Below are 72,089 nucleotides of genomic sequence, written 5' to 3' on the forward strand. Positions count from 1 at the left end.
CATTAACCCTAGTGATTAATAAAGGATTTTCCCTAATACTTATAGAGGTGTTGGGAGGGTTATGTCTTCTACAATTTTAATCTAGTAAGATTGCCTTTGGTTGTCACATTTGTTATTTATTTTTCACTATTATTTTTGCTCTATTTCATGAAAAGGGTTACCCGACATCTTCTGATTCCGATTTTTTCGGAATATATCCTATATTTAAATTAGGGTCAGGCCCTTACCGGTTGGGTACTCTTCGTGAGACCTTTCCCTTTTCTTTCTTATTTTTCTTAAAGGACAATAATAATAATAGTTTATGCACCCTTGCCGTGACACTCTTAATATAGGGAAGCAGCCAGCTCAAGAACACAGGGAAGCAGCTAGCACAGGATCACAGGATAGGCAGACAGCTAGCTCAGTATACAGGACAAAAGCACCAGACCAGCAACCTTGTTAACATTAATGAACTGGCAAACAAGAAGGGGTGAGGCTTAACTAAATAGGGAGACGATAATTACAAAGTAAGGTCTGCTGGGAACAGAAAGAGATCTCAGACTGGGTGCAGCAGCCTGCAATAGCCCCACAGACACGTGGTGGCACTGTGAGGTACTGCACCAGACTGAGAATAAACCGAATCGTGAGAGATGCATGACGTTCTGCATAGCTATTTTGACACAGGCTAGTACCTTAGAGAATGACAAGGGTTCAGAGCATCCAGTGTAAAACATTACGCAAGAATAATATGTGACCATACTGATGTGAAGGTATGTACTACAGCTACATATGGGTTACCTGGCACCTTGCAGCCTCTCCCTTCTCTCTCATAATTAACTAACCAGATACTTGACGGTGTTGAGTGTGTTCTTCACTTTGGCTGAGATCATTAAACTTGATGATATCAGCCAATCCAATGCTTTCCCATAGGAAAGTATTGGGAGGATATTGTGCATGTGTGGCAAAAATCAGCTTGGCCAATCAGCATCTCCATGCAGAGCCTTCAGCGCCTCCATGCAGACCCAATCTAATACACTGCCCCCTCCCCACATTCTAATACACTGCCCACAAATCCAATACATTGCCCCCAAATCCAAAACACTGTCCCCCCATCCTCCACTCTAATATGCTACCCCTTCGTCCTAATCTAATACACTACCCCTTAATCTAATACACTGTCCCTCCTCCCTCCACTCTAATTGAATGCACTGTCCACACTCCCACCACTCTAATTTATTACACTGCCCTCCCTCCTCCAATTTAAACACAATGCCCACCATCTCCCAATTTAACCCTGTCTCCCCGAATTAATACACTTCCCTCCCCCCCAATTTAACACTGTTCCCTCTCCCACCACTCTAATACATGGCCCCACTCTCTCCCCCAATTTAATACACTGGCACCCTCCCCCAAATTAATACATTGCCCCCTCCCTCATTTTAATACACTGCTGCCCCCTCACCAATTTAATACACTGGTCCCCTGTCTCCCCAATTTAATACAATGCCTCTACCCTCCCCAAATTAACACACTTCCCTCTCCCGAATTTAACACTCTGCGCCCCCCTCGCACAACTCTAAAACACTGCCTTGTTCGCTCCTCCAAATAAATACACTGGCCCCCTCTCTCCCCCAATTGAATACTCTGCCTCCCCTCTCCAATTTAACACACTACACAGGAAGGTCCCCCAAGCCCATCTTCCCCTACCTTAAGATGAGGCTCCTCTGGCACTGCAAGCAGGAGGGGAGCGGGAGTGGCTGGCCTGCTCTGCAAACAGACAGCCACTCTGCACTCTTGTGGCTGTGGGAGGAAAGACAAGAATCAGACAGGGTAGGTGGGCCGCAAATATATTCATTGTGGGCCACATGTGGCCCATGGGCCGCAAGTTTGACATGCTTGTTATACAGCATCGTCCTATCTCCAGCATCTTCTGGGTGTTAATGTTCACGTACTGACTCTGTGCATCACTCGTGCATTATATTTGATTATTTTTGAGTCTATTTTGAGTCTGCTGATGCCCACAAGTAATATGGAATTCAACGCCTCTAGGCACATCTGCCTGATGTCAGGAAGAGGAGGTATACGTTGATAGAGGGCCGGGTGGATGTGACACTGCAGGTGGGTGCGATCAGAAACCAGAAGTAAGTTATCACGAAGGACACAACATCACCTCCGGGTTTCTCAAGCTGGACCACCAGTGAATTTAGGTACTAACTAAGGCTCAGCACAGTGAATGAACATCACTGGGAGATGTAATGAAAGGGGTGGATACCCCTAATCAGAGGAAAAAGATTACACCAGAGGGAAGGTGGGAACTTTTTTTTTCTTTTTAATTCTTTATTTATGGTGTGCTATTGATAACAGAAAGCTTGGTAAGCCACAACAGCGTTCACGTATATAGATAAAACAGGCTTTTGGAACAGTGGCATTCAGATAGACTGCACATTTTTTTTTTATATTAAAGTATGCTAGAAAGTCATGTCTAAGATCTGAGCATTACTTATAGAGAGCTGTTAGACATGGTTAGTTGTAGGTCATAATAGGATAAAACAGGCAAATAAAACATGTTACACAATATTGCATAGAAAGAAAAACAAAAACTTATAGAAAAGACTGTTAGCAGCATGCCATATGAAGGATAGACCCCTGAACCCCACAGTCAGCCCGAGGCAGGGTAATATCTGGAGGGAAAATATGGGCCACATTAAAGATCTGTTAGGATACACTCCCAGGTGTCAGGTATGGATCTCACCCCCACCACAGTCCCAAGATGCAGACTCGGATCTGTCCCCTCAGGGTGAGCAATTTTTGTACCGCTAGCTTGAGGCAGAGGGTGTCAGGCACAAGTCCACTCCGGGTGTAGGTCGTCGCTTGATGCTGCGGTGGAGGGTTATCAGCCCATTTCATGCCGGAGCAGAGTCTCCCTGCGGGGCTAGAGTTCACTCTCCACTGGACCACCAGGGATGGATGGCGGCAGCAGCAGCAGGATCCCCCCTCCCAGGCATAAGGTAAGAAGGGAGGGGGGATAACTGATCTGCCCCCACCTCCACTGGACCACCAGGGAAAGCAGCAAGGAAAGATCCCCCCTCCCTACATAAAGTAAGAAGGGAGGGGGGATATTAAGTAATTTACCCCCACCTCCACCCCCCACAATCACCCACACACACATATACACAGCACCCACACACAGCACCCATAGACATACACAGCACCCACACACATACACAGCACCCACACACATACACAGCACCCACACACATACAGCACCCACAGACATACACAGCATCCACAGACATACACAGCACCCACACACATACACAGCACCCACAGACATACACAGCACCCACACACATACACAGCACCCACAGACATACACAGCACCAACACACATACACAGCACCCACACACATACACAGCACCAACACACATCCAGCACCCACAGACATACACAGCACCTACACACATACATACACAGCACCTACACACATACAGCACCCACACACATACACAGCACCTACACACATACAGCACCCACACACATACAGCCCCCACACACACATACAGCACCAACACACATACACAGCACCAACACACATACAGCACCCACACACACATACAGCACCCACACACACAGCACCCTCACAAACACACAGCACTCTCACACACATTACACAAACAGCACTCTCACACTCACACAGCACACTAACAGTACCCTCACAAACACAAACAGGACCCTAACAAACACACACAGCACACTACCAGTACCCTCACACACAAACATCACCCTCACACACAGTACATTTACAGCACCCTCACAAGTGCACACACACAAACAGCACCCTGACACACAGTACATTCACAGCACCCTCACAAGCACGCACACACAAACACCCTCACCCACATAGTACACTACCAGCACCCTCACACACACATCACACTAACAGCACCCTCACACAGCACACACACAGCTTTGTGTCTGTGTGTGTATATATGTGTATATATATATACATATATACATACATATACATATATATATATATATATATATATATACGCCGCGTGTGCTTGTGCTTTAGGGTGCACACCCTAATGCAATAGGCTGCGCACGCCTATGGATATATGCAGTGATAAGTGGGGGTCATCCACAATACAGAAATATGTAGTGATAAGTGGGGGTCACCCACAGAATAAACAAGGTGGTGTAAGCCACACAAAGTAATTTTAATAAATGTTAAAATTATAATGAAAAGCTAATTTATTTATTAATGAAAAGGGGGTCACCCAAACAGTTAAGCAGGCTGGTCGTGTTGGGGCAAAAGTACCTGCTAGGATATAGAAGAAAAATGTGATCAGACTTCTGATCTGCAGGAACACAAAAAAAACCTTAATGAAAGGGTTAAATTGACAGAAGGAACTTACCTTCCGAAAGGGCTATACCAGTGCCCACAGAATAATTCATCCGGTCCGCCGCGGAGTGTGACTGGAACGCGAGCACCGCGATCAAGATGGCCGCCGCGAGAAAGAGGGGGCGGCGCAGTCCGGCAGAAAGGCGGGAAGCAAGTGAATAAAAAAGGCTTAACATGCCACAAACCGCATCAGGTATTAAGGGAAAATAAAGGTATAGGCGAGCAGTGTACAATTTGTGCAGTCAAGGTAGCTGAAACTGTTATAGGCAAAAAACATTTGAGTACACTACATTATGTTCTCTGTTGCGTCAGGGATCAGCAGTGGTGACTGTTGTCCGTGCTTAGTCCCATAATGACGTTTCAGCTTTAGGCAGCAAGCTTGAGTTCAGCCTATTCCCAAGGATGGGAAGTGTGAGTCCTGTGTGTGGAGGACGAGGGCGGCTGCAGCGCTCTGACGGCTCTGTTGGGTATCCCTCCAGCCCCAGGCCGGTTGATAGGCCGGCATCTTCATGCCACGGACTTGGGGACTCGTGGGGTCCCAGTCCTCCCCTCTGGGGGGTAAGCTGGAGGCTGTGGTGGTAAGTGGCCGCTTGTAGCGCATGATCCTCCGCCTGTGTGGACGATGCCGCGGGATTCTGCCCCTAGTGGCCCTCGGCCTAGGTGATCTCTTGTGAAGGGGTTTGTGTGGTTTGGGTGCTCTGTGGCTGGTTCCTGGGGTAGATAAGACTTGGTTCAGGCGTTTGTGAGGGTCTGGGCTGGCTGGTGTGCAGTTAATCAGGCTGCATGGGAGGATTGAGCTCGGAGCTCACACGAAGCACGTCCAGCCGCCATGAAGCCCAGGCCCCGCCCCCGTGGCATTGTTTTAAGTGTAAATCTTAGTAAGATCTTAATCAACTTTTTAGATTTAAATATATTTATTGAGAATAACCAAATTAAGAAGAGCATAAACTATATATGTAAACTCAAAGTCCAGGTGGCACATGTATTGTAGTCGTTTTTGATGCAAATCAATGAATATCCTCTTAGGACTATGTAAAGTAAGTCTGACCATTCCTCGTTTGCCCTGTTGTGCTCTTTGCAGCCAGAGAGTGCATTTTTGTGATACTGTGTCTTTTTTTACTTGGCTCTGTATTTTGACTGTTTTGTTTTCTGGAATCCCTGACCTGGGCTTTGTCTCTCTTTATCTGCACCTCTGTACTCCATGACCTTGGCCTCTCTCTGTTTATTCTTGTCTTTTCTCATACTGTGTTCTATACTTAAAACAAAGAAAAGGGTGCATCTTGAACAAAATCTGAAAACGAGACGATGAGGGCGCAGAAAAAAAGCTAAAATCAGACTGAATTTAGCCTTTCCTTATGTCCTTCGCCATCTCTGCTTTTCAGACTTTTGGTCAAGGTGCTTTTTTTTGTTTTGTTTTGTTAACACATAAAGAGAACATAAAACATGACACATAAAAAGAACATAAAAGGGGGGGCGGAGCTTGCCACTGACTGAGTCGGACGCCATCTCGGCCAGCTCCGAGCAAATAGCCCACATTATACCCCAAAATCTAGGGCATCCTGCCCCATCTAGCATCCCAACCAGACTGACCTGCCTTACGGAGTGATCCGGCACCCGCCGATGCCGTTTTTTCAGCCGCCCAGGCAGCCTAAGGGAAAACGCAGGCCTGGGGCCTACCGCGCACCACAAGCCTACAGCCTGGACGATCTCCTGGCTATCCGAAACGCGGGAATCAGCCTGTGCGGGTCAGACACCTCGCCCCCGCGACACACCCCGATGCCAGCAATGGGACGCCGGTCCCAAAAACCAAATATGGCGGCTGAGGGCAGAGACATCAGCTCCATGCTGCAAAGGCCGGCACAGGCCAGAGCTCCCACGGACGCACAGCAGCCCTCACACCTGGAGGCCACAGGGACAAGTGACGAGGTAGGGGCCACACAGGACCCTCAGAAAGGTCAGGCTTCACCCCCAGAGCCCTATGATGGCACTGCCCCCACCACCAAGGCAGATTTAAAAGCACTGCTGGCAGACATCCACAAGGTCTGGGCTGCAGACCTCCAGCAACTCAGATCAGACATACAGGCAGTCACAGGCAGAGTAACACACACAGAAACTAACATCAGCAACATCAACTCTGAACTGACCACAATTAAAGACACAGTCACCCAACTACAGGTCCATCAATCAGCCCTGTCCCTCAGGATGACGGCATTCGAAGATAGACAACGCCGCAACCACATCAAGATAAGGGGCGTCCCTGCCAACATCAAAGCAGACGAGCTACCACACTACACCAGGCGGCTGCTGGCGACCATCCTACCCCACCCAATGGCCAGGAAAATATCAATTGAAGGAGCACACAGAATACCAGGCTCGCCCACGGCAAAACCTGGCCAAATACGGGACGTCATACTCCGCTGCTCCACCTCGCAAGATAAAGCCCACATTATGCTGGCCCTAAAGGATAAAACACCGCTGTCCTTTGAAGGCGCCTCTCTAACCTTTTACCAGGACTTAACAAGAGCAACACTGCTATGGCGCAAATCACTTGCACCGGTCACCTCCAAACTCAGGTCCGCAGGGGTGGTATACAGATGGGGCCCCCCTGGAACTCTGCTAGCTACACACAACGGAACTGTTCACACGCTAGAATCTGGAGCAGACATACCCACCTTCCTTACATCATTAGGCATGGAAGGCCTCGAGACGAGCGCACCTCGAGACAAGGCACCCATCACATGGGACCCAACGACCACAACCACGTTCACACCAAGAGCCACCACATCCGGGGAATCTGAACCCTGGCAGGACTGAGCATAATTCACCCTGAAACGACTAGACAAGGTGGCTGAAAACCCACGCAGAGCTCAATGCATCATAATCTGGTTTAGAATGTGTTTAAAGTTTAATATTTTCAGTTCATGTATATGTTTTTAAGGCACACAACAGCTAGTTATGAACGTACCAAAACTGGGCTAAATATATAAAGAACCGAGATGGCACCCACCCCCCACAACCCCCCACTAACACCCCTCTCAGATGAGGGCGAACTACTCCGAGGGGCCCAGGCACCCCCCCCCCTCCCTCCCTCTGACTCGGCGGGGTCTATGCTAGCCGACAGGTACGGGAATTACTAACCCACCTGCCACACAATAAGATACCCTACTATCGCAATCTCTAACAGTTGGCTGCGTATGAGCCTGTTCAGCCAGAAGTACGTAGCGCTCCACACATAGCAAAACTATACGCACAACTCCTCCAAACCCCTAAGGAACGATCCATACCCACTATGGAACCAATATGTAGCGCCTATACAGGGGCCCCTCAGCCTCCACCGACCAAACGTAAGCTGACAAACAGCTTAAACCCCCTAAGCACATGCCTAGACTCTCTCAGACGAACCAACACTACACACCCACCCAATCTAGGCATACCTGACTAACATATAAGATCTATAAACATAACGCAAATCTCCCACTGGAGATTCTTTAACACAATCATTTTATACAAACCACTAAATGTAAAAATGTGCAAGTTTAACGCATAACGTACCTATGTTCAAATACTATAGCGCTTGTGGAAGCTGTTGTGGCTATGCAAGCACTGCTGTAAATCCCATGCACAATAAAAATAAAGAATTAAAAAAAAAAAAAAAAAAAAAGAACATAAAACTGACTCAAACACCAACAACAGTAAATACTGTGAAAAGTATTAAAAACTAATCTGCTCAAAACAAGTGAATATACAATAAGTAAAGTCTAGCTCATTGTAAAAGTCTGTATAACATTACTATACCAATTATGTTTAACACAAATGTAGAATTTAATCCATTTAGAGTAGACTTAGAAAAGTAATAAACACTATGGCAAGGAAAGGATATTAATAGTGACGGAGGCTAGAATTCCCCATTGGGAGCCATATCCATAAGCACATGTCCTAAAAATCAATACTTAGGCACCGACTGTAAAAAAAGATAGTGGAGACCACAAATCTGGGGGGAAGATAGCATTTTTACTCGCCGGGTATATTCTTATTCAGTAAATTGGGAGTTTTTTATAACGTTATATTTTAAGTGTGTGTGTGTCTGTGAAATTTCTCACAACAAAAAAATATGCAAAAGGAACAGTTCTTTATTTATTAGGTCACAGAAATTTACCAAAAGTTTGGCATATATTTCAGTTATTCCACTTAAAACCACTGGTAATAATACTTTAAGTAATGCACTATTGCCTGATTTTAACAAAACAAAAGATCTTGTATAAATACGATTATTTAACACTTGCACAAAATAAATAGAACATTAATACTAGGGGCAGTGTTGGGGGGGATTGGGGCTTTATTCTGATGGGGACAGGGGCTGTATTGTGGGGATTGATTCATTAGTGTGAGGACAAGGGCTGTTTTGTGGCGGATTGATTCTTTAGTGTGGTAGGACTGGGGCAGTATTTCAGGGGATTGGGGCATTAGTAAGGAGATGGGAGCAGTATTGTGGGGGATTGGGGAATAATGGGGGGGGGGGGGTAGAGGCAGTATTGCGGGAGACTGGGGCTGTGGTGGTGGGTGGATAGGACCAGTAATGTGGGGGACTGGGGCTATCGTGGGGGATACGAACAGTTTAGGGGCAAGGACAGTATTGTGTGGTGGTTAGTGCAGCATTGCTGTAGATTTGTGGAACATTATGAGGGGGATAGGGACAGTATTGGGGGACAGGGACAGTTTTGTGGGTGGTTAGGGCAGCATTGTGTGGGGGATAGAGACAGTGTTGGAGGGCAGAGGAAGTATGGTGGTGGTTAAGGACAGTATTCAGGGTCAGTATTGTGGGTAATAGGAACAATATTATGGGGCAGGTGCAGTATTGTGGGGGGGAATATGGACAGTATTTGTGGTCATGGGCAGTATTGTGGGAGGATAGAAACAGGGACAGTATTACGGGGCAGTGTTGTGGGGGGGATAGGGACAGTATTATGGGGCAGTATTGTGGGGGGATAGAGACAGTATTATGGGGCAGTATTGTGGGGGATAGGGACAGTATTATGGGGCTGGGGCAGTATTGTAGAGGAAAAGAGACAGTATTATGGGGAATAGGGAACAGTATTATGGGGCAGTATTGTGGGGGGATAGGGACAGTTTTATGTGGCAGTATTGTGGGGGGATAGGGACAGTATTATCGGGCAGTATTGTGCAGGGATAGGGACGGTATTATGGGGCAATATTGTGGGGGGGTAGGGACAGTATTATGGGGCAGTATTGTGGGGGGATAGGGACAGTATTATGGGGCAGATGCATTATTTTTTTTTTTTTTATCTGTTTATTGATCTAAGCGTTTGCATAGTCAACAAAAAGAAAAAATGAATAGTATGACTCACATGTCTAATCATGCTTAAGATACAGAAATAACACAAGCGTGAGAGCAAAACAGTGTCCTGAGACAAATTATACATCTTGCAAGCATGTTTGGCTGCTCGTTTACAGAATAGGTGGACACGTAGGACCACTTTAACATTCGAGGGAGTAGGACCAATTAACCATATCCCACATCAGGGGATATGTGAGCTTAATTCCGTTATAGCCTTGAAATTGACAGTAACAGTGTACTATTGTAGGGAAACCCTATATACCGATCCCCAGTGGGAACTTGGCAGAACACGTAACTGAGATGTAGTGCCCGGAGTCTAGAGTGTCCCCATAACGATTACCTAAGGCAGAGCTCGCGCGGCGTTCAGGTATCCCTCACTCCTCCATAGTGTCTAAAACCTCATCTACAGTCATTGTATGAAGGGTGTCGAGATTCCCAGTAGTCTGGATATTACTCTTGCACGCGGACGAAGGCAGATGCATTATTGTGGTGGGGGTAGGGACAGTACAATGGGGCAGGGGCAGTATTGTGGGGGTTAAGGACAGTACTATGGGGCAGTATTGTGGGAGGATAGGGACAGTATTATGGGGCAGTATTGTGCGGGGATAGGGAAAGTATTATGGGGCACCTGGAACTTGATTGAGACGTACCACTAGGTCAAAACATTATTTAGTTTGCTGTGAGAAACTGAATTAATTAGCATTTTACCTACTGCTGTGAGTGAGACAATTTTCTTTTGCTCCATTTGTGTATCGTACACCATTTTTGTGTCTTACCACCTTTTATCTATTGTATCCCCATTGTGTTGTTTTTATTCCTGATTTTGCAACCTTCATCCACCTTTTTGTGATCTCTTACCCCTTCATTTGTCTCTTTTTCCCCCCTTGTGTTTATAATCTACCTTTTTTTTTTTTTATCATTCTTTATTTTTGCATTGACAGACAATACAGCTTGTAAACAGTACTTGGGCTTGTGCAAAAGCCGAGCTTCAAGAGGTACAATGGCATTTCGATGATACAGAAAGAAGATAATGATTTTGTTTGAAATACATTTGATGTTCGGAAGCCCCGTCTTTTCTTTCTTTGTTATTTTTCCTGAGGCCGCAGTTCGTCAATGTTTTTTAATTTTTATACAAACAGTAAAATTTCAAAACCGGAAAACACCGTAATAGGTGTATTCCTTGAAGTAAAAGGTAACTCTAGAACTTCGTTATGGATTATTGTAGTACAGCGGTAAATGTTGAAAATTTGACAAAGATAGCCATCAATCATTGATACCTTATTTATTTGCAGTTGTGGGTCTATGGTCGTCTATTGTCTGGTGCACCTTCAGTGCGGCGGAGTTATTGAGGTAGGGGAGGAGGATCTGTGCAAGTCGCGAGTGCGGCTGGGGTGGGGGTGTATAGTCCTGTTGAAGTAGCCCTGGAGTCCCGGTCTAGTGTGTTAGTCCGAGTCGGCCCTTTCTGATGTGAGTCTCCGGGTTGTTTCCCTGTGGTCCCCGGGTTTGGTGAGGTGGTCTAGGGATATTGGGGTTGGGTTTCGAGAGCTATCCTGTTGTAGCTCTTGACTTCGGGCTCGTCATTCTTCCGTCGAGTGTGGGGAACCACTGCTGGTGTCCCTTATGCACCAGTGATTGAGCCCCATCAGTGGTTCTCCCCTCTCAGGTCCGTCATTGTATTCGTTCATGAGGTGGTCGTTGTAGTGTTTCCCCAGTTCCTGGGTGTGTGGCGCTTCTGGTCGTGTTGTGGATGGAAGGGATGATGGGGTTAGATCAATAGGTTGGTGGTGATGTGGGTGGCCTGGTTATAGTGGGTTGGGTTGAAGGTTAGGGTCGTAGCCTATGGACCGCCCGGGGCACAGTGCCCCCTCGTTTGTGACCGGGAGGGGCTGGAAATCAGTGGGGTCAAATGTAGGAGTCATGGTATAATGTGTTCATTGAAAACTCGCTTGTCAGCGGCTCAGTTATCAGCTGTGTTGTCAGCTGATTCTCTGTTTGTGCGTGCAGGTTACCAGAGAATGGTTGTGTCTCCCTCTAGCCATGGGTCCCAGACTTTGTGAAATTGTTTGGGGGTGTCTCGGAGTTGTGCTGTCAATTTGTCCATCTGTGAACTCTCTAATATTTTTCTTGTTATCATTTCTTGTGAGGGGATGCGGGTCGTAGACCAGAGTTCGGCTATGGCTCTGCGGGTAGCTAGCGCGATTCGGGCAATTAGTTTGTTTTCTGATCTTGTGAAGGGATCCATGGGCTTGGATAGCAACAGGGCGCAAGGGTCTACCGGGCATGGTTTGTGTAATAGTTTGGTGATTAATTGGGTGGCGCTTTGCCATAGCGGTCGGAGTTTTGGGCACGTCCACCAGCAGTGGAGGAACGTCCCCGTCTCTCCGCATAGTTTCCAGCACGTGTTGGACGGCTTCTGGTGCATGGCAGCCAAGCGTTGTGGTGTAAGGTACCACCGAAAAAGCATTTTATATGCCTGTTCGGTGTGAGTTACGCAAATAGAGACGGAGGCTGTTGCCTCCCATATGTCTGACCAGTCTGTCGTTTCGGTTGGTGGGCCCAGGTCTGTCTCCCACGCTGATATGTATGGGAGGGAGCGTTGTGTGGGGTGGTTGGCTATGATTGTGTACAGGTCCGAGATTTGACCTTTTCTGTTGGGGTGGGTCGTGCATCCGCATTCAAATCTGGTGAGCGGTGCCGTCCCCGCTTGTTTGATGCTCGGGATTGCTGCAAAGCTACGTAGTTGGATGTAACGGAAGTGGTCAAACGTTGTTAGGGACACTGAGTCGTTGATTTCGGAGTACTGGATAACGTTGTTGTCCCGATAGAGGTGACCTATCCTGGAGATGTCCCTTTGCTCGAACTTGGCGAAATGTTTGGGTGTGAGGCCCGGGGGGAACAGTTTGTTCCTCCAAATCGGGGACATTGGGGAAAGGAAGGATGAGAGATCGTATTTGTTTTTCGTCTTGTCCCACTGGTCTAGTGCGTGAGTGATCGCGGGTGCAGTCGGTGGTGGTAGGGGTCTGTGTGGTCTGGGTGTCCACATGTATAGGGACGGGTGGTCCCAGCCAAAGATCAGGTGTTCTAAATCTACCCATCTCTTCCTCCCCGGTGGTACATGCCAGTGTTGGATCTGTGCTAAGTGTGCCGCTGTGTGGTAGTGTAAGAAGTTCGGTAGGCCTAAGCCTCCGGACTTCTTGGGGACATATAGCGTACTCCTGCGCACCCTCGGCTTGCGTCCGTTCCATATGAACTTGTCGATAGCCGATTGGAGGGTTTTGAAATCTGGTTTGTGTAGTGGAATCGGGAGGGTTTGGAAGAGGTAGAGGAACCTAGGTAGGAGGTTCATCTTGATGGAGGTCACGCGTCCCATCCATGAGACGCCCAGGGGTTTCCATTTGACCAAGTCTTCATGTGCTTTGAGTAGTATGGGGGTGTAGTTCCTGGCGTATAGGGATGATATGTCCGCTGGTAATTGGATCCCAAGATAGGGGATTGTCGAGTGGCAGACCCGGAGAGGGAATGTGTGGCGGATCCTGTCTAATGTTACGGAGTCTATTTGTATAGGGAGCAGTTCAGATCTGGTCAGATTGAGCTTATAGCCCGAGATTTCGGAGTATTCCTTCACTATGGCTAGAAAGGGTCCTAGGGAGCTCGCTGGGTTGGTCAGGGTCAATAGGATATCGTCGGCATACGCCGAGATTTTGAATGTTTCCCCCCGAACCGTGATCCCCTCTACCTCTGTGCTGGCGCGCACCATCTGGAGTAGGGGCTCCAGGGAGAGGGCGAATAGCAGGGGTGACAAGGGGCATCCCTGACGCGTGCCGTTAGTGATGGGGAAGTGTGGTGGTGGGATATTGGGCAGGAGGAGCACTCCTTGAGGGGCGTGGTATACTGCTGTTAGGAACGAGGTGAATTCTGGCGGTAGTCCTATGTGTGTCAGGGTTTGGTGTAAGAATTGCCATGTTAGGCGGTCGAAGGCCTTTTCGGCGTCGAGTGATATAACTGCAGTAGGGATGCGTCTGTGGTTGGCGAGCCATATGAGGTCGATGGCTCGTCGAGTGTTATCCGCTGCCTGTCTATGGGGTATAAATCCCACCTGGTCTCGGTGTATAAGCGATCCTAGGTATGGATTTAGTCTGTTCGCCATGACCTTGGACATGAGTTTAAGATCGACGTTGAGTAGGGAGATCGGCCTATAATGGGCAGGTTCTAAATGGTCTTTTCCGGGTTTGGGGAGGAGGCAGATGTGAGCACTAGTCATGTCAGGCGGAAGGTTTTCCCCCCTTAATGTGGCGTTGAATACCCTGCATAGGTGGGGGAGTAGAATAGGGCTAAATTCTTTGTAGTACAAGGCCGAGTAGCCATCGGGGCCCGGGCTCTTGTTGGGCTTGAAGGATCCGAGAGCTAACGCCATCTCCTCTACCGTGACCTCTTGCCCCACCGCCGCCCTGGCTTCCTGGGTCATGGAGGGCAGGGTCGCTTTCTGTAGAAATGTGTCTATGCGGGTGCGCAGGGGCTCTAAATTGGTTTGGGAATGTCGGGTGTGGTTATAAAGGTCGGTGTAATAGTCTCGGAAGATGTTGCCTATGCGGGTTGGGTCATCGCTAATACCTCCATCCGTGGTGCGTATAGCTGAAATCCGTTTGGATTCAATCCGTTGCTTGAGGCGGCGGGCCAACATAGTGTCTGCCTTGTTCCCTTTTTCATAAAACGTTCGCTTTAGCCACATCAAGGCCCTAGAGGTATCCTGTTGTGTGAGGGTTTTGATTAAGTTCCGAACCGCCGTCAGTTTAGTAAGTGTTGTGGGGTGAGGCTTCTTTTTGTGTAGGGTTTCTAGGCGGCGGAGGTCCGTCAGTGCGTCTGTGATTTGTTGTTGTGTGCGTTTCTTTTTGTGTGAGGCTAAGCTGATGAGGGTACCTCTGATGACCGCTTTATGAGCGGCCCATATCATTGCGGGTGCGGTGTCTGCTTGGGTGTTTAGCTCGAAGTACTCTTTCAGTGCTTTAGCAATTTTGTCGGTGATTGATTTGTCATGCAGGAGAAGAGGATTCAGCCTCCATGTCCATGGTCTGTGTATCGACGGTAGGGTGAGGGTAATGGCTATTTCCGCTTGATCGGACCATGTTATGGAGCCGATTTCTGATTTGGTGATTTGGGGTACTAGGTTAGGGGTCACTAGGAAGTGGTCTATGCGGGAGTACGTGCCATGCGGATGGGAGTAAAATGTATAATCTCTAGTTGTTGGGTGTTGCGCCCTCCATATGTCGATCAGGTTTTGTGAGGTCAGAAATTGGTGGAATAGGGAATCGTTTTGCGATGGGCGAGCGCGTGTGGTAGTGGTAGAGGTCCTGTCAATGACTGGGGTGTGGACTGCGTTGCAGTCGCCCCCCACCACTAGTCGCGTAGTTGAGTAAGTGTTGAGGTGTGTAGTCAGTTGTTGCCAGAAGGAGGTGTCTGGCGTCGTGGGTGCATTGATTGAGGAGAAGGCGTAGGTTGTGGTACCCACTTTCCCTTGTATTGTGACGTAGCGTCCCTGTGGGTCCCTGTTGCATACCACATCTGAAAGGGGGCAGTTGGCTCTTAGGATGATGGCTACTCCTTTCGTTTTGGAGTCTGGGGAGAGAGCCATATAGCTCTTCGTGTAGTATCTGTTTGTTAGGGGAAAGGCGCGCTGGGCTGTGAAATGGGTTTCCTGTATAAGAAGGATATCTATGTTTTGTTTGCGTGCCCATCTCAGTATGCTGTGTCTCTTGGTGGGTAAGTTCAATCCTTTTGCGTTAATGGAGACGCACCGTAAGTGCGTAGGCATTGTGTCAGTGGTGTGCCTGTAAAGCTCAGGGGTGGGGGGGGGTGGGTAAAATGAGGCCACGTGCCCGGGCGGTCCAAAGCCACGGGGATGGGGGGAAGGCGAGAGGGAGGGGTGTAGGATCCCTTGACCGAGGGAGAGAGAGGCAGGGAGGGAGGGTCCGAAGGGAGTATAGGGGTGAGGGTTGGGGGTTAAAAGGGGTGATCTGCTGGGCTTATATAGTTGCCAGCAGTATATGGGGTGAGCGTCTATCCGCTCAGTGGGTGTTCTTACCCTAGTGGTGTCGTGTTGTTAGGGGCTGGCGATCTCTCTAGCAGAGTCGTCGGCAGGCAGTATAGGTGTTGAGGCGTATACGTTGGTAGGTGGTGGTCGGTCCGTGGGTTGGTCAATTTTGTCATTCCTCACCTCGTGTGAAGGTACAGGCGGGTTAGGTCAATGTGTCAGTGCCGCCAGGACATGGTGACAAATCTGTAGCGTCCGAGTTTTGTCCGTCAGGCTCATTGTCTGTGTTGCTTCCACTATGTCAGTGGGTACCGTCCTTGGTATGGTCATCGCTTGTCCTAAAGGGGAGGTTGTGTCACAACAAGTGAAAACAAGATATTTAGGAATAAGAAAAACCGTAAACATAGCATGTAGTACAGTAACAATCATTGCATATTACATTATGGGTGAATCATAGTTTGATTTGACTTTATAATCGCTGTGCTGTAAGAGCCAGAGTGTCCCTGGGGTCCTGTCAGTACGGGGGAAAGGTGCCCAGGGGTGTCCAGTGTGGGATGTCCCGGGTTCATGTATGGGTTGGCTTATTTTCGTGTGCCCCCCCTTAGGGTTAGCCTCTTTGTGTTGGATTGGCTCTGGGTTTGTCTGGGGAGACGCTTGCTAATCAATCGGGGATCGGTGGTCTGCTTTAAGTTTATCGACTCGTATGCAAGAGTGTACATATGCATATATTCGTACATATATATATATTTTTTATTTCGTTTTTCATTTGTTTTTTGTAGTTTTTTTTTTTTTTCCTAGTTATTTTTTATTTTGTTTTTTAATTTTTTCCCCCTTTTGTTTTTTGTTTTTGTTTTTGTTTCCTTGTTTATGTATTTTGGGGGAGAGGGGGTCCCTTATAGTATGTGATGCGCTGTGCATCTACCCCGATGGATTGTGGTTCGTGTGGCTAGGGTGCCGCTACCTCAGGGTGGTGGGGGGTTGTGGGGCTCACTGGGTCCATGCCCCTCTGTGTGCCTGGCTGCCCGGTAGGTTGTGCGTGTGGAGGCTCCCCGGAAGCCTAGATGCCTATGGGCAAGCAGATGTCTGTCTTCGGGGTCACCTGGGCGTGTATTTTGCGGTCGGTCTAATGCCGATGTCACCTATGTGAGCGTTGGCCCATGGTTGAACCCCTTGAGGTGTATGGGGTTAGCGGGGTCCCATGGTGCCGGTGGCTAAGTGATGTGGGTGCATGAGGCGTCTCGCGTCAGGGCCCATAGGTTCGGTTGGTGTGCTTTTATTTTATTTTTTTTCCCCTCCTTTTTGTCCCTCCCTCTCCCCCCTCTTTGGTCTCCCATTTAGTACATAACTGTGAGAATAAGACTATAGTCAAAAATTGGAACAGATAACATAAGATTGTCACATATTGAGGAGTAGAGCTTATGTGTTTAGTGTCAGGTCATATCTTATCTGGTTCTGGACGGTAGGGATTCTGATAGTTCATAATCTCCTGGCGGGTGAGTCTGTGGTCTCGGTGGGTTTGAAGGTGCCTATTCAGTTGTCCTGGCGGTGTGATGCGGTTGAGGATTGCTGTGAAGGTGGTAGTTCATGTCTCTGTGTAGTGGCCGTCCGGTTGCATTTTTAGTTGGCCTGTGGAGGGCGAGAGCCGCCGGGAGCTGGGGCCCCGATCGGGTGCGGTGTTGGGCCCCTGGGAGAAAGCCTTCCTGCAGGTCGCCTGTCGGGCTGCTCGGTAGTGAGGTCAATCGCGGGGAGGCCCAGGCGTTCTGCGAATTCTGTTGCTTCCGAGATATTGTGCAGGGTGAATACACGGTTATTTTGTCTAACTTGCAGCTTGAAGGGGTGTCCCCATGTATATCTTATGTGTCTCCTGGCCAGTTCCAGTGTCAGAGGTCTCAGTTCCCGTCTTTTGCGGAGTGTGCTTAGGGCTAAATCTTGATAAAAGCTTACTTGATGCCCCTCTATCTGGAGCGGGGTGTCCCTTGCCGCTCTCATCAGCGCTTCTTTGATGTGGAAATAGTGCATACGGATAATAATATCCCTGGGCTGGGTTGCATTAGGAAGAGGAGCTTTAAGGGCCCTGTGGGCTCTATCTAATAGGAGTTCGGCCGGTGAGGCCTCTGGCAGTAGGCCGCAGAAAAGCTCTCTCAGCGTGGAGGCCAGTGTGTCTATTCCAACCGTCTCTGGCACCCCGCGAATCCGTATATTGTTACGGCGGGAGCGGTTATTGAGATCCTCTTGTGCCTCTTCCAGCAGGCGTACCTGGTCTTGCAGTGCTGAGATGGCAGTCTCGTTTGTCTGTGACCGCGTGGAGGTTCGGTCCAGCTGGTCCTCAATGGCGGTGGTTCTGCGCGTGAGATCATTTAGGCTGTCAGTAATGGGTGTCAGGTGCCTGGAGAACTCTGCTGCCATGTTAAGTTTAATCTCCTGCAGCAGGTGCCGTAGGTCTTCTCTGGTGAGAGGTGTCATGGCTGCTTTGCGGCTAGTATCACTTGCCGCCGAGTCGGAGTCTTCATCGCGGCCATCTTCCCCACCTGTGGAACTCTCCTCCCTGCGGGTGCGGAAGATTGGCGCTACCTCCGCTCCATGTTTAGTTTTTCGTCCTCCTCCCATATCAGGTCGGTCGGGTGCCGTGGTAGGGGTATTTTGGACCGGGTATGCCGTTCGTTTGTCGTGTATACTTGCTTTTAGAAGCTGATATAATGCCTGCCTTTACGGAGCTCTAGTAGAAAGCAGCCATCCGCACCGGAAGTCAGGCGCCGCCCCATAATCTACCCTTTTAAATATGTTATCTCTACTTAGCGTATCTTATGCCCTATTTGTGTCTCTTACACCAAGATGTATCTCTTACTCATCACTTAAAAGGGGGTAAAACAGACCCAAATAAGCCACAAAAAGGAGGATGTTCAAAACAATTCCTAGGTAAAATGGGAGCAGATAGGAAAATGAAAAGACTGGAGGCATATGTGATGGGAGTTCCATTTATTATTTTATTAGCAGGTGTTAGTGTCCAGTTTTAATGTGGTGGGAGTTATACCCACTGTAGGGCTGCCAAGGATATGGAAAGGAATATTTTTTTTTAGTTTTTCCTAATACAGTTATCTTTTAAGATTTATGTTTAAAGGACCATGTAATCTCAATGGTGTGGTCTGGGAGAAGTGGTCCTGTCATTTTAATCCTGCAATGTAAAATACTGCAGTTTTGTAAAAGCTGTAATGTTTACAGGGTTAATCACACCTATAGAGAATGTCTTCCAGGCAGACACTAAAGACACTTCTGCTACAACAAACAAATAAAACATGGTCAGTTCATAGGAATACATTAATTCAATACTTTCCTATGAGAAGGGTTTGGGTGTGTGCACATTCACCATACATGCACATCAGTTCTCAATGCTCTCTGTGAAGAGTGTTGGATTGGACAATTCTACTGAGAGCGGCCTCTGCCGGATGATGCCAGTAATGGTGGGTCGGGGGAGGGGTCAGAATTAATTATAGACTAAAAGACTATAATGTTAGGAATACAGGTTTGTTTGGGCGCTGCCTAATGTTTTCTTTCAATAAGACTAAACTGTGAAAATGGTTCATTGTGCTCAGTGTACAAATAATGATAACATCTCTGTAAACTATAGATTATATTCAAGTTAGTAAACTTTCACAAAATTGTGAATTGTTGGGAATTTCCCAGGGAATTAAGGACCAACATCAACAAACGGAAATAACAGGTTTAGCCTACAGTTTTTGTTGTTGTTTTTTTAAATTTACTTTCAAAGTTATTAATTAAAGTAGGGATTACAATCTTTTTTTTGGACTAAATTTTGAATTCATATTAACCTCCTGAATATTGACACTTGATTGAATAGCTCTGTCTCTGTTTAGTTAATGGCTCTGTTTAGTGAACAGCTCTGTCTGTTTATTAAATAGCTCTGTCTCTGTTTAGTGAATATCTGTCTGGTTATTGAATGCCCCCAGTGTAGGTAGAGCTGTGATAAGCAATGTATTCCCTGTCAGAGCTGTGATGAGACATCCCAAGTCTCCTGGTAGGTCCGGCAGACCCCCACATTTGTAGTGAGACTCCCTGACAACCTCAAGTCTCATTTACTATCCCGGAAATCACACACAATATATATATATATATATTAGATTGTGTGTAAGTGATTTCCAGGCTATTATATATGCTAAATGCTCTTAGTAAATTAAGGGCGTTTAGCATATATTACGATTACCAACCTGATAAATATTTTTTCTGAACAGGGGCCCGGTCGGGTGCCCCAGCCTTTTAAGAGCCTGACCGGGCTCCTGCAGTTTTGCCGGCTGGGAGGAAGTGATACACACTGTGTCACTTACTCCCAGCTAAAAAGACAGCCGCGCGGGAGGGAGGAGGCTGGAGCACACATGCAGCATGGAGGCAGAGAAGAAACTGGAGTGAGCAGCTACATGCTCACTCCCATCAGCCTCAGCCAGAACACAAGGTAAATTAAGGGTGGCTGCGGATTAAATTAGTATACCATGTGGCTATGTATGTAAGATTGTGTAAATCTGTGTGTGTGTATGTCAAGTATGTGTATCTGAGTGTGTATGTGCCAGTATGTATCTGTATATATCCAAGTGTGTGTATGTGCCAGTGAGTGTATCTGTATGTCAGTGTATATTTGAGTGTGCATCATTGTGTCAGTGTGTATCTGAGAGTGTGTATCAGCAAAGCTGTCATCAGAAATTTTGGGGCCCCTGACACAGCTCAAGTTCTGGGCCACTGGGGCCTGGCTCCGAGTCACCCACAGGGCCACACCCAAGTCCGCCCACAAAGCATGCCCCCGAGTCTACCCACAAGGATGAAGTTTGTGTGAATACTGATTACGGTGTGTATAGTGGATGTAGCATGTGTAAAGTGGATGAGGTGTGTGTGTGTGTCATGGATGCAGTGTGTAAAGTGGATGCAGATTGTATGTTTATGTAATCTATGCAGTGATTGTGTGTGTTTGTGTAGTGTGTATAGTGACTGCAGAATGTGGGTTTGTTTAAGGATGTAGTGTGTGTAAATGTTGTGTAAAATGTAGTAGGGGTGCATTTAAAAAAAATATAATTTGAGTACCGTATATACTCGAGTATAAGCCGACCCGAATATAAGCCGAGGCCCCTAATTTTATCCCAAAAAACTGGGAAAACTTATTGACTCGAGTATAAGACTAGGGTGGGAAATGCAGCAGCTACTGGTAAATTTCTAAATAAAATTAGATCCTAAAAAAAATATATTAATTGAATATTTATTTACAGTGTGTGTATAATGAATGCAGTGTGTGCGTATGTGTGTGTGTATGAGTGCAGCGTGTGTGCATGAATGCAGTGTGTGTGTGCATGAATGCAGTGTGTGTGTGCATGAATGCAGTGTGTGAATGCAGTGTGTGCAGGGCCGGTGCAAGGATATTTGCCGCCGTAGGCAAAAAAAATTTTGCCGCCCCCTCCCCCCCATATGTCCTGACTTCCCCTCCTCCTCCCTCAGTGGTCCTTACCTCCCCACCCCCGTGTTCCTTCACCCCCCCCCCAGTGGTCCTGACTCACCCCTCCCCTAGTGGTCCTTACCCTCCCCTCCCCTAGTGGTCCTTACTTCCCCCTCCCCTCCCATAGTGGTCCTTATCCCACCCCCTCCCTCTCATAGTGGTCCTTATCCCCCTTCTCCCTCCCATAGTGTTCCTTATCCCCCCCATCCCTCCCATAGTGGTCCATATACCCCCCCCCCATAATGGTCCTTATACCCCCCCTCCCTCCCATAGTGGTCCTTATCCCACCCCCTCCCATAGTGGTCCTTATACCCCCCCTCCCTCCCATAGTGGTCCTTATACCCCCCCTCCCTCCCATAGTGGTCCTTATACCCCCCTCCCTCCAATAGTGGTCCTTATCCCCCCCCTCCCTCCCATAGTGGTCCTTATCCCCCCTCCCTCCCATAGTGGTCCTTATACCCCCCCTCCCTCCCATAGTGGTCCTTATCCCCCCCCTCCCTCCCATAGTGGTCCTTATACCCCCCCTCCCTCCCATAGTGGTCCTTACCCCCCCCCTCCCTCCCATAGCGGTCCTTATACCCCCCCCTCCCTCCCATAGCGGTCCTTATACCCCCCCCCTCCCTCCCATAGCGGTCCTTATACCCCCCTCCCTCCCATAGTGGTCCTTAACCCACCCCCTCCCTCCCATAGTGGTCCTTATACCCCCCCCCCCTCCCATAGTGGTCCTTATACCCCTTTTTTTTTTTTATTAATTTTTTTTTTAATTATTTTATTTCTTTTTATTTATATTTTTTTTTTTTCGTCCCCCCTCCCTGCTTGATATATGGCAGGGAGGGGGGCTCTCCTTTCCTGGTGGTCCAGTGGCAGTTCAGTGGGGGGGAGAGGGGGGCTGTCAGAGCTGTACTTACCTTTCCTGCAGCTCCTGTCAGCTCTCTCCTCCTCTGCGCCGTCCGTTCTGCTCTTCTGTCAGCTCACAGTGTAAGTCTCGCGAGAGCCGCGGCTCTCGCGAGACTTACACTGGGAGCTGACCGAGGTGCTGAACGGACGGCGCGGAGGAGGAGAGAGCTGACAGGAGCTGCAGGAAAGGTAAGTACAGCTCTGACAGCCCCCCTCTCCCCCCAGTCTGTATTATGGCAATGCAAATTGCCATAATACAGACTCTGACTCGAGTATAAGCCGAGTTGGGGTTTTTCAGCCCAAAAAATGGGCTGAAAAACTCGGCTTATACTCGAGTATATACGGTAAATTGTATTCCCTTCTCCCTGCATCTTACCTGTGGCCAGGAAGAGGGAATGGCAGATTCCCTGGTGGTCTGGTGGCATGCTGCGGGCCCCTGGCTTTCCGTATACCGCAGGGGGGACCAGCACAGTCCATCCTCACTTCCCAGCTGCTCTTCTCTCTCCAAGTCTTGCGAGACGCGCAAAGCTTTGCCATGGTAAGCTGTAGCAACGCTCTGACAACAGCGGGGCTCGCGAGACTTAGAGAGAGAAATGAGGATGGAATGGGCTGGGGCCCCCTGCCGTATACAGGAAGCCAGGGGCCCGCAGGCAGTGGAGTACATACCGGGGTCGCGGCTGCGACTGGGCCCGGCCCACCAGGGGGCCCGGCCGCCTTGCGACCCGGTATGTACCCCTCTTCTCCTGGGGGGCAAAGGAGCCGGGCCACCTCAGGCTGGCCCTGGTGTCACCTGGCGGGCAGGCTGGCGTGCGAGGGAGCACTCTCCCCTGAATGCTTCCTCTTCAGCTCCCTCTTCAGCGCGAGGGAGCTGAAGAGGAAGCACTCAGGGGAGAGTGCTCCCTCGCCCGCCCGCCGGGTGACACCACTGGACCCCAGGGAATCCCCTCAGCTCTCCCAAAGGTAAGGAGGCTGGGGGGGATTACATTTTAAAAAAAAAACGTGTGTGTGTGTGGGAAACTACAATAATCTTTTAATACACATAGATTTTTCTTCATTATTATTCTGAGAGCATTTTATAAAATAAGTTTTGTTTATGCAAAAGAAATGCAGTGTGGATTCTCCACACTCCCTACGGATTGCAAGATTATTGGCCTGATAAATTAGAACTGGTTGCAATGTATGCTGGGAATTATAAAATATGAGTAAACGATGGGTTAACTGATGCTGCTTCCCATGTGGACAATGCAGTGCTGTCCAGTTTCTACTCATTTATTGGTGAACCTCAAGGCTTCTTAAGATAATCTGGTAGGTTCTTATATATTGATATGAAAACATATGTGTGTGTGTTAGAGTGTGTCTGTTACTGAGTGTGATAGTTTGTGTGCATTTGTTAGTGAGTGTGTGTTTTGTAAGTGAGTGTGTGTCTGTCAGTAAATGTGTGTGTCTGTTAGCTAGTGTGTATGCATCTGTTCATAAGAGTGTGTGTGTCTTCAGCACTTACCTTTCTCCAGCGCCGGACTCCCTTGGCACTGGGGATCTTTCCACCCGATCCACCTCTCAGCTCCGAGTGCGCATGCGTGGCAAGAGCTGCGCACGCATTCAAACCGCCCATAGGAAAGCATTACTCAATGCTTTCCTATGGACTTTCAGTGTCTTCTCACTGTGATTTTCACAGTGAGAATCGCAGAAGCTCCTCTAGCGGTTGTCAATGAGACAGCCACTAGAGACTGGATTAACCCTCAGTGAAATGTAGCAGTTTCTCTGAAACTGTTATGTTTTCAGCTAGAGGGTTAAAACTAGAGGGACCTGGAACCCAGACCACTTCATTGAGCTGATGTGATCTGGGTGCCTATGGTGGTCCTTTAAGTGTATCTGCATGCACTGGCGTACACACAGTGGTTGCAACCCTGCGACCAGGTGCCCGCCGCAATCTGTTGCGGCCCCGGCCCGCGCAGAGTAAGCGCGCAGGAGGGGGCCCACAGATCAGTTTTCGCACAGGGGCCCCATGGGTTGTGTGTACGCCACTGCCCGCAGGTACACATGTATATAGTGATGATTGCTATATATGCGTACATAGGCAATGTGGGGCCCGTCACTCTCTGAGCAGTCGGGGCCCCCCAGGCCCATGACAACCGTTGACATGCCCTGAGTGTATCAGTGTCTGTGTAAATAGTTGTGTTCTGTCATAATAAAATATCCCGTCCTTGTTCACGTTTGGTGGCTGCGTGTATGTGTGCGTTTTGTGGCTGCGCGCGTGCATGCGCAGTGCAGTTACTGGTGAAGCTGCCTCCCTGAAATGAGCTTTTGCATGTTGGGGTGTCTGTATATTCCCTGTCAGGGCTGCGCCCAGTAAGGACCAGTTAGAGGTCACTCTGTGGCCCCAGGCTCTCCACAGACAGCCATCCGGCCATATCCTCACAAACAGGTTGCTCTCAGCTCTCTGGCCACCAAAAAACACCGCACTAGGGCGTAGACTGTGACGTCAAACACCTGAAACTTGCAGACCACGCCCATTACTGGCAGCGTTACGCATACCTTGCGATCTGATTGGTCGACCACTAACGGCCTGCGCGCGCACCGGGCGATACACCTGGCCTGCGAGCGGCGAGGGCGTGGCTCACTGGTCGGATCTCTGGCTGGTTTCTGACGGAAACCTCTGACGTTCCGTCGACTTCCATCTCGCGCTACGACAGCAGATAGACATCCCACGCCGCTGATTGGACCGCGTCCAGGGGAGGAGACGCATCCGGTCCGTCCCACGACTCGCGCCAGCCAATCACGTGGTGCTCCCCCCTCCCTCCTCGTAGCGTCACTGTGATTGGCCGCATCGGGGAGCGGGAGGGCCTGGGCCAGGAGTTGTGTCAGAGCGACCGGAACCGTCAGAGGAAGAGAGAGGGGGAGAGCGAGCACCGAACCGTCTGCACACCAACCGCCCGACTTCAATGAACAGCTCGCCCGTGACTGTAAGTCCTGGGTCAGCCCGGGGGAGGGGGTGCACACACGGTGGGAGACATGCCGGGTGCAGGGCCCTCTCACAGCGGGCTGGCCGGGCTACCCAACCTGGCATGTGGCCACTGACCTCGTGCGAGTTCATGTGTGAGGCTGGCTGCACCCCGGGCACAGAGGGCTCGGCTTACAGCACCGCCCGGGCTGGGTGAGGGCCGGGTCACTGCATGCTCTGTGCGCACACCGCCGGCAGCCCGGGTGGGCCAGGGGGGGGGAGCGGGAGGGAAGCCACACCTGGCCCGGGCACAGAGCCCTCCCCCTGGGCATGGTGTCTCCGCAGACTGGCATAGCAGGCCCTGCTCTGGGTACATACCGGCTGTGTCTGACTAGCATTGGGGTCCGATAGACTGAGCCCGCCTGCTGTGTTGGTTACCCTGTATTGCATGGGAGTGTGACTGTCCGCTATAAATTACCATTTCATATGTCATCAGACAGCAGCAGTGTGCCGGTATTCACTGCGATTAGATTATTAAACCGATTTCCCATGTCCTGTTTTAGGACATGCGTGTTTTCTTCTTCAGGAAGCAGAGCCTGCATTGATGGTGTGTTTCCTGTGGGTTTATGTGTATTTGTTTAGTGTCATTATGAATGATACAATGTTACATGTGAAATAACTGATACAAGACACACCTGCGATCACTCTGCAGCCAAGGGCGAATCTTATGTTTATATTGTAATGTCCACCTTTTAATTGCCCTCAAAAAACTTCTGTAAAATTAGACTAATCAACCACTGAATGGGTTTTATTGGGTTGGTGTTCCACAAATGGTTGCTTTAGTATCTTATTACATGTGTATTTTCACTCCCACAAGCAACATCTAGAATTTCACTGACCATGATGGGAGCTGTAGTCCAGCAGGGGCAGACCATAGGGTATAGCAGGGGTATATCCCTTAATTCGATGTGACATACAATATCAACAGAGTAGTTTGTAGGTGTTTTTTTTTTTTTTTTTTTGTGTGTGTGTGTGTGTGTGTGTGTGTGGCTTCCTCCTCTTGATTTACAAAGGAAAAACTAGAATAAGAGAGTGAAAGTGGGAGCTTTAGTTTTGACACCCTGTGTGTAATTTATTTGAGAAGCCTGTCCAAAGAATCTGAGATTGGCACGCTATGCCTGACACCAGATACAACCATTAAATACAGTTGATGTTGCCAACTAGGATAAGATGAAGTGATTGTGGGGCTTACTGACCCTTTAAGAGTTAGTATTTCACATAAGAATAGATGTGCACTTCAGAATGTATTAAGCCACTCAAAAGTACCCACAGAATGTTAAATTAGCAGGGTTTTTTAAAGTGCCAATATCATTAGAGGCTCTATTACTTACCAAAAACTATATTTTCAATTGTGTAGCAAATCATAATTGTGCTCTGGTTTTTATATTAGAAATCTGCAGTTTGATAGCAAGTGCTGACACTCTAGCACCACTGTTACTTTAAAGGAACACTATAGTCACCTAAATTACTTTAGCTAAATAAAGCAGTTTTAGTGTATAGACCATTCCCCTGCAATTTCACTGCTCAATTCACTGTCATTTAGGAGTTAAATCACTTTGTTTCTGTTTATGCAGCCCTAGACACACCTCCCCTGGCTATGATTGACAGAGCCTGCATGAAAAAAAAAACTGGTTTCACTTTCAAACAGATGTAATTTACCTTTAAATAATTGCATCTCAATCTCTAAATTGAACTTTAATCACAAACAGGAGGCTCTTGCAGGCTCTAGCAAGCTATTAACATAGCAGGGGATAAGAAAATCTTAATTAAACAGAACTTGCAATAAAGAGAGCCTAAATAGGGCTCTCTTTACAGGAAGTGTTTATGGAAGGCTGTGCAAGTCACATGCAGGGAGGTGTGATTAGGGTTCATAAACAAAGGGATTTAATTCCTAAATGGCAGAGGATTGAGCAGTGAGGCTGCAGGGGCATGTTCTATACACCAAAACTGCTTCATTAAGCTAAAGTTGTTCAGGTGACTATAGTGTCCCTTTAAGCACCATAAACTTTGCCATGCAGTTCCTACTCTTGTTGAAAAAGCTTTATTTTGTGCTATCGGGAAGGCCTGAACAAAGTCCTTTTGTTGAAGGTTTAATTTCCATATATCATTGAATTTTGCTTTTGTGAAGAAATTGTTTAAAAGTAAATCTGTAAAATACATGTTTAATGAAAACCACAAGTTAGAAAAAAGGGGTTTGATGTATCAACTTGTGTTTATTGCACTTTATTTTCTGGTTTGAAAAAGTAGTGTCCTGTTCATTATATGTTGTGGTACCATGTCTTCAATTTTTAAATTAAGTCTAAATAAGGTGTTGCAAAATAGTATATGTAGCACTGGAGATTTGTATTGGGTCTCTCATTATTTTTAGTTACCATGATTTAGCGTGTGTGTGTGTGTGTGTGTGTGTGTGTGTGTGTGTGTGTATTTTTTTTTTTTTTTTTTTTTTTAAGGAACACTAGCATTAGGAAAACAAACCTGTATTTCTAACACTATAATGCCCCTGTCCCTAGTTTAGAGTTGTGTCCCTTCCAACTGGTGTGCAAATAAGTCCAGGGTTCTGTCTCTCCTTAAGAGGCTTGGCAAACTGTTTAGCCCCCAAACATTTAAAGACGGCGCCTATGTACTCTATGATGGTATACTTTTTTGGGGGGGGAGGGGGGCTATTCCCATGCTGCAGTTTACATTATGAATCCATCCAAGGATAGAAAAACAACTACCAGCATTTTGTTGATGTTAATAATGCTGTTAAGATATTAGTCCTAAAACAAGCTTACCATGTTAAGTGTGTAAAAAAAAAAATGTGATGCTCAATGCACGAGTGGCCAACTGTTGCTTTTATATAATCTTGCAGTTTGTGCAATGATTATACTGTTATCTTCAACCTAAAAGCACAGCTGCTCCCTCCCTTCCTGTAGGCTGAGCTTGTCTTTCTTGGTGACTCAGGACCTACCTGAGAACAGTATGACCTTATGCAATGACTTGAAATGTCACAACCATAGTCAGTTGTCTTCTCTGCTGCCTAAAATCAATATCAAGATGACATTGACCATGTGTTTACTCACCCTCCCTCCCACACTATCCTGTCACTAAGAGCACAAGGAACCTGACGTGTAATCGCCTGGTGCTGGGACACTGAGCTGGATATGCTGCACATTAATATCTATATCTCTTATACATCTGAATCCATATATAATGTGTTCATTTTAAATGACTTCTCAGATATCATGTCCATAGAATCTCGATGGATACGTTGATAATCTCTCTATGTAAGCATTTGTGATTTTTGTAGAATGTCGGTTTTATTAATTTGTGACTGCTGCCTGATCTGTTCTTGTTGAGGACTGGACTTTATCATTGTTAATGGATACTAGTTGTTGCAATTTCACATGGGACTGGGTTTGTTATGCAAAACTTTACAGAAACTAGTTTCTCTGGAAATATTTTTTCTGTAGCTTGCTTTATCAGTGTAAAATTGAGTGTTATTTTAACACATTTAGGAAATGCTGCTTCCGTTTGTGGCCTAGTCATGCATGTTTGGTAATTTGGGGAAGTGATTTTAAATTACTGTGGTGACAGGTTTAGCTCTTTGCTTTGTTGCACTTGAGTGTGTCTTCCAACTAAACTTGTTCTTGTTTGGTCACATTCTGTTGCAGGTTGGCTGACTGCCTTCATAGTTACTTAGTTCCTTTTTATATAGAAAGTCAGATTTTTACTGACCCCCTATTTTTATACAGTTGTTTAATATGTCCATTCAAGTTGTGTTAAGTGGAATATGTTGAAATAAAAGTGAATTTCTATTTTTAATATTTTGTTTCCTTATGAATGTTTTCACTTTTATTTTTATTCTCTATGGGATACATATTGGTTATTTAAAGCATAGGGCCTATACCTTACTATTTTATATATTGTTCTATTTGGATTTTAATTTAGATACAAGGCCAATGGTTTTTATGATGCAACACAAGGGATGCTTTTATACGAAGTGTATATTTACTGGGGTTTTGTTTTAACTTTATTTCATATTTGCTGTATTCTATGTTCTCATACATATGTATGAGATCAAATGATTGTGGATGGGAGAATGTTTTTTTTTTTTTTTTTTTTTTTTAACCCCACTTCCTCCCCCCCCCTTTTTTTTATTGTACACCTTCCCAATGTTTTTCCCTTAATATTTATTTAATTTTAAAAATAAACTAGACTGCAAAGCAGATATTTCACCAGGAGACATCCTTGCAACCTGGCTGTGACTAATGGAGTTTCAAAGTTTTTTTTTTTTTGTTTTTTTTATATCTGAAAAGCATAGTTGACTTACCTCCACCTAGTGTAGGAACTATATCTGATGTTGATATAAGCAAAGTGTGAGGGTTTTGTTTTTAAAATCCAAAACATTAACTCAGGGGTAGATAGAATATTCTTAGAGATGAATAAACTCCTTTATTTAATAAGGCTTGTATGATTGCCCCGATTCACTGTTTATTTCTGCATATATGGCATGGTCTCTTTACCACATAGAAGTGCTAGTGTTAAACAGCAGGCAGTGAATCTTTAAAGATCTAGACCTGGTGGTCTACTACTTTTCTTAACATTTAAGTTTTAACACTTTAAAGGGACACTATAGCCACCCGACTACTTCATCTCATGTGCAGTCCCCTTAATCCTACAATGTAATTCAGTGAAACAACGCTGGGCATACTCGCATCTTGCATGAGGATGGCTAGCATCAATAAAAATAAAAAAATAAAAATACTTGTAGAAAAGCATTGATTCAATTCTTTACAATGCGGTAGGGCTAAAGCGTATGTGGCACCCATGTGATCGCCGTGCTATATGGCAGGAGGTACCCAATTCAATTCTGAATTACCTCTGTGCTGGAATCTAATAAATTAACAGATTTTTAACCCTTTTATTGCTGTGGGATGCAGAGGGGGACACTAGTGTTTTTTTTTTTTTGTTTTTTTTTAAATACTAGAAAGACCTCTCACTCCCCTCCCATGCTCTACCCCACCCTTTACTTGTCTCATCCCAGCTCCGATGTCTCTCGGTGGTGGGCAGACACTCTGCATCCTTTGACGTGCTGGCACTAATGCGCATGCGTGGCAAATGTGTGCACATTAGATCTCCCCATAGGAAAGGATTGAACTAGTACTTTCCTATGTGGAAAGAAATCTAACGCTGGGGGCTCCTCATGCAGGGCGAGAGGACATCCAGTGTCGGATACCGGACCAAAGGTCCGTTTCAATCCAGGAAGCTCTCTAGTGGCTGTCTGGTAGACTGCAACTATGGGCAGACTTAGAAATTCAAGTTAAACACTGCAGTTTCTATGGAAAGCATTTGTGCCTACATTGTCCCTTTTAATAATCTCTCATTATTTCCCATCTTGACTATTGTAACACTCTGCTTATCGGGCTGAAAAGTGCCCAGATTGACCCTCTGCAGTCTGTAATGAACACCTCTGCCAGACTTCTCTGCCAGACTTACGCCCAGCAAGGTTTGTCAGTCTCTGCACTGTCTTCCTGCTCCGTTAGGATACGGTTCAAAATATTCGTTCCTGCTTACAAAGCTCTCTGTAACCATGCCCCTGCTTACACATCCACGCTCATCAGTAGATATGCTCCAGTCTAGCCTATTCACTCTGCCTTCGACATTTTACTATCCAGTTTCTGCATTTGACTCTTTCCCTCTTTTATACAAGATTGCCCCTTCTTATGGAATGTTCTTCCACAACACATTCCACTCTCCCAGTCTCTTTATGCCTTTAAAATAAAAAAAGCCTAAAATCACATTACAGTGGAACCTCGGAACTCAAATGGTCCCATTCTCAAACAATTCTGAAGTCGAACTAAAATTTTGAGTAAAAAAAATGTCTCGGTACCCGAACATAAAGCGAAGAGCCATGTCTCATTTTCAAGTCAGAAAAGGGTGCATTTGCAAGACCCATCTCTTGTGTCTCAGGTCTGTAGCACGGTAGGGAGTTAAACACCTCCAACTAAATTTGAAGAAAGGTGATCCTACTCCTATGTATATTTCAGCTTTGAAGTATTTAAGGCGATGTTTATGGACTTACATTTGGATTCTAATAAACACTTGTCTGCTTTTGGATGGAAAAAGTATGTAAAATGCTGTAATTTTGGGAGTCTTGACTGGATATTAATTCTTATGGGAAATGTTGATTCGGTTCTCGAACAGCCTTCGGGAACAAATTAAGTTAGAGTTCCGAGGTTCCACTGTACTTTAATTTAGCCTTCCAGCTCTTCCCTTAACGCCTCATCTGTTATTTCCTTCCTGTTATTTCCTTCTTTCCCACTTACTATGCTCCTTCCTTTTAAACCCCTTCCTCTCTCAGGTAAAAATTGGTCTCTTAATTCCCTTTGTGTATTTTTCTCTCCTCCTTTTTTGATTGATTTCGTTTGGGAAGGGCCCTCTTCACCCACTGTTCCAGTATGTCAATGTGCTTCTATTTTTTTATTTTTTTTATTTAGTGTTTACCTATTGTATAGCGTTGTGGAATATGTTAGTGCTATATTAATAATTGTAATTGACTATATCTGCTTTGCTAACTTCCTGTAAGAACATTATGGGAGATCTAGTCCAACATCTGGAATACTGATGGTTGACTACCACTGGTCTGTCATCATAGTAATCTGTTCTTTAAAGGAGGGTTGCTGTAAGCATCATAACCACTGCAGAGTACCACACCCCAGTAATGTGGCAAACTGTTTAACAGTTTTCCCCCCTTACCTGGTCCCTGCTGACCTCTGGTGTGCCAATGTTGCTTGGAAGTTGCCAAAGTTTCACAGAATTTACCCTTGTTCCAGGCAGCTACTGATGCCCTAATTATGCATCTGGTAGCAGAGGGATTAAACAGTCTTGGTAATGCAGGGCTTAGCTTGGTGGAAAAAGCAGAAGCTGCTTGCAGGAACTTCTGACCTCACAAGAGGAAGCAACTGGTCCTAGGTAAATTGTCAAATAATTCTCAATTTGACTTCTTACCATGAGCTCGAAATCCTGACTCCATAACCACTATAGTGGGCTGTAGTGTTTATGGCGCTTCGAGTGTTCTTTTTAAAATGAAAAATTCCATTTTGGCATAGTGGTCATGGCATTTGGAGTATTCCTTTTAAGTGATAATGGCTATAAATGTTCGTCTACATTAGTTAAAACTTTTCATGTCTTTTTTTTGCCATTAATTCCAAACTTTATTCAATTGTTGCACTTAGCCAAAGGTTAATAATCTATTGAGTGATAATGGGACCACCGACATGGCTGTGTCTACCATAGAAATCAATCAAGCTGTTAATGGTTTGATGACCTAATATATGTTCAGTAGCTGTAGTTAAAATCCTGCCCCTTCACCCACAATCAGCATTGACAAAATATTGCTTTAATATAAAGAGTAACTTATGGGTAAATATACAGATAATGCATGAACAGTGGATTAACAGAGGTGAGAAGATGAGAGGATATTGCAGTTTAAAAAAAAACAACAAAAAAACGGGGGGCCGGGCCGCCGAGCTGAGCGGTCGTAAGACAGCTCTGCTCCTGCAACAGAGGCACAAATAGCCTATATACCGAGATTTTTGGGGAGATTTGCCGACACCTACCTGCGATCCTCGATGGAACCGGGCTACCTAGGATGAGGAGAGGCTTGCTCTCGAAGTTTAAGTCCCTCGGAGGCTGGGGCCCGCTGCGACAGGCGGGACCCATGCTGGCGGTGAGTGAAGCGGACGGCCGCCGCAACACTATCCTGCCCGACGGAGCCCGACATGCGTGGATCACAAGCGGGCCCGGTCCTGTTCCCCCCCCCCCCCCCCCCCCCCCATCTGGACCGGGGGGGGTGATCCCGGTCCAAGCGAAGCCTAATTATGCTATGCTGCTCCCTGTGGAAGTGATGACAAGCAGACCCGAGACCCGCACACAAGATGGCGGAGACCATGTGCGCAGGACCTGCAATCTCGAGCACAGGGAGACCGACAACCACCACCTAATCCTGCACACGGGGTAATAAGGTCCACAAGCCCGGAGACACCCCTGGCATATGGCGCTCAGCAACCGCCACACACGTGGCTACTACTGCAGGGAGGCCCACTCACCCTTCATCTGAGCTGGGCGCTCACCGGGAGGAATCTCCCCCCCCCTCCCCCCCCAAAGCCTGCCATACACCCAGGGAGAAGCTTGGGAATCGGTGGAACCCTGGGCCCACGGTCCTGATGATGGGTCCAATGGCAAGAGGGCACGAGCACCTATTAAGGCCTCAGGCCGAAGATGAGCAGCCCTCGAACGCAGAGAAGCCACGGCAAGGAATCCGGCGCTATCACACATGCCCGCAAGAGGAACCGGGACACCGAACACTATGTTGGACTGATGCGACCTAATCCTATGCCACTGTCGTACCCGTGCATGCTGTGCCTGGTGTGGACATTAAACAGCAGGGCTACATCTGATGAGTACTAATGCCAAGCATACTGTGCCCTCTTTTATGATATCTTGCTAGACCGCTGACAGCATACTTGCACCATCAGACAGACATAACTAGAGTTAGCCACACAGAAGTATACACTGCGGAATCATTAGCGAGAGGTCCAGACTATGCTCACACCATGCATACTAGCCACTGACTTACCGTACACAGAACAGGACACACCACACCGGGTCAGCCCACACGGCTCAACTCAGCCACTGTGAAGATCTGACAGTTATGGGCTTATGGTAGGAACATAACTCGACCAGCCTGTTCACAATGGTACTTACCCCATAACGCTGAAGCGACGACCACTACCTGACTTACTAATCTTGTTCCTGACTCGGGACTACAACCCTTCATAATCCTGCACTATTCTTCAGACCACTTGACTAGCTAAGCAATGCACTAGAGCAAACTCACGAGATTTATATGTGAAGACGATAAAGCAATTGTTATAAGCACATGTTGAGAATAGCTTTTATATGCAAATATAGGATTTTCATCTACTTATGTGTTTACAGCGATGACCCAGTTAGCATATACCTAGTCATGTGGATGTACCTGCCTACCATACCCAATCTAGCGACGTCAAGTATAAAATGCTATTCATTTCTAAGTAACTAAGCCATGGTACAATCTACGGTTACTGTCTAATAGTCTATCTGGTTAGGCATAGCCACTAGCTACGACACACTCTTGTTTCCCACATTTAAAAAAAAATATGAGGCATCATCACCCAGGAAATGTAATTTTCTCGAAGTCATCGATGTAATCACCCTATACTGTAAACTGTTTTTGCATTTCCCTCTCTTTATTTCTGTATCCCGTCTCATATGCTTCAATAAAAGAGAGAGTGACAAAAAAAAAACACCATCACTATTTATTGCAAAGGTTTGTTATACTGGCTACAATAAACATTATAAAAATGCTTGGTATTAAAAGTGGTGCTTGGAATGGAAAGCAATGGACTGTTGCTTCTTGTCTAACACAAGCTCTGCATTGCTTATTTTATGGCTTGGACTTAGACCCCCCAATGTTTTATATAAAACTGTACTTAATTCTCTGTCAAGTAAAATTTCAAACATATTTGACTGTGTAGGACTTTTAAGTCATGTTTGTTTTGCACTTTCACTTTTGGAGATTGGACTAATTTTGAGAACTTTGCCATTTCTATGGCTGTGCTTGTGTCTCTATTAAATGGTTTTGAATTTTTTCTTTAACATCATGAAGAAGCAATGTCAAGGCTTCTAGGCGGTTTAAGTCTGTGAGGAATTACATCTTTAGGGGACTGTAGACTAACATTCTTCTGGTGATTTTAGTAAATAAATGCAGTTGAAAGAATTGATTGGGGCAGATGTTTTGTACGTATGTTGAATTAGCTACAGACTAAAATAATGAGCATAGAAATATATTGTAAACTTGATAATTTTTTGCCAACTGACCTTTTCTCATTTTGGAGACTGAGTATATTCTGACCTACATAGCAATTCACTCCTATTTATTTTGCATATATACAAAAAAATCCCTTACCATACACCTACTCTCCGCAGCTAAGGCCCTCATTCCCCTTCACTGGAAACACCTGTTACCGTCAGGCAATAGGTGGACAAAGTTGAAGACCTCTATGACATGCAGATGATGACTGCCTCCCTCCGGGTACGCTCAGACAAATGCACTTTGACATGGTACCCATGGGGGGCTTATATATCTGGGGGGGACAGCGTAGCCAAAAATGGGACTGCAGGCACACACCTTGGATAGACAGTCACGCAGGAACCGATTGCTATACAGGGAGTTATGGGCGCCATGTTCAGGGCTGGGCGACCCAGCCGGGGCCTCTTGTTCCTGCCCACACCTATACACACCAGACCGACCAAGACGATAACCCACAAATGGCTCTGGACAAAGGCACCTGATAATTCGGAAGCAATACCGCAAGCTGTCGACCAGCAACGACCCCACCTACTGCACCCCTCAACAACAGACGGGGGCTTGACCACCTGGGGTGAAACATTACATTCCCAGAAGGTTCCAAGCCCAGATCACTTTTGCATGGGGATCCCCTTCATGCACCGAGGCCCCAAACATAATGACAGCACACCGGGTCACACACTGAGCTTCCTATTTTCAACTAGGTCCGCCGGGGAAACGCAACTTCATTCCCACACCACACACCCTGTCAGGTTCTGAAGTCTCCTAACCTCAGGATTGGAGAAGGACTAGGGCCCCCCCCACGGTTACGCAGGACAACAAGACTGCTTTCATATATGCTAAGCCTTAAGCTTGCCACAGTTCCCAGCCTACAAACCTGCAAAACGACCACACACCTGCACTGCTCGGGAGCAAACATATCGTTGAACCATAGAACCTAGGGACGCGATACACGCCACACAGGTACAATATGACACTCCTACCCACCTGGGGAACAAACACGACCTGTTGATTAAACACGTTGCAATACCATTATGAAACAAACAATGTGCGTCTCTGCTTTTGCATTGACGTGTAATGTACTATGTTGTAAAACTCTAACTGTCTTAAATGCCATTGCCTTTTTGTAATCCATTCAAAAACAATAAAATTATGATTGACACAAAAAAAGCACAAGCACCTCAGTATGTGCAATGCCATAGTTGCCACTTTAGTCTGTGTGCAATGGTCCGTATACAATCTAAAAAGTTTTTTATGGCTGTGGTTAAGTAGATTGCTTGTACTTGGTTCTTGCCTGTTTTGAAAAGTGGTAACTCTAACCTTTCCCAGTGTGCAGTTTGTAAACCTTGCAAAGTATCAGCTGCTGTTGTCTGTATAAGGAAAGACAGCCAGTGCGGCAAATGGGCCTCTGTCCAGTTGCATGTCTTGGGAGAGGTCTGAGGTAAAATACTGGGAGGGGGAGCAGTCCTGTGTATTCATTCCTTTGCCAGGAATTCCTAGTATTGCTTCACTCACATGTCCGTTATGGAATTAAACCTGAGGAAACCTGATTATTCAGGTACAAGCTGCTTTGCCAGAGAATAAAATGACTGTGTCCCTTTTTCTGAAAGGCACAGGGTGATCTTGCTTTCTGTTTTATTTAAATAATTAGAACAGCCAAACTACACAGCACATGTACAACCAGGAAAGTAACTTCCAGATAAAGCTTGTCAGAAAGATTAGTAGGAATTTACAGCCATAATTCTTTTCCAGTAATGTAATCTCTGTATCCTGAATTAACCCCTCAAGCTACTCTTTGAAAAGCTGAATTAGTTTTGTAGATTATTTGGCCACTATACTTACTGGTAAGCTGATGTATTTGTTACCTCAGTCTGTCTGTTTTTTTACTTTTTCATTAATTGGGTTTACCATGTGACATGTTTGCAGTGTATATATTAACAACATTCTTTTAACCTGTATAATGCCATTAAACTTCTGTTTTTATTTTATGTTTTTTGTGCTGTTTTTGTTTTTGCCAGTGCAGAAATTTTATGGAATCCTATCTGCTCCTGTTCAATAAAACTTGTCTAATTCTCTTTTCTGTCCTTATCAGACAATAACTTTTATTCCCTTCATTTGTCTGTTACTATTGCATACCCAACCCCAAATTAATTTCCTTCACTCTCAGGTTCTCTGAAACCAGTCCTGCCTTCAATGCTAATAATCAACTTATCAGCATTATAATTTCTTTAGCACTTTATTTAATTGCCCTGTCCTAAATCAAATTTCAACAAAAAAATAACTTAACGGAACACTTTAGGGTCAGGAACACAATGTGTATTCCTGGCCCTGTGGTGTTAAAAATACACTTTAGCCACCAGCCCCTTAAATAACTAGAAAACTTACCTTTATTTCTCTTCTTATGGAAAAGCATTGAATTGGGGTGAGCTTGTCAGTTCTGATGAACTTAGTCAGCCATACACTGCGCTGGCCAGTCAGCATCTCCCTAAAGGGAAGAATCAATGATTCATCCCTATGGGTAAAGTTCACACTGTGCAGCACTGACTCAGGAAACCCCTCTAGAAGCTGTCTGAATGACTGCCACTGAAGGTGTCCCTAGGGAGTAAAATTCCTGCATGGACAAATTGTACTCACCAGAATAATTACATTAAGCTGTAGTTGTTCTGGTGACTAGTGTCCCTTTAAATGCGCCTGCACGGCAGAAAGTCTATTTTAGGAAATCAAGCTTTTAAGCGTTTCACCATGTTTGTGCTCTCCTTGTGTAGTTTATACCTACCTGTCAACACACTTTTTTTTTTTTTTTCCCCCACTCTTCTCATTTAGTTTTTCTTCAAAATAATTGCTGTCATTTTGGGGCTTCCCTTTACATTACTAATGGGTAGTGTTGAGATAATGTTTTAAGTTTATTGGAATTGGTTTAACTTGGTTACTTGTTTTAGTTAGCCATTCTTTTAGAACGTGCCTTCCTTGGTCTTAGCGCTTTCAAAACATGAGATAAATTGTCATCCTTTTAATGTATATTTATGGCCTTGTTGGGTTGATCTTAAAATGTCTCGCCTACAAATGTGTACAGCCCCTGGCAGCTTGAGGCATGTTCTCCAGTAGTTAGACTGTCCCTTTGAGGGAAAGATTAAGCGCCAAAACCACTGTCAAATGCACTGTATATCTTCATTGCTTTTCTTTGAAAGGCCTGTTTGGACAGATTATCATTAGTTCTGATCTGACTGTGGGAAGATCAGGAGTGCAGGGAGGAGTCAGGCCTGGTGGTGGATTGCATGCAAGTTTAACTGTGGGGGTCATAATGTAAACCTAATAAGAAACTTCTGAAGTTAAAAAAAATATAATAAAAAAAGCCAAAACTCTAGCTGAGTGGTGAACGTATGCGCTTGTTATGCAGATTAGTGTATATGTAGTTCTTCTCTTGGAAACACTCTTCCCACCCGGTGTGTGTGTGTCTGTGTGTTTTCTTCTTTGCCAACTCTGTGATGACTTCTTTGTAATATCAAAGTGCAATGCACTTATAGATTTTTTTTTTTTTTTGCAATGCTGTTTAGCACTGTGAGCTCACATCACAATGCCCAGGTTAATCTATATCTGTTTAACACATGTCACTGCATGTGTCTTATCACTGCTAACATTACATTACCCAGTAGTGTCTCTGGAAATACACCAGAGATATGTCAAGAGACTGACTGACCAGTGCAGCCTCTTTGGCTTTCAACTGATAATCAAGAAAAATATATTTTCACAGTTGTGTAAAGAGCAAGTTGAACAGTCACCCTGACCGTCTGATATCTGGCACCAATTTATATTATGATTGCCACACGCGTAGCATACCTATTTCACGGATCATGTTTGATCCAATGAACGTAATGCTTTATAACAGTCATTTAAAATAGAAGTTTACCCGATTTTGTCAAAGCTTGTTAAAAGTAGATATTTCCTTGCTATTATGATTTTCAGACTGTTTCTTCAGTATATTGGTGTTAGTTGAGATATTTACTTGGTAAACATTGAGTTTGTGAATTTATAACAGACTTGTAGGATATGAGCAAAATGCTGGATCTGGAAAATATACCGTGTATATACTCGAGTATAAGTCGACCCGAGTATAAGCCGAGGCCCCTAATTTTACCCCAAAAAACTGTGAAAACTTATTGACTCGAGTATAAGACTAGGGTGGGAAATGCAGCAGCTACTGGTAAATTTCTAAATAAAATTAGATCCTAAAAAAATTATATTAATTGAATATTTATTTACGCAGTGCGCGTATGAGTGCAGTGCGCGTATGAGTGCAGTGCGCGTATGAGTGCAGTGCGCGTATGAGTGCAGTGCGCGTATGAGTGCAGTGCGCGCGTATATATTAATTTAATATTTATTGTGTGTGTGTGTGTGTGTGTGTGTGTGTGTGTGTTTTTATTATATTTTTTTTCGTCCCCCCCTCCCTGCTTGATACATAGCAGGGAGGGGGGCTCCTTCCCTGGTGGTCCAGTGTCATTGGTAGTTCAGTGGGGGGGAGAGGGGTGCTGGCAGAGCTGTACTTACCTTTCCTGCAGCTCCTGTCAGCTCCCTCCTCCTCCGCGCGGTCTGTGCAGCTCCCTCTGTCAGCTCACAGTGTAAGTCTCGCGAGACTTACACTGGGAGCTGACCGAGGTGCTGAACGGACGGCGCGGAGGAGGAGAGAGCTGACAGGAGCTGCAGGAAAGGTAAGTACAGCTCTGCCAGCACCCCTCTCCCCCTGTCTGTATTATGGCAATGCAAATTGCCATAATACAGACTATGACTCGAGTATAAGCCGAGTTGGGGTTTTTCAGCACAAAAAATGTGCTGAAAAACTCGGCTTATACGCTAGTATATACGGTAACTTATCTGATTTTTTTTTTTTTTTTTATTCTAACATTGTTCACTAGTATAGTAAGACAAAGGCTTGACAAACTTGCTTGGAATCTAGGAGCCAGCTAGAAAAGTTAAGAGCCAGAGAAATCAACGCCAAAAATATAATTCTTAAAGGAACACTATAGTCACCAGAACCACTACAGCTTAATGCAGTTGTTCTGAAGTTTATAGCCTGTCCCTGAACGCTTTTCAGACAAAAGGCAGTGTTTACATTGCTGCCGGTTAACACCTCTAGATAGGCACTCAGATGACCTCTAGAGGTGCTTCCTGGGTCAGTTCCCTATAGAGAAGCATTGAGTCGATACACCTCTATGAGAAGTTAAATTGGCGCAGTGGCATTTTGCTGTGCATGTGCAATAGTCTTCCAATGCTTTCCTATGGGGAAGCATTGGATTGGCTGCGATTGTCAAGTTTGATCTCAGCCATGGAGAAGGGGCCAGCCACAGGGTCATCAGCACGGCATGGGAGAAAAAAGGTGAGTAAAAACATTTCCCATGTGATTGGAGAGAAGACACACAGGCACACTCACGCGCTCTCATTCAAAAGTAATTACTTTATTTAAATCCACACAGCCTCCTTACTTCTGGAGTGGATTGGCTTTCCCTCTGGTCCAGTGGGGCTGCTGTCACCTCCCTCTCGCGCACTGTTTAGTGAGCTGAGGGCCGGAGTGATGTCATAACCTGACTCCTGACATCACTGCAAGCTGTGCGAGGGAGGTGATTAGGGAGATTACAGCTTTCTCGCCACAGCATTGTCATCTTTCCGGCCTCCCTCCCTCTGCTCACCATGGGCTGGCCGCCCTCCTCCCTCTTACAGCAGCCTGCCTCAGCCCTCCGTGATCCGACTGCCTGCCTCTACTCTCAGGCAGACTGTCACCTCGGGGGCTGAACAGGCTCACAAATCCCATGGGCCAGGACAAATTTCATAGTCGCCATGGCGACCTGGCGCCTGGGATTTGTCGAGCCCTGTAGTAAGACGTGTCCCCAAAGAATTGTTGTAATAATGCCTTTCATACTTTAATTTTTGTCACAGGTTTTGACCTGACTGCTGTATATGTTGGAACTTATATAAACAAAAAAATAAATAGTATACCGATGAGGAGTTGGGAATCTTGCTTAGGCTTGGGTATGCAAAATCTAGATGTACAAAGTGTTTTGATTACATGGCTAATCCCACCTCTAGCTGCTGTCTCTCAGATGGCCGGTAGATGGTGCTTCCGGCTTCTTAGGACACGAAAAGTGTTTTAAATGACACTGGACGTCCTCATGCTGTGCATGGTGACCTTCAGCGTCGCTGCAATCCCCCTAGGAAAGCATTGAATAATGCATTCCTAATGGGAGGTCTAATGCACATGCGCGCCATTGCTGCGCATGTGAATTAGACCCCGCTCGTCATGGGACAGAGGGGGTGGAGCGTTGACCCAGCACTTGAGGGACATCTGTGTTGGGATCGTGTAAGTAAATGTTTTTTAACACTTTATTTACCTGGGGGAGGGGAGGGTGCGCTAGGGAGGGAGGAGGCAGAGGGATCGGTAGTGCCAGCAATACAGCTTTGTATTCCTGGCACTACAGTATCCCTTTAAGTCACTGGTTCACTTTTAGGAATGGGTTTTCTTCAAAACTTGTATTCTAGTTTGTTCCCAAACTCTATTTTGGAATTTTGCAACTGCGTGGGTATTTTTGGTTTGCGTAATATATTAATAAAAGAACCCTCAGCCTGGGAAGAAATGTATACTTTTGATATTTGTACACTGAACTTAAATACAATTTGCCAATGTCTCACCCTATGTCACTAAATACCTTTTTGTTTTCTTTGTTATAGGATTCCTTTTGGAATATACGTCGCACATTTATGGCGATTCGCCGTGTAAGGACAGAGTATTGCCAGGCTCAGCACAGCATTGGCGCAGACAAGTGAGCTGGGAAGTCTGTTGGTGCCACCAAAGTCCACCCTTCCAAATTTTCCCTTCCATCATTTTTGTCTACTGCAGCAAATCATATGGGAGTTCTTATTTATTTTACTCCAGAGCTCCACAATTATCACTACTGTTGTGAAGGGGAGGAGTTAGTAAAGAGACAAATTGTTGCAGAGTTGTGCTCTGCAATAACTTCTTTTCAACCCCCCATGAGTGCCTCATTGCGGTAGACTTAACTCGTAGTTTTTGTTATATAAATATATATTATTTTTTTTCCCCCTCTTCATTAAGAAGGAAAGTTCCCATCCCAGATGTAATGTAAGAGATTCTTTTTGGATGCTGTTCTGCATCCCCCACAAAGTGCTTCTTTTACGAAAACCTGCAGTTACCCCCTGGGACTTTGCAATAACAGGAATTTAAATATTTTGTTTCCCCCTTTATAGATTTTTGTAATTTTTTTTTCTTTTTTTTTTTTTTTTTTTTAAATAATAAACCTTTATTTTTTTTAAACTGTTCACAATGAACCGTCCAGCTCCAGTGGAGATATCTTATGAGTGTATGCGTTTTCTAATCACCCACAATCCAACTAATGCCACGCTCAACAAGTTCACAGAGGTAAGCAACAGCTAACTGATCTGCAATATTACACAAGCTGTAAAAGCTTAGCAAGGGTTTTGATTAGTATTGTACTCTAAAAGTTCCACATTTTAATGAGCTTTTGTCACACTTGGCAGTGGCAGCAGCGTGTTTTGTTTTTTGTGTTCTGTTTTAAATATATCGGAGTACATGGATACAATCATGCAAGTAAAGAATTGACATTGTGAAATCAAAATTATTTCCCAATTTAATGTCAAAGATGCATTGGTGTTTATGGTACTTATAGCATCTCCCTCTCCCCAATGTAAGTGGTCCTAGAGATTTAGAACGATTTAACCTTTTATCTGCAGATTGCCAGGTACTACTCCCCCACCTTTTCAAGCATGAAGGGAGAGCCAGATACTCCTGCTAGATGCTACAATTGGCCTTACTGAGACCAGCCATACGTATCTGGGCTAATCTCCATGTAGCGGGCTTCCAGCTGCAATGGAGTCAGGGTTATGACCTTTTAAGTGACTGTCACTTTGCAGGTTATGTTTAAGTTCTTTGTTTCTCTTTTTCCTTGGTTATAATTATTTTGAAATATAACTTAGATTTTTAGTAATACTTAAGTAAATGTATGGACTACATTTTCTCATGGGGAGCAGGATCTTTGACAATGGGCAAAGATTAAAGGACCTCTCCACACTTATTTAAAAAAAAAAAAAAAAAAAAAAAATATATATATATATATATATATATATGTGTGTGTATATATATATACCATTTTCTTTTTAATGCATGTAGTCATTTGGGATATATCCTAAAATCAAGTGCAAAAAATCTGCGGTTCTTATGAAGCAAGCCATTCCCTTTTTCCTGGAAGATATTTCCAGTCTTTTCATGGGGAAATAGAAGCCTCAAGTTTTCCAGCGTGTGTGTGTGTGTGTGTGCGCGCTCACAAACTGTGCCTCAGCGTTCAGAAAGAATGCTAGACTGGTCTTGGGTATAGAGGGGCAGATATGCTCAAGTAGAGAGCGCCTGCAACTTCCATTGGCTCAGAGGAGCTAATGGGGGGGGGGGGGGGGGGGACCTACCTGGCTGTTTAACAGCCAGATTGGTATTCAATTGTTTATAAATTAAAGTGCTGATTTCTCATAGATTTTGGCACTTTTATAATGTAAAAGGCAATTTATAAAAGTGCTGATTCTTCTTTAAAGGGACACTATAGTCACCCAGACCACTTCAGCTCCATGAAGTGGTCTGGGTGCCAGGTCCCTCAGGTTTTATCACTTCACATGTAAACATAACAGTTTTAGAGAAACTGCTATGTTTACATTTGGGGTTAATCCAGCCTCTAGTGGCTGTCTTCCGGACAACCACTAGAGGCGCATCTGCGACGCTGGAGGTGAATTTCGCCTCCATCGCGCAGAGCGTCCATAGGAAAGCATTCAGAAATGCTTTCCTATGGACACTTATAATGCGCGCGCGGCACTTGCTGCGCATGCGCTTTCGGCTCCGCTGACATCGGACGGGGAGGAGAGGTCACCAGCGCCGAGGAAGCCCGTAAATGGTATTGAAAACTTAGCATTTAATCATTGTTGGTTAAAATCTGCTTATTTTATTTAGAGAGGGAAAAGAGGAAAGAAAGTAGATACATCAATCTGAAGAAAAAAAAACATGTTTATTATTAAATTAAAAAGAAAAGTCTATACAGATCCTGCTCAATTTTACAAAAGTTGAAACTTAGAACTATCAGATGCTGGCCAGGCTGTCTGAGATTCCAAAATCCAAGGATAGTAATTCCCAGTAGAGCATATATAGAGTGTTTGATTGCTACAAAACAATTGTTGTAGCACTAATCTTAGTTACAATGTGAGAAGATGGTAGCTCTAACGGAAGTCTGATCCAAGTGCGCTTAGATATGTCAGTACAGTATTCTATTGTAACGGATTGCCAGCACCCCGACTGGGTACCTCCGTTGAAGGATGCTCCTAGCGTTTCTTGAGGACTTCAAGCACTGCAGCAGACACCATAACCACCGTAGACTCCTCCAGAGAGCAAAACAGGAACAAGCAGAACAAGAGCTTAGCAGTGATTTAGCAAGGGAGTATAACAAGCATAGCAATCCCTTGTAGCAGATTCCCCCAATAAGAGACGGCACTCCAAATTGAGGGTAAAGTAGAACTCAGGTTTAATGACACACTCTACTTTTATGCAATTCTCCCCTGCAAGGGAGACGCCCACATAAAATTATACATTACCCAATCACACAATGGTTACATCCCACAGATTCCCTCCCCTTAGCCTGAGAAGTAACCCAATTATCCGTACAATTTAAACATACTTTTTACCCAACTTTCATAACTCTAAAACCATACAACCAATATTAATATATTAATAAAAAGTTACATATTATTAATCAACACATTCCAAATACAAGCATACCCAAAAATCATTTGAATCCGTTCAGCCGTTCGGGAGATAGGTATAAGTCCTTTATGACTGACCGCAAGCACATTTTCATGCCCAAAACAGTTCCATGGATTTGGGCTGTGCGGTCGGTCTATTTTACAACGAGAAAACGACTGTCCCATTCGAATAAGCGTTCGAATCTTCGAACGGGACCTAGTCTCTAGCCGCGGTGTCGAAGAAGGTACGGGTCAGCGGTGTTCGTGCAATTGGGTAGCCGCAAACAGTTCCATAGATTTTGATGCACACACCGCTGACCGCGTTCGGATAAGTTAAAATGGCCGCCGCCACGTGTTCGTTTGTCAAATGGCGGCCACTTCGACGACTTCGACTGCATTCGAAGTGCCAGTTTAAAAGTTGTAACACTGCTCCCAAGTATTTAAAGGGCCAGGAACAGCATACAAAAATCCATTGTGCCCAAATACACTTCTTAAAGGGTTAATACACTCCAGGGCCATAGTCGCAGGGCAGGAGGCTAGCAACCAGGCTTCTCCAGTTCACAGTGGCGAGGTTGGTTCCGCTACATCTATATTAACTGAAGTACTTGGGGAGAAGAAAAGTTGGAAAAAGATATATAGAAAAAAAATGTGTATATACTTAAATCAGAGAAAAAACGGGTCACAAGAGTATTCTGAGAACGGACAGCAACTGAAATAGCCTGCCCTTCGGTAGGCCCCCGCTCAGAACTCAAGCTGGTTTTAGCTCATCTTGTGCCATTACAGAGAGAACATATCTGAAGCATATCAGACTGGTCCCACCCATACGGGTAGTCCAGATCCGAAATGCCAGCAAGTTCTCTCTGCACGACCCATTTTTTACTCACCACAAGCTTAAAGGGATAATCCAGACGTGGACCCCTTGCTCACGGTGCCTAGGGAGATATCAGCTATGCCTCACTGATGATGCCAAACAAGGCTGAAACGATCGTCTGGGGTTGCTGTGTCTCTCGTGCAGAGGGAACTTGCTGGCATTTCGGATCTGGACTACCCGTATGGGTGGGACCAGTCTGATATGTTTCAGAGAAGTTCTCTCTGTAATGGCACAAGATGAGCAATAAACAGCTTGAGAACTGAGCGGGGACCGACCGAAGGGCAGGCTATTTCAGCTGCTGCCCGTTCTCAGTATTCTCTTGCGACCCATTTTTTACTTAAATCAGAGCTGCATATATCATTCAGACATGCTATACTACTGTGCCTTTGAAGGCACCTATTCTCCTAGTTGAAGCTAAATAGCTAATCTCTTGGCAGCTTAGTCCGGAATGTTAGAGCGGCTTAGTGCTACTCCACCAGTTAAACCGTTAAATGTCCATAATTTGTTAGGATTCATGTAGACAGAGAGCTAATTGCCGAACAAATCTAAGGGTCTAAAACTGTAGTGGGAGCACACTGAGCTGAGCCCCAACGCACATTTCGTTGGTCAGGAGGCTCTTCAGGGGGAAGAGCCAACTGACCGGCAATTTGCCCTGTCTACACGAATCCTAACAAATTATTAGGGACGTTTGACTGGTGGAATAGCACTAAGCCTCTCTTTAACATTCTGGACTGAGCTGCCAAGTGATGAGCTATTTAGCTGCAACTAGGAGAATAGGTGCCATCAAAGGCACACTATAGCAAGTCTTAACGATATATGCAGCTCTGTCTGCTTGATTTAAGAATGTATGTTTTCTATATCTCAATTTTTATTTTTTTTCTCTCTCCCCAAGCACTTCAGTTAATATATAATTGTACAGCGCTACGGAATTTGTTGGCGCTATATAAATAATATAATACTGACCTTCATCTTAGTGCTCTTTGGTCAGACCTCAGTTAGAGCTTGCTACTATCTATTTGCATTGTAATTATCTTCTAAGGGTAGTGCACTTATAAAATGCTAATTTCTAGTTACCATTTACTTAATTTTTTCACTTGGTCTGGGTAATTTCACCGTATATGTACAATTCTGAGTTTTATCCCCTATTTGTATGCCTGGTTCCATAGACTATCAAGCTCATTTGTGTCTATATAATACTATAGGGTCAAGAACATGACTATGCATTCCTGACCCTAGTGTTAAAAACACAAACTAGCCCCCCTAAATATAGTACAATCCTACCTTTATTCCAGTCTGCTGCTCCTGGCTCTACCCCTGATCTACATCTTGGCTGACATCTTCAGAAGTGGTGATCTCAGCCAATCACAATGCTTTCCCATAGGCAAGCATTGGGTTGGCTAATATTGTCAAGGAGGCCGAATCAGCGTCTCCTCCTCATCAATGCATCTATGAGGAAAGTTCAGTGTCTCCATGCGTTGGGTGGAGACACTGAATGGCAGTGCTGCACCTCTAGGAGGTATCCCTAGGCTGTAATGCAAACACTGCATCTTGTATGAAAAGACAATGTTTACTGCAAAAAGCTTGAAGGGACTTTGCCTGGACAAAAACAATAAGCTTTAGTACTGGTGATTATAGTGTTACTTTAAATTCCAATTCATCAGTCAAAAGAATCCTGCAGAAAGGCCAACTGCAGACATCATGGACAGAGGAGACCAAATGAACATGCCCAGGTTTTGGATCCAGTGCAAGGAAGAAAACATAATGGATATGAATAAAGGCAATGGCAAAGCCTGTGTGGTATATTAATTAAGATTACAGAACTACTTTAAAACTATAGAGTATATAACTTGGGATAATATGTAACAAAATATCACTTTTAAAATGACACCAAGTCTTCATTCAAATAGATTTTTCTGAATGTATGACTCTCTTCTGCAGTGATTGAAACTAATGCATCATTACACACATTCTTTTTGGGTAATCATCTAGAAATTCAGAGTGAGCTGCATCAACGTGTAGTTAGCATGGTTTTGCTCAATATATTTAGGGTCATGAACATGAGAAAAATAGGTCATAAAGCACTGCCTGTTTCCCATTATACAGAAATAAAAACCATTTTTATCTATAAATGAATGGTTTTATCAACTTGTGTATTCATATGCATTAATAATTACTGCCCCTTTTCAGTATTCTACTGTATTTTGTATTTTTCCCTGTGAGGTTAAATTTCCCCTTTTTGTCCACCTTGCCATTTATTTCATTATCTATGTAAAGTGCTTTGTGCAATCCATTAAAGAAATGCTCCAAGTATGTTGTAGTGATTATGGTGTCTTGTTGACCTGGAGTCTGCTGGGCACTGCTCCCAGCTTCCACTACTAACATTGGTGAGCCAGAAGCTCATAAGCAGGAACATCGTTAGCTCTCCTAAGCTATGGCCTGTATTGCCTGGCTGGCTAATTGTCCTCAGCCATTTACCCAAGCCCTGCGTTGTGCATAACTCAGGAGAGCTAGTGGAACTGTGAGCTTAAGGGCTTCCGGTCTCTGTAGGTGGTTTTGGAGCTGAGAAGCCATGCCCGGTGGGCCCCAGATAAGGGAACAACTAAAAAAAATTGATTACTTGCAATGGGTGAAGTACCTGGTTACACCTGACATCATAACCTCTACAGTGAGCTGCTTGAAGGCTTTTTAAAACTATATTTTCTTTCTTATAACTGCTTTGAATTGTGTATCTATGAAGGAGACAAATATTAACTAGTGTGATTGGGTACCTGTACACGGTTATTTCTGATAAACAGGTGTGTGTGCACAGAGGTGCATTCTTCAATTTATAATAATTCTGAACCTTTTCCTTCTAGGAACTAAAAAAATATGGTGTGACCACCCTTGTCAGAGTTTGTGATGCCACATATGATAAAGCTCCAGTAGAGAAGGAAGGCATTCAGGTTCTGGTGAGTATACTCATTTCTTGCTAGTTATGTATCGAACTAATTGCCTGCTGTATCCCCTTTGACTAAAGAGTGGTATTTTAACATTGAAATGTATATTATGCCCTAATATGTAATACCATAGAGATATGGTATAAATATACACATGTCTAAGTGTATTTTGGTATATATTGTATATGGAATTTGCTGGCGCTTTAAAATAATATAGATGGATATTGTTTTTAGTATATTCTGTGTACATAGATTTATATTTAAAATAAATAAATAAATAAATAAAAAAATCTACTTGTATATGTATTTTTACATAATTATGTGGTATTCATGAACTATAATTTGTGGGAACTGGCTGACAACCTAGGCAGGAAGTCTAGAGATTTTAATTTCCTATTCATATTTAAACCTGTAACTTTCCAAAACCTGAGACATCGCTGAACACAAATATTGGTGCTTTAGAGCAGTAAAACACACTGCCTAATACACGCACCAATACTAAGACACTGTGAACAATATTGCCTTTGATTTCACTTGTTCCTCTTTAATTTGTTAAAGCCCATATGCATCCATACCAATCCTTCTGATGGTATGTATTTTCCTTTTTGACATTTTTGTGGACCATACAAAGAGAAAATCAGTTTAAGATGTTCCCTGCAAACTATATTCTTGCATGACTGTCAGTGGAGATAATGCTTGAATCATTTTATGTGTATGTGTATTAAAATTTATATAAAATAAAGCCAACAGGGACTTCGCATTCTAAACACACAGACCTTCAATATGCAGTTTTTGCTACTTTTAACTGGCGGAAAAAAAGACCAGAAAGTTTCTACATGCTAATTTTATAATGCCTATTGCTAGTTATGTTTGTTTTACCAGTGTGTAATCACATTTGCAAACTTGCATTTCTATATTGTATGGCCAGCACAACTGTGTTTCAAATACAAAAGGTAGAAAAATGTAAGAGAAATTGAAATGTAATACACTGGCAACTGATAAGTGAATGACTATCTGTATTAGCATTTTTTGTGTCCATTTTCCACTTGCTTCATGTCTTTACAATATCTTTCAGGATTGGCCTTTTGATGATGGAGCACCACCCCCAACACAGATAGTTGATGATTGGTTAAATCTCTTGAAAAACAAATTTCGTGAGGAGCCAGGGTGTTGTATTGCAGTACACTGCGTGGCAGGTCTTGGACGGTATGTTATTTATATGTAAAGTACATTTATCTAGGCAGGGTTTATTAACCTTTCTTTCTCCACAAAAAAGTTAACATTTCTGCATGGTCAAGTGATTCCAATTCTTGTTCATATTTTGTCAACTGAAATTCGAGGGACACATTGGGCACCATAACCATTTATTCCCATTGAATTGGTTATAGTGCCTGGAGTCCCTTGACACTTTCCCTTTTTTAGTGTTAAACTATTTTTTTCCTAGTTAAACTCGAAGGCTCACTGGCCACTTGGTCCTGGAGGTGTGGCTAAGGCAGAGATTGCAAACTTTGCTTTTAGCCCATCACTACACCAGTTGATGGTATTAACTTGTATGTATTTTGTATGGCTGAAATGGTCAGCTGACACAGCCAATCACAACCACCCTTTGTTCCTCTGTTTAATGTATCCTCATTCGCCCGAACAGTACGGTGAAAATTAATTGATTGAAAGATGGCACCATGGGACTACAGACACTAGAACCACTTCAATGAAATAAAGCTGTTACAGTGTCTACATTGTTAATTTAAATAACTCTGTAGTTAGAAACTAAAGGTTATCACTGCTGAATGAATCTCTACCAAGTCTTGCTCCATTCGTGAAATAAACCATAATCAACACAATGTGCAGCTTGGTTAGTAAATCTGGCCCACTTGTGAAACCCATATTTAATGAAGAGTGCACTAAATAAATGTTTTGCTGCTCCTGTCCTTTTTTGCAATATGTATATTCCCTTACACATTGCAAAAGGGAGAGGAGTCCCAAACATGTATTTGGTGTGCTCTGCATTAAATGTGGGTTTCACAAGTGTGCCCTGTTTTCTAAGTTGCACTTTGTGGTGATTCTAATTTTCTTTTGTGCAATATTTACACATATTCTGCACTAGTATTTCTCCTGTGTTTAATACTATAAGGTAAGGAATGCATGTTTGTGTTCCTGACCATTTAGTGTTCCTTTAATTCATAAATATACACCTGTTTTTTTAATGTCAAAATATAACTTTTTTTTTTTTTAGACTTTACTTTTATCAATTTTCTACCAATCTGTTTGCCACATTACAGATATTTTTACCTTAACAGTGTCCTGTTAACATGGCAGGTTTACTATTGATATTACAATGAAATCTTTTTATTATTTTTCTCAGCTTTTACACCTTGTTAAATCTACAGTCCTTGAAATGAATCTTGATCTATAATACCCTTTTAACCTGTTATGTGTTCTATGTAGCACCACATTAAGTAGTCTTAAATGCCATTACAGCAGCATAGCCCCTGAGCCTCGGGGTACTTGCCTAACCCTGCGATCCGCTTTGGGCGATGGCGTCTGTCACAAAGCAGGAATAGCAGTCTATGGAACTGCTTTCAGGGGGAATAAAAAAGCGTATATGCCTGCAATCTTTTTACATACTTAAATGATTTTATTAATTACAATCATAGGTGTGCACACCCTAATCTAGGATGCAGGGGCGGACTGAGCAGTTGGGCACTTTAGTCACGGACTGGAGGCCCAGAGCAGGCAGGGGCCCAGCAGCAGCTGAGCAGTATTGGGTCTGTTATGGAGATCAGTAAATACCCATAATAGACCACAATACTATCTGAGTGCCAGTTACAGGCATCCCTGACTGCACACACAGCCTTTCACACTGCTTACCCTGCCGGCTGGTAGACAGGGAAGTGCTCTGTACTGCAGGAACTTCCTGTTTGTGTGAGGGGCTCTGGCAGGATCTGACATCAGAGCCTCGCCCACTCCACACACAGCTCCTCCAGGGAACGTCAGCAATGTATGCAGGGAGAATGGAGGACAGTCAGCAGCACCCAGCCACCGTGCCCACGGTAAAGGCAAGGAAAGAGAGACACTGGGAGGAAGACCTAAATGGTGAGGGAGACACGAGAGCAAAGGGGATTAGGAAGAGAGATAAGTAGAGGCTGGGAAAGACACACACACACACACACGTCACTAAAGAACGAAAGCAGACTTGCTAAAGAGAGAGTGAGATTTACTTAAAGAAAAAGGATAGTTACTGGAATGGGAGAAAGTGGGTTACTAAAGGGAGAGGAAGTGAGCTACTATAAAGAGACAGTGAGTTACTGGAGAGGGAAAAAGTGAGAGCTCCCAAAAAGAGAAGTGGGTCTGGTAATCAGAGATAAAAGTAGGTAGGTGAATTATTGCAATTCGTAGATTTAAAGTGACAAAAAGAGAACTCCTACGGTGAAGACCATTAAAGGCCAACTCTAAGCACAGCACTTTGTAGTTGCTGTGGATCTTAAAATAGCTCGCAATGAATTCACACACACTGCTTTACCTTTAAAACACACCACAGCAATAAAGGGAAACTATATAGCTTCCCTCTGTGGTGCAGAAACTGTTAAAAACACCTTCTGTCACTTATCTGGGTCCCTCTGTGCTGCTCAGCTTCGCCCACGTGTGTGTGTGTGTGTGTACACACACACACACACACACACACACACACACACACACACACACACACACACACACACTTTCACTGTGTTTGTGCTTTAGGGTGCACACCCTAATGCAATAGGATGTGCACGCCTATGATTACAATTTGAGGGACCTGCAGAAAGTCCAGATAATTTAATTTGCAAGCCCTATGTTTAACCATGTAACTGTCCAAAACACCCTAAAACCTGTATATGGTGTATACTGTTGTACTTGTGAAACTTCATTTAATGCAAACTATGGTCATTTTAAAACTCATATTTAATTGGCTAAAGTAAAATCAATGTTTTGCCTGTTTATAACAGAGTATTTTAAAACAGTAGCGCGTTCACTGACAATGGCCTAATCAGGGAAAGTACAGATTTTGTGTGAAAAGGGCAAAATAAAAAAATATGAAAGCTAACTTTGGGCAGAGTTTGTGTCTGGATGGCAAAAAAAAATTTTTTTAAAAAAGACTGGGCATACCCCATTTTGAACATCCTGGGTTGTCTACCCCCATCATGGCATACCTTTTGCAAAAGTAATTTTCTTTTCTGGTCTCAAAGGTAACATAGCCCAACAAACCAATCTGACAAATTTTTATGTGTACAAACTGAAATGGAGGAATCTATATTTGACACTGTAACTCTCCAAAGCCTCATAAATTACACCACGGATGAGGAGCGGTAGCTAACTTGAGATGGCAGGAGCGGCGGAGGGGGGGTCCAGTGTACTGGTGAATATCAGAGTGCCCGCTGGGCTGTGGGACTCTCGGCCGAAGGCCTGGAAGTGCTGACAGATGGTTGGTGGCCCTAGGGCCCCCCTTCCCCCCCCTGCTGTACATGGGACAGGACGCATGCACGGAGGGAAGGACATTATACACATTATATTAGTACTTGATTCACATACCCTATTTGGCATGATAAAACGCCGGGAGATACGTGCACCGACCAGACCCAAGGGAGCCCGAAAATAAATCTACTCCGAAGCTCACGTGAGGGCCTTTACTGACTCCATAGAGAGTCTGGATATTAATTTTTTACTTATTTTTTTTTTTCTTTTAGTATTTTTCACTATATCCTTCGGCTATACTTTTTGAGGCATATTTGTTATTAGTTACTAGCAATCTATGTAGGGACAGGAGTTATAATATGTTTAACTCGGATGTTAAACTGATTTATACTACCATCGACCAGACAACTTGGCCTAATATTGCATTAAATTGCAGCGTAAAACTGCGAGGGAACAGTCTTCTCACAGCTTAAACAATTGTGACACAAATGGTTAACACAATTACATGATGCTTTACTATGCTGTTTTGACACTTAGTTATTTAGGCTAAGTCTTAAGTCGATAGCTTTTGTTTCCTCAGTAACATATGGAGTAACCGGAACCAGGTAGTTAATCCTGCCCATTCCGGGTCATTACTTCAAGTACTTCACATGCTACATTTATTTGCCTCTCTGGGATACCTACCACTCTCTTCATGCTTGGAAATTTCTCACTCCGATGCTTACGTATAATTAGCCTATCCTCCCAGAGGCCGACCAGTGCTATATTTTATTTTCGTTTTTTACGTTGTTTGTGCGGAAATAGGATTTCAGTACATAGGCCTAATTATGAAGTTCAGTCAGTCTATGCTATCACTGACTTACTAACTTGGCCTACCAAAGCATTAACTTGTAACGCCAGATTGTGAGGGGAATACATAATCTTACTATTACTCAACTAACTCTAATACATATGGCTTCCATAACTTGGATAAAGCCTTACTAACGCCCTGTCATTTACACATATTTCGGCTAAGCTTAAGGAAGATGGCTACTGCTACCTTCCCTTAGTACCATTGCAGAAACTGGAGAAATGACATTCCACCCATTTAAATCATTTTAATCACCATCTTCGATATGTGTGTTTCCTCTGTGAGACTACCATGTAGAATGTTATATATGTCTTATGATCATCCTGTTTTGATGTACCCAACTGTAAGCAACTACTACTGATCATTTTTTGTGTTGCCCATGAACGTGTATGAATAAACCCTGATCTTGAATAAAAAATAGTTGTCATTAATGGTAAATTTTCAAGCTGGACAGAGGTTGCAAGTGGTGTCCCTCAGGGTTCTGTTCTGGGACCCCTTCTATTTAACATGTTTATAAATGATCTTGAAAAAAACACTGAAAGTCATGTTTCAGTGTTTGCAGATGACACAAAACTCTATAAAATATTACAATGTGAGCAAGATATTACTTTGATGCAGAGGGAGTTAGACTGGGGGACTGGGCACTCAAATGGCAGATGAAATGTAATGTTGAAAAATGCAAAGTCATGCACTTCGGCGTAAAGAATACACAAGCAACGTATACACTTAATGGAAGCGAATTAGGGATAACCACACACACAAGGGACTTGGGAATTGTTATAGACAACAAACTATGCAACAATGTGCAATGTCATTCAGCAGTGGCTAAGGCACAGTGGCTATTGTCATGCATAAAAAAGGGCATTCATTCTCGGGATGAGAATATCCTTTTGCCTCTTTATAAATCACTGGTAAGACCACATTGAATATGCTGTGTAATTTTGGGCACCTGTTCTAAAGAAGGATATTATGGCACTAGAAAAAGTGCAGGCTACAAAATTAATAAAAGGAATGGAACATATCAGCTATGAAGAAAGGTTGACAAACTTAAACTTAGTTTAGAAAAACGTCGCCTGAGAGGGTATTTGATAACATTATATAAATATATTCGGGGACAATACAAACCATTGTGTGGAAATCTATTCACAAACCAGACTTTACATAGGACACAAGGTCATGCATTTATACTGGAAGAGGATTTCGTCTAAGGCAAAGGAGTCCATACAGATGTCCAAACGGCTACTAGATGGATACTTGCAAAAACAGAATATTCAAGGATATAATCTTTCAATGTAGGGTAATAACTGCTTGATCCAAGGATAAATCTGACTGCCATTCTGGGGTCAAGAAGGATAAATCTGACTGCCATTCTGGGGTCAAACTGGGTTGTTTTTGCCTTCTTTTGGATCAACCGCAAAAAACAAATGTGAGCAAGGCTGAACTTGATGGACGCAAGTCTCTTTTCAGCTATGTAACTATGTAATAAAACTTGTGTTGTTGCAGTAAAAGCTAACAGTATGACATTCACAGTTAAAATTCAATGCAGAACTAGAGATATTTTTCTTTTTATTACAATAAAATATTTTTCATATAGATTTGATGTGAAATAAAAGCGTAAAACTTGTACAATTATCTCTGTTCTTAATTGGTTAAACAAATATACAAACCAAAATAAAGCAAGAAAAACTTTGAAATGAATATAATAAACTTTAAACTTTGTCCGATATTATGGCAGTATAAAAAGTGTATAGGCGGGCTACAAAATTAATAAAAGGAATGGAACATTGTATTTATGAAGAAAGGTTAACAAATGTAAATCGGTTTACTTTAGAAAAATGGCCCTTTATAATGATGGCATTATACAAACCGATTCAGGGCCAAAACAAACCATTGTCTGAAATCTGGACCATACATAGGACACAAGGTAGTGCATTTAGACTGGAAGAACAGTAAGGATGTGGTTTTATCAGTTTGTACAGATGTTTAAACGTCAGCTGGATGAACACTTGTATGAGTTTACAGGTTTGTTTGTTTTTTCAGCCTGCAGAGTGCGGCAACTATATCATTCAAAGATTAAGGGACACTGTAGGCACCCACAGGGCCGGCGCCACCATTAGGCGAACTAGGCATTTGTCTAGCGCGCCGGGCTGTTTGGCGGTGCCCACCGGGATATTTCCTGGTGGGCTCCCCTTGTCTGGGGCCGCAGCACTGGGTGAGCGGCTCTTGTAAGCGCCTCCAGCTCCGGGCCGATCCTCAAAGTGGGGGCGCTGAGAGGAGCCCTACTCCAAGGGGGCCCAGGAGGTGGCTATCTGGCTACCTCAGGGCTCCCCCCAAAGCTGTGCTTGGTAAGGCAGAGCAGGCATCTGCTTACCTTGATGGCAGGTGCCATCCTTCCTCCTTCCTTGAAAATGTGAAGTTTAAAAATAGCCCATTTATTTATTTTTAATTTTTTTTTTTACAGGGGCACTATAAAAGCTTTAAAAACTTTTTTTTTTTATCTCTAGATCGCTCTCTAGATCTCGGTCGCGCTCTCTCGGAATTTACATATAGAGGGATGAATAAAATTACTTTATAACATTTGACTTGTATAATTTATGGAAATATTCAGCCCTGCTATATAGTCACTCTAAAATCATTTTGTCAAGGTTTTTTTTGTTTGTTTTTTATATTTATACATATTAAGACATTCAATTATATTTTGGATATCAACACACTATTCAAGGCTTTTCAGTACTGGAGTTAACAATGCTTATTCTAATTTGTCATTGTGTGTATATTGCAAATTCAGGTTCATTCAATTTATTATAAATTCTCTTAATTTCAATATCATTTATATTGTTTAAAGGTGTGGCAAAATACCTATAGCTATATCTGTTCTAATCCTTTTAATGAAGCTTTTCTCGTGTCTTCTCTCCCCCCCCCATAGTTGGGACACCTTAGTATCTAGTCTATGAAATTCACACCTCACTAATCTGTTTATTTTAGGGCTCCTGTGTTGGTTGCTCTGGCGTTGATTGAATGTGGGATGAAGTATGAGGATGCCGTGCAGTTTATCAGGCAGTAAGTAAGCTCATTAATGGTCTTTCTATCGTTCACTCCCCCTCCCTATCCTCTTCTGCTCTACCTCCTGAGACCTGCTCCTGGTAAACAAGCCTCTGTGCAAGCTGCTTCTTAAACCGTTTTTCACAGATGCGTTTTGTTGAAACAAGGTATAAACAAGCTGATTTAGTTAACCGTGTAAAGTGTGTATGAAGGCTGGGATCAGACTTGCACAGATCTGCTGTGCTGCTGGAATTTAAGGTGTAACATTTGTACACCTTATAAATGCAAATTTCACATTGGCTAAACTGTAACATATGTCGGTTTCATTCTGTGTTGTATGTTTAATCTGTGACTAAAACAAAGATATACTTTTAAGTGTTTTTATTTATTTGTTAGGAAACGAAGAGGTGCATTTAACTCAAAACAGCTGCTCTACTTGGAGAAGTATAGGCCCAAGATGCGACTGCGGTTCAAGGATGCCAATGGACACTGCTGTATGCAGTAAAAGAAGAGTGAAAACCCATGGCTTTTTAATATGACCCCTGTGCTCAAATGTTTTTGAGTTATATGGTCCAAATGTGATGCTGGATCAAAAAGGTGGACTGGTTTTGTGCCTCCGTCCCAATTAAATGACTAAGTGCCACCATCTGCAGAAATAAAAATGGAATTAAAACATGTGTCGGTGAAGGAATTTTTTTTTTTTTTTTTTTAAATTAATGTGAAAACAGAATAGCGGCAAAGTTGTATTACCTGTCCTAAAAAACTAAAATTATGTATGTTTGTTTATTAGGAGGGTCTGCCTAGTGGTTGCTTATGTGTGCTCTACTGACTCCCTTCTAACATTACATGGGTGAACAGCAAGATACAACTTACACTGAAGTACACAATGTCCTTCATTAACAGCAGGTCTTGTGTTGGTTGTCAGATTTTATCTATATCTTACAAGTGAGGTTTATTTTTTGGTAGTTAGGACTTGTCTGGACTATTGTATGTAAATTAGAATCAGACCCTTTCACTTGCGCACAAGACTATTGGGACGTTATCTAAATAGCTTTGTGATTAAAGAAGAGCTGATATAAAACTTTATTTGGTGACTATTAGTGCAGTTCAAATCAAAGTATACAAAGCACCCAACAACCTGTAGCATTGAAAATGTAAACATCAGACATCAAACGGTGCAAAACACCATAAATGTACTTATTTGTGGTTGTGTTCCATTTTTGTGAGTCGTCTCAAAGTCTTTTGATGTGGCACAGGTTCTCTTTAAAGCCATTCTTAAGAGGGTACGTAATGGGATAAAAAAAATATAAACATGCTGCTAACTGATGAATGGAACCAACTTACTCACCATCATATTGGCAGCTCCCAAACTGTATAGCAAAAGGGAATGATACTTTCCATTCATATTGTATTGTGGCACACATTTTCCCCAGAGTAAGTGAAGTGTGACCAAGTAGGCGGAGGAGTCATGATAAATATCTATCTAGCTCTTTTCTGCCACAGTACATATCCAAATTGTGTGTGTGGGTTTTTTATTTTTTCTGCTGCAGGCAAATGTGAAAACTACAGTTAACCTACAAAATTGGATGTTACCCTTATTTCTTACATCAGAAAACTGCCATAACATTTTTTTTTAAGTTTGCTCAAAACTGATGCCAAAATTAGGGAACAAAATGTTCATGGTAAGCACCATAACTTTGCATCATTTGGAAAGGTTATAGTGCATCATCCCAATCACACCACACCAGCATATAATTGCAGCTATAACGCTTTTTCTAGAGGCATACCTTGGCACCTGATAAGGAAATGTATATCGTCATTACCTTGCCCCATAGAAACTGACGTTTTGTTTTGCACCACAACCTCTTTTTACTATAGAGATGAATTGCACACACTCGTTTGCCTGTGGGTAGCTCTCGAGATTGCCCAGTGCATAAAACTGTACAGATCTGTGCGTAAACTTCTGACTGCCTGACCAGCCTATAGAACAGTTCTAATCATAAGATCTGATGAGTGGACTTTAGCCTATCGGCGGTTTGTGGGATAATAGAGACCAGAATTAAGTTCCAAGTTGGTGGAACCTTTAATTGGTATGTGAGTGTGTATGGTCTGGACTTTCCTGTGCAAGTGGTGCAATTTTAAGAGGGGAAAATAACTCCACTTTGCTTTTAATCTAACATCTATATACTGCATTAACAATTTGTGTAATTTCCTGCGTACCTTTTTTGATGCTCCCCATTATTCATTATAAGTGAAGAATGATTGCGATGTTGAGGTATTAACAATGCCATTTTGTAGACCTGTAACACATGCTGAAGACCAGTCATGAACTGACTTTTGGCACTCCAGCTCCTCTGGAACACAGCTCCTAGTTCTTAACCAGCCAAACCACACTAGATGTTTATTCCCACTAATGTGATTTCAAGGGGCTTTCAGCCACTTAACGTTAGTGCTTTAACTAAAACATTTCAGGATATAGTTGCATAATAAATCTAAGGGATTCCTTTTTATTTTATTTTTTCGATTGATTCTGCAACAAACTATTTTTACACCAATCATTTTTTTTATATCATATTACATACTTTTATGGCTATGAACTTTAGCGCAACATTTCCATGAGTGAAAGTCACCTTACATTACAAATAAATAGCATTGATTCTTGGGGGCAAGTTTTTTGTGCTAGATGGGTACAAATATGCCATATTAGCTAAAAAAAAAAATAAAAAAAGTGAGCAGTCCTATCTATCCCATATTTTATCATATGGACACTAGAAATACAGATCTCTTCCACATGTACATTGACCTCTACATTGCGATGGTTTTTAGAATTATGAATCAGTGACTTTTAATTTTTTTTTTTTTTTAAATCTAAATAGAAGAACATTCACACTTGTACTTGCTGTTCTCCCTTTGATATGCTGTATTTTATTTCCCACTTACGACAGATATGCATTACATCTGGAGGGGGAAGGTGCTTTGAATTTGTAATTTATTTTGTTTCCCCTGAGCCAAATTGTTTATGCAATTTTAAGATGTTGATTGGCAAAGGAGTAGACATGCTGGCAAACTAGAATATTACTTGGTTTCAAGAAACATGTTAAATAAAATATTTTACACATTCTAGTCTGTCTGAATGTGCATTACTTTTTTATTTTCACTTTATCATAATGGTTTTCCTTCTCTATCTACTTAAGTTTTTGATTTGTAGTAAGTAGTATCTGCTTGTCATGATTAAACCCTTTAAGGACCTTCGTCACTGAATTAATTTCACCCTAATTAAGTGCACACATGAGATGGATTTTTTTATATATATATTTAATTCCCATGACATTGGGAAAAAATATAGATTAATTTGAAAAAAATACATATAGAAACATTTACATTAGAGTTTACAATTTTACCAATCATTACTATTCTACTGCACAATTCCAATCAATAAGTTATTTGCAAAGAAGTATGTAGTTTTCCCTAGGGTGTATCTTTACATGTTAGTTTATATTTACTATGTAATTTAATAGAAATACAAACTGGTAAGTAGATATAGTTTAAAAAAAATAAAACAAAACGACAATTCTAAATGCATGACATTGATTCAAGGTCCTTATAAAGGGGGGGAGTCAATGAAGATTGAGAAAGTTTTGTAGGAACTTAAAGGTATTCAGCTCAGGGCAATCCCATAAGATATGTAAGAAACAAACAATATTTTCACATCTCCAACACATTTGTGATGTGTTGGGATACATTTTATGCAATCTAACGATCTAAATACCAATGCAAAGTTATTTTGTACTGAGTCTCTATTAGATTCATACTGTGCATGTTCTTTCCTTACTATAATCAGACCCTTCACCCATTCTTCATAATCCATTTCAGCATTTATTTCAATTTCCCATTTGATCCATGGTGACATTTTTTTTTTTTTTTTCTTTTGGTTGCAATTGGCCAAGAAAATTAGAAACCCTGGAAGTGATCTTATGTTTATTATATATATATTTTTTTTTTTTTTAAATTGATCAAAGAATTATCCATTACAATTGGTTTTTTTTTTGTTATGAAATGTTTTAATCTAAGATAACTAAAGTTCTCTAGGAGACAAATCTAGTCTGGACTGAAGCAAATCAAAAGACAACAAAGACCCATCTGGTGTAAATCTTTTAGGTTTTTGTTGCTCTTTTCTCTCCACCTTAACAGACTCACCTATATCCAACTCTATGGTTTCTAATGGCGTATTAAGCAGAAGGGAATTTCGTAAACCTAACACTAATCTTTAAATTCTAAGAGATTGTATAAATATCTCTGATTAGCGGGTTTTGAGTAGGAATACTCCTGCTTGCTTTCTACCTCGGGTCTATATTTGACCAGAGTAGAAAAATAGGTTCTACTTTCCCTAAATCTTGTTTATTCAATATCCAACCAAATAGGTCTGGAGGTTGACAAATTATCCCAAGCAACGGCATGTGCAACCCTATTATACAAAGAAACAAAATGTTGGGAAACGATAATCCTCCCATTTTTAAATCTCTATGTAAAATCTCTGAGGAAATTCTGGGTTTCTTATCCTGCCAAATGAATTTATTAATTGAATTTCCTTAAGTACTAAATAATTCGGAGTGCTATATTTTTAAACAAGTATAAGATTTTAGGGAACACGTAGGATCTTACAACTTCCGCTCTTCCCATCCAAGATAATTCCATCCCTTTCCAATTTGATAGTTTTTCCTAAGATCACAAAGCTTGGAATGATTACTTTATTTTCTAATATCTAAATCTACATATAGTTTAATCCCCATATAATCTATATTTAGAATGCCAGTCAAAATTAAATCTGGATTTAATATACTCAATCCTCAATGGATACGTTATTCAATAGTATTTGAGTCTTGATTTTTCATATAAGTAACCACATTTCTGTGGTGAGTTCAGATCCCTAACATTCATAGAGACTAAATTAATAGACATAACACATACTGATTGTTACTTGCCTAAATACATCGACTCCATCCACCCCCTATCCCAGGACCTTCTACAAACATACTGAATTCCATACATACAACTTAACCTGCTACCGACAAATCCTCCAGGGATTGCCGATAAAGGTCCACACCATACTACCAAAGCTCAAATGTATTTGAGTCCGTGCTTAGACCTACAGCCGCTGCAGGACAAAATGGAGCCCTACGAGAGAGGGAAACTACACAATGTTTGTCTCTTTTGATATACAGAAGCTAAAAAAACCAAACCTCAAAATCTTCGCTAGACTACAGATTGACACCTCAATGGAAGGAGAGTAGAAGGAAGGGGCGGCGATCGTCTCAATACACGTAGCACCCATTCCAAACCACTGGAGAATAGACATTTCCCTGTTCCGCTCCCCCATCCCTCTAACATTGTCTCTTTTTCTGTTCTTTCTGCAAATCTGTACTGTAGTTATATATTTCTAATAAGTGTCTGTGAAAACTGTGCCGTTATTCTTGTTCTATCTATTCGAGCCATTACCCCCCACAATCTCCGCACCCCCTGAATCATTCCTTCCATCCTCAACATGGTGTTATTTGTGGAAAAACCTAGAGTGTTTTTCTATTTAAAATTCAATATCAACATTATTGTTACTACTATAGAAAGAAAGTAGAGAGTGTGTGTCAGGTCGCTGAAGCTTGATGGGAGGTAACCCCTAAATAGAATGTAACTGAAAGGAGAAAGTGCAAGCAAGCTAGAAGGGGAAACAATTGATCTAAATAGTATCCCTTCAGGCTTCTTGGACTAGAACAGCAACCCCAAGTACATATAAATCAATAAATAAATTATAACTTTTAAGTGAGAAACTTTTTTAAAAAAATCCCTATATATAAACCAATAGTGAAAAACCGAGGGGAACAACGAAAAGGATATACTTGCTAACCTGTGTTACCCCTATCGGGTGGTAGCACCTGTGGTACAGGGATTTTCAGGGTAAAGAAGTAAACTGTATCAGTTAACAGAGAAAAAAACGATATCAGATATATATCGCCCAATTCCCATCACCCAGTACTACTATTGCAGCAGGATCCCCTTCCCCTCTACCATGAAAAATGTAGCCAAGAAATATTGGTGGCTACCTATCTAACATTATTGTTACATGCATACATTTTCAAAAAAATTGTGTCTCGCTTCGTCATCAATCGTAGTTAAACCAGCCCCATATTACGTAACTGGAGAAAGGGGGGGGGGAGGGGGAAGGGGGAAGGGATGATCGTTGTTCCCTCATTCTCATTCCCCCATCACTACATCATATCATTTCTGTGAGTGTGTACCATTATCTAGATAAACTTTCAAAAACTTTTGCCAATATATGAAAAAAAAGTGGCAATTATAATTTTTGTTTGTTATCGCATTAATTCCTTCTATACCTCCACCCTCCAACCACAAATAAAACAGTTTGCATTAAATATTACAACTGCTTATTCTATCATAGTTAAACCACCCCCATTAACATAACTGGAGTAAGAGGGGTGGAGAAGGAAGGAACAGCGAATGATCGTCATTCCCATCCCCCGTCCCCCCAGCACCAAATCATATGTCTTCTCAACTTTCAGTGGGTGTTTACCATAATCTACATTTTCAAAAACTTTTGCCAGTATTTAAAAAACCAATACCCTCATAATATTTTTATGTTTTGTGTTTTATCACACTAATTCCTTTTATACCTCCTCCCTACGACAAAAAAACTGTTTTTTTTCCTGGCACTGGAGAGTCCCTTTAATCCATATATCCGTTTACTGATTTTTATTTGAAGAGTAAAAAGACAGCCTTAATTCCACGTAAGGCACCCCAAATGTTGCAATACTATTGTTTAAATTATTTGGCAGTCCAATTCTTTCTCTCCTACTTCCTCTCTTTCCTACCCTGCCTTTTTCAGCTGCGAGATCAATACGGAATCACAGTACACACACACAAAAAAAAATCTTATTCTGTTTCCTCAATCCCACATACACGTAGTGAAATTGTCTTGTATAGTCACAATAATGAACCAGTATAAATAAAGGACTTAATTGAGCATGGAAAAAAAGAAAGTCAAAAGAGCTTCACAAACGTGTGTAGCAATTTTCAGGTATCTTTCAGATATTTTTTGCCTGCTTGAAATGAACCAGCATAATTTGCAGAACTCTTCTTACCTTATTCAAAAGCCCCTGCTGGTATTGTAGGTACTGCCTCATTGTGACCATATGTACTGAAAACGGGACATCATCAGACGAAAAGAGGACCTCAATTTATTCCGCATTAATTCCGATAACGCCAAAGAGGTTCCGTCTCCATCTCCTCAAATTTCGGCGTGAACAGAGGCATCTCACCAGAATGTTAGATCAGCGTGTAGCAACCCCCTCATCTCACTGGGCCACCAAATTTAGCGTGTAAACGTGCGGGTGTGCATGCGTGCGTGCGTGCATACGTTACATCTCCCCACCCCTGACTTGACTTTTTTTTTGTTTTTTTTAAATGACATGGCATGATCTTCTGACACCCTCATGGTTTATATAACACAAGTATTAATAAAAAAAATGTGTGACTATCTCTACAAGAGCTGACGTTTTAGCAGTTTGCTGGGCTAGAACATTCAGGTGTATATTAAGACAATGCCAAGGAGCAAAGACCTCAGCATTGCTCTTAGAGTAGCAATTCTTGCTGCTCATCAAACTGGGAAGGGTTATAAGACCATTTCCAAACAAATTAAAGTCCATCACTCTACAGTGAGTAAGATTATTCAAGCCCATTGCCAATCCAAGCAAATTTACCCCAAGATCAGACTGTGCAATGCTTAGAGAAATTGCACAAAAAAGAGTTCAATTTTAGACTCTACAGGTCTCCGTTAGCATGTTAAAATTCATGACAGTACAATTGGGGGAAAAATCTGAGCACGTGTGGTTTGTTTGGAATAGTTGCCAGGCGAAATCTTCTTCTCTGTAAAAAGAAAATGGCAGCGTGGCTTAGATTTGCAACAAACCACAAGACTATAAGAAAAAATGTCCTATAGACAGACGAGACCAAAGTGGAGATGTTTAGCCAAAATGCACAGTGCCACATTTGGCAAAATCCAAGTAGTGTATCAGCACAAACACCTCATACAAACTGTAAAGCATGTGATGATTTGGGCTTGTTTTGCATTGAATCAACCATGAATTCCTCTATATACCAAAATATTCTGGAGTCAAATGTCAGGACAATGATCCCAAGCACACCATAAAATCTACGACAGAATGACTGCAAAAGAAAATAAGTTGCTGGTGTTGCAATGTCCCAGTCAAAGTCCAGACCTCAATCCGATTGGAATGCTGTGGTGGGACCTTAACCCCTTAAGGACCAAACTTCTGGAATAAAATGGAATCATGACGTGTCACACACGTCATGTGTCCTTAAGGGGTTAAAGGAACACTATAGGGTCAGAAAAACATGTATTCCTGACCCTATAGTGTTAAAACCACCATCTGCACGCGCTCCAACTACCCCACCCCCATGCCACCCTAAATATAGTAAAATATTTTGTTCAAGTTTGCATCTGCTGGCTCTGCCTCTGATCTGCCTGCTTGGTTGACTGAGACTGTCAAGGAGGCAGATCAGGGGCAGAGCCAGCAAAAGTCACACACAGCCCTGGCCAATCAGCATCTCCTCATAGAGACACATTGAATCAATTAATCTCTATGAGGAAAGTTCAGTGTCTCCATGCAGAGGGTGGAAACACTGAATGGCAGTGCAGCACTGCCCCAGGAAGCACCTCTAGTGGCCAACTGAGGAGTGGTCAGTGGAAGTATCCCTAGGCTGTAATGTAAACACTGCATTTTTTCTGAAAAGACAGTGTCTAGTGCAAAAAGCCCAGAGGGAATGTCACGGCACTGTACTGTACTGTACTCACCTGCCCCTGGGCGCCCGCGACGCCCTCACGGCAGAGTCCCGGTACTCGCCGCTCCTGGAGACCCCTCACCCGGCGTTCTGCACAAAGAGGAGGAGGAGAGCTGCAGATCCATGAGGGAGGAACAGGTCAGGCACTAAGGTTTAAATCAAGATTGCGCCGAGTCCCTGACCTCTTTATATAGATACTGTGTGCACCACCTACTGGTGGGAGGTGGCCGGTCATGTGATCCCAGCCACCTATTTAAACCAAGCACACCTTCCAGTCAGTGCTTGGTTATTTTGCTTGTCTCTATATACCTGCCTATTGCCCTAATTTTACACCGATGTGCCTGGTTTCTGATCCTTGATTCTCCGGTTGATTATTCCTGCCTGCTTCCTGACCTGACTCCAAATTGATCGGCTACTTCTGTCTGCTGCCTGACTGCGGTTTTCTTTCTCAGATTGATCGGCTACATCTGTCTGCTGCCTGACTGCAGTTTTCTCTCTACGTCCCCTGCTCCTGTTTCCTTGGATTCTTCATTTGGCTTCTTCCCATTTAAGGCCTGCACACAACCACAGACCCTTTGGGACCTGGTCTCCACTTCCAGGTGCTCCTAAAGGGTCATGATAGTAAGGGAGTGCTGTTCCGCTACATCTCTGCAAATTCCCCAGGTGGGTGTTACAGGGAATGATTCTACTCACCAGAACAAATACAATAAGCTGTAGTTGTTCTGGTGACTATAGGGTCCCTTTAAATGAGCACTATAGGGTCAGGAGCACAAACCTGTATTCTAGACCCTATAGTGTTAAACCACCATCTAGCCACCCTGAGCCCCTCATGCCTCCCTAAATATAGAAATCCTACTTGTATTCAAGTCTGGAGCTGCTTACTTTGTCATTGTTTCCTTCATACCTGCCCACACTGCCTGCTGACATCAGCAGAAGTGGTAGCCTGATCCAATCACAATGCTTCCCCATAGGATTGGCTGAGACTGACAAAGAGACAGATCAGAGGCAGAGCCAGCATGATTCAAACACAGCCCTGGCCAATCAGCATCTTCTCATAGAGATGCATTGAATCAATGCATCTCTATGAGGAAAGTTCAGTGTCTGCATGCGGAGGGAGGAGATACTGAATGTTTTGATGCATTTTAGGCAGCCATGACCCAGGAAGGATCTCGAACAGCTATCTGAGGAGTGGCCAGTGAAGTTATCACTAGGCTGTAATGTAAACACTGCATTTTCTCTGAAAATGTTTACAGTAAAAAGCCTGAAGGTAATGATTCTACCAGAACAAATTTAATAAGCTGTTGTTGTTCTAGTGACTATAGTGTCCCTTTAAATCCCGCTCCCTCTACATATATTTATATATAGAAAAATGGTAAAGCCTTTATTAGGAGAAAATAATGCCATCTTTAGGTTATGGAGATATAATAATCAAGGCTGAATGGCTTTTTATAAGATCTCCAGAATCCCAATATGGTATTAGTTTGGGAAAGCTTATACTTTCCAGAACAAATACAATAAGCTGTAGTTCTGGTGACCCTAGTGTCCCTTTAAGACACTATGCATAAACAAATGGAAACAAACCCCAATGAACTGACACCATTTTTTTTTTTTTTTTTTAAAGAGTGGACATAATTCCTCTACAAGGAGGTAAGAGACTGATAAAGTCATTCAGAAAAAGACAACTTCAAGTTGTTGCTGTTAAAGGTGTATCTACAAGCTATTGAATCCTAAGGTGTACTTCGTTTTTCACGCATGGATTCTCCAGTTTGGCTTCATGTTTGTTAAATAAATCATGACACAGTGTAACATGTCCTGTGTTGTTGTTGACCTGGGGTTGTATTTACCTAATTCTAAGGAATAGATGATTATGTCCTGATTTGTAAAACCAGAGCATTCATAGAGGGTGTACTTTCGTTTTCCTTTGACTGTACATTTGAAGAAAGTACCATTTTATCACCAACCTCAGCCAAATCTTCTGGTGATACATATTTTGTTTTGTTTTGTAGTATGTCTTGTAGTTTTGTATGCTTTTGACATGTGTTTGAGGGACTTGTAGAGTCAAATAGAACACATGCCTCTTTGTTTACTTCCTAATCCTAAGACTAGCAATAACCAACACTAGCGAACCCTATCACCAACCCTACTGGTAACTGTAATGCATTAGGATTCCATCAGTTGATATTGCTGCTTTGTATTGTATGATTGTCTCATAAGTTAGATCTCCCTCTCATCTTGCAATCTGTGTGATGTGCTTGCACACAGTGATAAATGCTGGGTAGCATGCTCAGCCCATCGCTAACCACTTTTTCAGCAGGGAAGCATGGCAGGAACCCTGATAGAATCACAGTGGCTGATAGAGGATTAAAGCCCTGAACAGGGCAGGACTGGGACAAAAAGGCAGAGGAGCCCAATGCGGGTGGGGGCGGGGTCAGAGTGGGGTGTTTTGTGTCATCAGCATTAACATGCACACTTTCTAAAGAGGGCATGTCAATGTGGTGCTTTGTGACAGTAGTCACCATAACTGGGAGAATAAGAGAAACACTTCAAGTAGGTTCTTGGATGACTACTATTTTCAAGTCATTCTATGCTCATTATAGGTGCAGGGTATGTATAATGTAATTGTCTATTGTTTAATATTTTGTGTGCTCTCCTGTCCTGTTGACACTTTCAATCAACTTAATGTATTTGGCTGTGAAGCCTGTACAGCACCATCTGTTGGTTGTAAGGATCTCTAAACTGCTATTCACTACCAGAATAGCAAGGCTTGTTAATTTGCATATTCAGGTAATTTGCATATTATGAATTCTGCAGACAGGGGAGATATTTCTTGTTAGTTATTGTCTTCGCCATACTTTTATGAATATGTTAAAGTGTTGTTATCAGTTACTGTATGTTTCCCCATTTAGCTGTTTGTATTAGATTGAGATTGTCACAGTAAGTTTAATGTAATGCACATATGGGCTGGTCTTGCGTAAAAATAAATCTGTGAGTGTTAGTTCCATTGGGAACTGTGTTGTGGTTGGTGTATTCAGGGATCCCAGTAACAGAGTCTTCTGACCTTTTGGCTGGCTGCTTTGGTCCCTGATTGTAAAGGCGGTAGCTGTACACTGTGTAGGCAGAGGTGTGGATACCTATCTGGGAGAGGAGCTGAAGCGGTAAAGGCAGAGAGGACAATACCTGCCTGGAAGAAGAGAGAGCTGCAGTCTCATCCAGGGTGGAAGAAGTCCTCAGCAACCCCAGTCAAGCTTCGGCAACTGGAGCTGAAGCATTCCAGGATCCCTGGTAGCAGCTAGTATTATGAGCAAATGCAAATAATGCAAGATTTAGAATGAAATGTCGTATTTCTTAAACTGTGTACTTTGTCTTTAAGAGATATTGCAAACTGACAAGGTGTTAGAAATGGAACATATTGTTTTTCATACAGTTGCAAGAAAAAGTATGTGAACCCTTTGGAATGATATGGGTTTCTGCACAAATTGGTCATAAAATGTGATCTGATCATTATCTAAGTCACAACAATAGACAGTGCGGTGGAAAAAGTATGTGAACCCCTAGACTAATGACATCTCCAAGAGCTAATTGGAGTGAGATGTCAGCCAACTGGAGTCCAATCAATGAGATGAGATTGGAGGTGTTGGTTACAGCTGCCCTATAAAAAAAACACACACCAGTTCTGGGTTTGCTTTTCACAAGAAGCATTGCCTGATGTAAATGATGCCTCGCACAAAAGAGCTCTCAGAAGACCTACGATTAAGAATTGTTGACTTGCATAAAGCTGGAAAGGGTTATAAAAGTATCTCCAAAAGCCTTGCTGTTCATCTGTCCACGTTAAGACAAATTTTCTATAAATGGAGAAAGTTCAGCACTGCTGCTACTCTCCCTATGAGTGGCCGTCATGTAAAGATGACTGCAAGAGCACAGCGCAGACTGCTCAATGAGGTGAAGAAGAATCCTAGAGTGTCAGCTAAAGACTTACAAAAGTCACTGGTAAATGCCCACATCCCTGTTAGCGAATCTACAATATGTAAAACAGTAAACAAGAATGGATTTCATGGGTGGATACCACAGAGGAAGCCACTGCTGTCCAAACAAAACATTGCTGCACGTTTACAGTTTGCACAAGGGCACCTGGATGTTCCACAGCAGTACTTGCAAAATATTCTGTGGACAAATGAAACCAAAGTTGAGTTGTTTGGAAGAAACACACAACACTATGTGTGGCGAAAAAGAGGCACAGCACACCAAGATCAAAACCTCATCCCAACTGCGAAGTATGGTGGTGGGGGCATCATGGTTTGGGGCTGCTTTGCTGTGTCAGGGCCTGGACGGATTGCTATCATTGAAGGAAAAATGAATTCCCAAGTTTATCAAGACATTTTGCAGGAGAACTTAAGGCCATCTGTCTACCAGCTGAAGCTCAACAGAAGATGGGTGTTGCAACAGGACAATGACCTAAAGCATAGAAGTAAATCAACAACAGAATGGCTTAAACAGAAGAAAATACGCCTTCTGAAGTGGCCCAGTCAGAGCCCTGACCTCAACCCGATTGAGATGCTGTGGCATGACCTCAAGAAAGCGATTCACACCAGACATCCCAAGAATATTGCTGATCTGAAACAGTTCTGTAAAGAGGAATGGTCAAGAATTACTCCTGACCGTTGTGCACGTCTGATCTGCAACTACAGGAAACGTTTGGTTGAAGTTATTGCTGCCAAAGGAGGTTCAACCAGTTATTAAATCCAAGGGTTCACATACTTTTTCCACCTGCACTGTGAATGTTTACATGGTGTGTTCAATAAAAACATGGCAACATTTCATTCTTTGTGTGTAATTAGTTTAAGCAGACTGTGATTGTCTATTGTTGTGACTTAGATGATGATCAGATCACATTTTATGACCAATTTGTGCAGAAATCCATATCATTCCAAAGGGTTCACACACTTTTTCTTGCAACTGTAACTGTTTCTTTAAGCAATAACCTCAGTGCATATTATGTTGACGCCATTTTGTCCCAGATTAATTACAATAACAATAATGCATAAACAAACTTCAAAGCTATCCTATGACTCTTTCAGTACACAATATACTGTGATAACCCTAAGTAGATAAGGATGTTCAGTCTTTAAGATGCCATCTTGAACTAAGTCAGGAACATTTCCATGACGTATGCACCCTTTAGTAATGGCCTTGTATGTTTGCCAAATTAAGGGAGGTCCTAAAATGAACAAAGTAAAGGAAGTGTTTCTTTTTCATATATGAACTACGGTAACTGTGCTGTTACACAGTTAATATTCTCGTTATTGTAGATGCAATTTACATAGCCTATTCTGTGATTTATTTACCTTGTATTTTTCTATGGGTAGGTATTTGCTGCCAGCTTCTGGCCCGTTTCGGTAATGCACTTGTTCCTCCTGTGAGCATCTTACATCATTTCCTGCTATGTAAACTCCGCCCTGTTCTTGCTGTACTTCCTGTGTCATGGCTGCTTGTATTTACCTCATGTAACTGGGATTCTTGTATTCCATGCTAAGCTAAGGAAAGCATCATCTTTTGACCGCACAATACTAAAAACCATTCATTCTGCTGTATTCCTGTTGTGTGATGTTCTGAATAAACCAGCTTTTGGATGAAACTAGTATTGGTGAGTTCAGCTATCTGAGGAGGATTGTCCGCAGTGACCGTATCTGCTTATACAGGCCAAGCACAGAGGTCTCACAAGGGTTAGATCACTATCACAACAATCCGAGTCAGAATAGTAACCCTAAAATGGAGACAACTAAGGTATAAATAGGTGTACTTTTAAAATGTTAAGACACAGAGGAGAGACTTGGAGACGGACGCTGCTCCATCTTAAAATGACAGAGAGGCTGACATGATGACATGTTCAGAAGGGTATGTTAACCTATTAATGATATTTGCAAGCATTTAGTTTAATCTTATAAACTCTGCTATAAATTATTGTAATGGATTTTATATGTCTATATTTATATCTTAATATAATAAATATCTAAAAGACAAAACTTTATTGCTTCCAAGACAATCCTTATTTTATATTGTATTCTCAATTATTTATATATGTTAAATAGAGGATCTCTTACACTAACTATATAAAATTATGGTTAAGATATCTGTATGGTTAGCCCTACTAAGTTCTATGCTTTAAGACGTTATAGTGGTAAATAAGGGAACCAGCCGCGGTTACACTAGGAAGCCTACTTTTCG

The 72,089-nt window shown here is 43.2% G+C and overlaps 1 protein-coding gene across 1 annotated transcript; it reads left to right on the forward strand.

Annotated features, from left to right (window-relative positions):
* The first annotated feature begins 24,945 nt into the window (after window positions 1–24,945).
* On the forward strand, window positions 24,946–60,119 carry PTP4A2 (protein tyrosine phosphatase 4A2). The gene is made up of 6 exons (XM_063456169.1): window positions 24,946–25,120; window positions 41,768–42,476; window positions 48,575–48,667; window positions 49,731–49,861; window positions 56,940–57,014; window positions 57,393–60,119. The coding sequence occupies exons 2-6, from the start codon at window positions 42,381–42,383 to the stop codon at window positions 57,499–57,501; spliced, it is 504 nt and encodes a 167-aa protein (XP_063312239.1). The 5' UTR covers window positions 24,946–25,120; window positions 41,768–42,380; the 3' UTR covers window positions 57,502–60,119.
* Window positions 60,120–72,089: the final 11,970 nt, after the last annotated feature.

This window comes from Pelobates fuscus, chromosome 1, assembly GCF_036172605.1.
Source record: "Pelobates fuscus isolate aPelFus1 chromosome 1, aPelFus1.pri, whole genome shotgun sequence".
Classification (NCBI taxonomy): Eukaryota; Metazoa; Chordata; class Amphibia; order Anura; family Pelobatidae; genus Pelobates; species Pelobates fuscus.

Coding starts and splice junctions, on each gene's coding strand:
- PTP4A2 (XM_063456169.1), top strand. CDS start 42,381: ATGAACCGTCCAGCTCCAGTGGAGATATCTTATGAGTGTATGCGTTTT. Junction 42,477..48,574: donor CGCTCAACAAGTTCACAGAG/GTAAGCAACAGC, acceptor TTTTCCTTCTAG/GAACTAAAAAAATATGGTGT. Junction 57,015..57,392: donor GCCGTGCAGTTTATCAGGCA/GTAAGTAAGCTC, acceptor TTTATTTGTTAG/GAAACGAAGAGGTGCATTTA.